Source organism: Oryza brachyantha, chromosome 12, assembly GCF_000231095.2.
Source record: "Oryza brachyantha chromosome 12, ObraRS2, whole genome shotgun sequence".
Taxonomy (NCBI): Eukaryota; Viridiplantae; Streptophyta; class Magnoliopsida; order Poales; family Poaceae; genus Oryza; species Oryza brachyantha.
This window is the reverse complement of record NC_023174.2, coordinates 12,508,319-12,577,270: the sequence shown is the minus strand read 5'-3', so window position 1 is coordinate 12,577,270 and position 68,952 is coordinate 12,508,319. Positions and strand designations below refer to the sequence as shown.

The 68,952-nt window shown below is 39.6% G+C and overlaps 9 protein-coding genes and 1 long non-coding RNA gene across 13 annotated transcripts; 7 read left to right on the top strand and 3 right to left on the bottom strand.

Moving 5' to 3' along the window:
- Nucleotides 1-501: 501 nt before the first annotated feature.
- Nucleotides 502-2,438, top strand: LOC102712599 (putative disease resistance protein RGA4). The gene is made up of 2 exons (XM_040529866.1): nt 502-1,315; nt 1,393-2,438. Exons 1-2 carry the CDS (start codon nt 502-504, stop codon nt 2,436-2,438), a joined length of 1,860 nt encoding a protein of 619 aa, XP_040385800.1.
- A 3,158-nt stretch (nt 2,439-5,596) lies between these two features.
- Nucleotides 5,597-8,936, bottom strand: LOC102712321 (protein CLT2, chloroplastic). The gene is made up of 10 exons (XM_006664523.3): nt 8,592-8,936; nt 8,340-8,485; nt 8,134-8,171; nt 7,484-7,599; nt 7,158-7,257; nt 7,036-7,071; nt 6,846-6,896; nt 6,597-6,720; nt 6,202-6,327; nt 5,597-6,069 (listed from the first exon to the last, which is right to left on the bottom strand). The coding sequence occupies exons 1-10, from the start codon at nt 8,738-8,740 to the stop codon at nt 5,912-5,914; spliced, it is 1,044 nt and encodes a 347-aa protein (XP_006664586.1). The 5' UTR covers nt 8,741-8,936; the 3' UTR covers nt 5,597-5,911.
- A 1,679-nt stretch (nt 8,937-10,615) lies between these two features.
- On the bottom strand, nt 10,616-14,089 carry LOC102712044 (heptahelical transmembrane protein 4-like). Of its 2 annotated transcripts, none has more exons than XM_040529620.1 (3): nt 13,687-14,089; nt 13,137-13,467; nt 10,616-11,691 (listed from the first exon to the last, which is right to left on the bottom strand). In XM_040529620.1, the coding sequence occupies exons 1-3, from the start codon at nt 13,941-13,943 to the stop codon at nt 11,029-11,031; spliced, it is 1,251 nt and encodes a 416-aa protein (XP_040385554.1). In that variant the 5' UTR covers nt 13,944-14,089; the 3' UTR covers nt 10,616-11,028. The 2 variants fall into 2 exon arrangements, with proteins under 2 accessions (XP_040385554.1, XP_015698312.2); XM_015842826.2 differs by having other exon boundaries at nt 10,616-11,673.
- Nucleotides 14,090-20,496: 6,407 nt separating this feature from the next.
- LOC102706704 (F-box protein At3g12350) lies at nt 20,497-23,525 on the top strand. The gene is made up of 2 exons (XM_006663996.3): nt 20,497-21,409; nt 22,815-23,525. The coding sequence occupies exons 1-2, from the start codon at nt 20,651-20,653 to the stop codon at nt 23,256-23,258; spliced, it is 1,203 nt and encodes a 400-aa protein (XP_006664059.3). The 5' UTR covers nt 20,497-20,650; the 3' UTR covers nt 23,259-23,525.
- A 2,516-nt stretch (nt 23,526-26,041) lies between these two features.
- LOC102706428 (LIM domain-containing protein WLIM1) lies at nt 26,042-28,264 on the bottom strand. The gene is made up of 5 exons (XM_006663995.3): nt 27,793-28,264; nt 27,470-27,566; nt 27,320-27,363; nt 26,690-26,773; nt 26,042-26,462 (listed from the first exon to the last, which is right to left on the bottom strand). Exons 1-5 carry the CDS (start codon nt 27,931-27,933, stop codon nt 26,241-26,243), a joined length of 588 nt encoding a protein of 195 aa, XP_006664058.1. The 5' UTR covers nt 27,934-28,264; the 3' UTR covers nt 26,042-26,240.
- Nucleotides 28,265-33,257: 4,993 nt separating this feature from the next.
- On the top strand, nt 33,258-34,753 carry LOC121055996. Its single transcript, XM_040529566.1, has one exon. It carries the CDS (start codon nt 33,609-33,611, stop codon nt 34,179-34,181), a length of 573 nt encoding a protein of 190 aa, XP_040385500.1. The 5' UTR covers nt 33,258-33,608; the 3' UTR covers nt 34,182-34,753.
- A 5,351-nt stretch (nt 34,754-40,104) lies between these two features.
- Nucleotides 40,105-43,359, top strand: LOC121055989 (translation initiation factor IF-2). The gene is made up of 4 exons (XM_040529502.1): nt 40,105-40,381; nt 42,162-42,267; nt 42,370-42,420; nt 42,901-43,359. Exons 1-3 carry the CDS (start codon nt 40,272-40,274, stop codon nt 42,382-42,384), a joined length of 231 nt encoding a protein of 76 aa, XP_040385436.1. The 5' UTR covers nt 40,105-40,271; the 3' UTR covers nt 42,385-42,420; nt 42,901-43,359.
- A 3,644-nt stretch (nt 43,360-47,003) lies between these two features.
- Nucleotides 47,004-52,183, top strand: LOC102705771 (protein NARROW LEAF 1-like). Of its 2 annotated transcripts, none has more exons than XM_006663994.3 (6): nt 47,004-47,155; nt 49,336-49,889; nt 49,965-50,108; nt 50,399-50,639; nt 50,826-51,329; nt 51,441-52,183. In XM_006663994.3, the coding sequence occupies exons 2-6, from the start codon at nt 49,413-49,415 to the stop codon at nt 51,881-51,883; spliced, it is 1,809 nt and encodes a 602-aa protein (XP_006664057.1). In that variant the 5' UTR covers nt 47,004-47,155; nt 49,336-49,412; the 3' UTR covers nt 51,884-52,183. The 2 variants fall into 2 exon arrangements, with proteins under 2 accessions (XP_006664057.1, XP_006664056.1); XM_006663993.3 differs by lacking the exon at nt 47,004-47,155 and adding an exon at nt 47,579-47,715.
- A 3,820-nt stretch (nt 52,184-56,003) lies between these two features.
- On the top strand, nt 56,004-58,142 carry LOC121056005. 2 transcript variants are annotated; one of them, XR_005812941.1, is made up of 3 exons: nt 56,004-56,314; nt 56,427-56,649; nt 57,898-58,142. It is a non-coding gene; the product is annotated as an uncharacterized LOC121056005 (long non-coding RNA). The 2 variants fall into 2 exon arrangements; XR_005812942.1 differs by having other exon boundaries at nt 56,005-56,314; nt 56,433-56,649.
- A 4,670-nt stretch (nt 58,143-62,812) lies between these two features.
- LOC102705486 (histone deacetylase 6) lies at nt 62,813-65,556 on the top strand. Its single transcript, XM_006663992.3, has 4 exons — nt 62,813-62,963; nt 63,078-63,247; nt 64,599-64,724; nt 65,241-65,556. The coding sequence occupies exons 1-4, from the start codon at nt 62,898-62,900 to the stop codon at nt 65,419-65,421; spliced, it is 543 nt and encodes a 180-aa protein (XP_006664055.1). The 5' UTR covers nt 62,813-62,897; the 3' UTR covers nt 65,422-65,556.
- The last annotated feature ends 3,396 nt before the right edge of the window (nt 65,557-68,952 follow it).

Below are 68,952 nucleotides of genomic sequence, written 5' to 3'. Positions count from 1 at the left end.
CGACGCCGGTCATTGTTAGCGAAAACACCAATCGAACACCTTGCGCACGGACTGCAGCTGTCCGGCACGGCAAAATGACAAGCACAAGCTTCTGACGAAACTGAAGAACTGGACGCAAGAAAAACAACAGCAAGAAGTTTCAGAGAATGGGCGAACTCGAGAGCGATTGCGGAACAATTTTCTAGGGTTTATATTCAACTGAATGCATAAACTTACAAGAGAATTAACGAGCTACCTGCTACTTAAACTCTAGTAAACAGAAAAGGAATCCTAGGCCTAAAATCGTGCCATCCCACGACTCGGTTTCTCCCGGATCCATGCAGATGCAGAATGCAGATACTTGCGCCCGAAGTTGCCGCCATCTCCCTCAACTTTGCAGCATCTTCGAGCATGCATAACAAACCTCCTAGCCGTTGGATAACGACTTGGATGCAGTGGGGCCACAGCTGAAATAACAGCAACAGTCATGTCCGGCTCGTTGCGGTTCTGGGTGTGGCCGGCATGGGGAAAACCACGCTTGCCAGGCTAGTTTGCCAAGATCCCAGAATTGTGTCGACCGCCTTCGACTTCGTTGTGTGGGTGCAGGTGCCTCCTGACTTCGCCGTGGACGCAATCGAGAAGGCGATGCTGGAAGCCGTCACGAGTTTCTCACCTCAATACTATAATTCGAAGCTGCTGCAGCATGCTCTCGTGGGCAAGAGGATTCTGCTTGTTCTGGATGGTACCTGGGAAGACAGCAGCGTGGAGAAGTGGAGAGCGCTGATGGCTACTCTCAGGAACTGCAGCAGGGGGAGCAGGATCCTGCTGACGACACGGATGCGGTCAGTGGTTGATATGGTAGAGGCAGCCATAGGATCTCCAGCTGAATGTCTCGAGCTGGGTGAATTGGGAGAAAATGACAGTCTCTTGCTCTTCAGAAGCCGGTTGCCTTCTCAAGTGTATTCTGAAGATTATGCTCATCTCCGGTTGATTGTTGAACAGATTGCCGACCGTGCTGGAGGATGCCCGCTCCTAACAGAAAAGGTTGCTTCATGGTTGGGATCACATTTGGAGACCCATCATTGGAATGCTGTCCTAAAGGAAGGCTGGCAGAAACTGGGACTTGAGGACATTTTTGCAAGTTTAAGGTTGAGCCATGATCATCTACCTTCAGAACTGCAAAATTGCTTCAGATACTGTAGTATATTCCCAAAGGGATACAGGTTTAACAAGGTGGAATTGGCAAACATGTGGATTGCTTCTGGGATGGTATCTTTCAGCTCATCAGAGCAAGATGGTACTGGCCTGCAGAATAAAAAGGATGCCAACTTGTTCAGTGAGGAGGATGTTGGGGAACAGTACTTCACTTTTCCCGTGTTCTTGAAACGGATTCTTCCGATGGAAATCTGAAAGAATATTATCTCCTGCATAGTTTGATGCATGATTGTGCACAGTTTGTCTCACAAAAAGAATGTGCAAGAGTGGATAACGATCATTTCCAACATGTCAAGCCAACAACATTACACTTGTCCATTGCATACTGTGGAAATTTAACAGCAATACCAGATTTGGGACATCTACGTACTCTTATTATACAGGGTGAATCTTGTCTTGACGAAGAATCTGAACGTGTGCTTGGAAAAATTCTTCATAGTTCAAAGCGCCTGCGTATGTTGTACTTGGATGTGCCATCCCTTTCTCATGCACTTGATAGAATCTCTGATCTAACTCAGCTCCGTTATCTCTTCCTGTATTCTTGTGACAAGTCCCATATTCAAAGAGTGTTTAAACTCTATCGTCTGCAAGTGTTCAAGCTCAATTACTTCACAGGTAAAGATGCAGACTTAAGTGGCATAAAGAACTTGTGTTCCTTGCGTTGTCTTCATGTTCCTGACAACATGCTATCCAAGATCCTTCAAATCGGGATATCAACCACACTTCAGGAGTTACATGGATTTGAGGTAGTGAAAAATGATGATTACAAGTTGAGTATATTGACAAACCTTCGGCGACTCAGCTTAAGAAATCTCCAAAATGTCAGGGATCGTGAAGAAGCAATGGAAGTCAAATTAAAGGACAAACCACACATGAGATTTTTGTCACTATCATGGAACAAGCACTCAAATGATCCAGACAATCTGGATCATCAAGTCATAGATTGCCTGGAACCAAACAAAGGAATTCAGCGGTTGCATATTTATGGATACAATGGAGTCCAACTTCCAATTTGGATTGAGGACTCATTGCCCATCCATTTGGTCTCACTTGAGCTTGAATACTGCATGAAATGGAGGACCCTGCCCTCATTTAAGGAGCTAAGTTCATTGAAGTATCTGAAGCTGGAGCACCTCTTCCAATTAGGAACTGTGCTTGAGGAGCAACATGGGAGCAAAGAATCAGATAATGCATTTCTACCCCCATTTCTCAATACACTGATATCAGGTGGTGTCCTAAACTGAAGAAGCTCCCTGCTTTACCTTGTTCCCTTGAGAAATTAATAATAAAGCATGTTGGACTTGCCGTTCTCCCTAGAATACAAGAGGTGTATGCTAGTACATGGAAAACATCATCAGTAGATTCACGTCTTTCTGTTTTGCACATCGAAAGCTGTGCGCATTTGACTTCTCTGGATGAAGGTCTGCTAGAGCAGCAGCAATATCTTCAGTGCCTTAAGATATTACTTGTGAGACATTGTGAAAAACTATGCCATCTACCAGCGAAGGGTTTCACAGAATTACATCACTTGAATTCCCTAGAAATAGTTGCATGCCCCATGCTGAGGAATGTCAAGACTGAAGACCATCTGTTTACTATGTCAGTTATGAACCTGGATATCAATCAATGTGGTCATATTGAGGCTTCAGTTCTCATGTCACTGCAAAACCTCACATATATCAGAAGGCTGTCATTGTTCGGCTGCAGTACAGAGGAACTTCCATCAGACGAAGTGTTCAGTAGTCTGAAAAATCTCAATGACATGTCAATAGCCAGATGTAAAAGCTTGTTATCCTTGGGTGGGCTTGGATCTGCTCCCTCCCTGAGAGCTCTGTCAATCCTGTGCTGTGACAAAATCCATTGGTCATCCTCCGGCTGCTCCTTCAAGCTACAGAATCTCAGAATTGACCGCCAAGCACTGTTGCTGGTAGAGCCACTGAAAAGCCTCACATACACCGTGAACCTGCACATTGTTGATGACTATGCAATGGACTCCCTGCCTGACGAGTGGCTGCTCCAGAATGCTTCTTCACTCTGTTCGATCGAGATAGGAGTTGCTGAGAATCTATGCACCTTACCTTCTCAGATGGAAAAGCTGGAATCACTGCAGAGCTTGCATATCGAAAGAGCCCCCCGGATTCAGATGCTCCCGCAGCTACCTGCTGCACTTAGTAAGCTGACAATATGGGGCTGTGACCCAAGGTTTCTGAAGCTCTATGTAAGGGATGTTGGTTCAGACTCGGGCAAAATTGAAAATATTGCTGATGTAGATATGAAGGCCTACTCTGAAGGTGCACTTGCCTTCTGTCCTCAATTTTAATTGTCTTGTGACAACCAACATTATTGTTTTTTGCTATCATCATATATATAATTGTTATTTACTCACCACTAAGCATCATAATTTGCACCCCTTAGTGCTCTGGTCACACATCTGGAGTAAATAAGTTTTATTTGATTTATTTCATCCTTTATCATGGTCACGCTTTTCTTGTTCCTCTTCTGTTCTCAATTTTCTTCTTGTCATGTGGCAACGAACATTATGTTTTTCATATATATATTTTTTCTTTACTCACTGCTAACCATACAATGTGTACCTTCCTCACACACTTTGAGAAGTAAGGTTTATTTGACTAATTTCATCCTCTATCGAAATCACAATTAGCATACTGTTCCTACCTCTTCTGTTCATCATGGTGCTGTAGCCCTTCAGAATGTTTATACAAGGCTCTGTTTCCCGACCTTTTTATACGAAAAAGTTTGCCCTGACTTATTACAGTAAAATGATTATAATATCATGTAAAGTTTTTCCTCAATTACATCTTCAGTTGCTTCTTCAGAGACGTTTATTCTTGCCATATTGCCATGCTAAATAAAATAGAAAAAATCTTCCCCCACGTGGACTCGTCTAGAATGGAGAACATTCAGCTCTATGTCACCTCTTGGCTCTAGCAGTTTATACGTGCTCTTAAATTGTGAAGCATTTTGGTCACTTATGTCACCTCTAGCAGTTTACACGTGTTGCATATCCTTAACGTAGAATTGCTCTTGCAGGCACGGGCTATAATGATGATCGGATTCAATATTTCGATGACAGCTCCAGCAATCCTTGCCAACCATTTGTTGTCATAGAGTAAATACCAATATAGCATGTCGAAACATATGTCTAAGACCAAGAATGGCTGAGCATTTGTCTGCAAACATTGCAATCTTGTCAGCATCACATGAATACAATTCAATTCTTGCTACTGGTAAAATGCAATTTCCAGAATGCGGTCAATGCAATGATACAGACTCTGCACTCTACGTCCTGGGAGCCCTGAATGATATGAACTTCGTAGCCATAGGTAATGCTGCCATATCAAATATTCAAGTCTTGAATTTGGCAAGCTCTTCTGGTGTCCTGGCAAATCAGATAATTCTTACTCAATTATTGCAATGTAGAAGCTAAATATCTCATCAATAAACTAGTGCAAAACTGCAGACCAAGACTGAGATGTCCTATTTTGCACAGACCGAATTGATCATATATTTCATTAAAAAAAAGCAGTGCAAAACTGCAAATCAAGACTGATATGTCCTCTTTTGCACAGACCGAATTGATCATAAACTATGATTTTTATCTTTTATTTTTTGCATCTTTAGCTTGTCTGGAATTTCCTAACCGGCATACATCTAGTATGCAAAAGACGACCACAAGGCATGCTTTCTTATGGCCATGCGAGATTATTTTTGTTTTGTTTTAGCGGAAGGCAGTGTGTGAATTGTGATTATCGGTGCATCAAATTCGAATTGATCACAGCTAGATCGGCATGCAGACCCAGATTCCATTGAGGATCCAGACTCCAGAGCCACCCGGGCTATATGTAGTATTGCAGTGTGATTTGACTGATGACTACACCAGTGGGTTCGGTACGAAGACATGAAGGGAAATACTGGGTGCACAGCTCCTTCGGAACAAAAGAAATTTATTGCTTTTTCAAAGAAAACTGTTTAATTCCTCCGAGCTCAATAGGCCCTAAAACTACGATATGTGGTTTGATGCTGGAAAGCATACTCGCAGAAGATATATGTATTTTTTTTATGAGAACACAGTACAACGCACGCTCACAACCCTCGTCTCCCAATGAAAGCATAAAGCCGTTAGAATCCTAGAAAATTCGTAGCAACGAGAAGTCGGAATCTAGAATTTCAGGTGCTACTAAGATCTTATGTAACCACTAGGCTACAGGCCCGTTCACGAAGATATATGTATTTTGTGCTAGGGCTGATAGTAGTTTTAATCAACAGAATTCTGTTAATTCATAACATAAGTTTTGTGATCAGTTTCTGGTTGTTATGTACTGGACTCAACTACTGCTCTGCATTTGAGTGGTGTTATATGAATGGAGCTAACTGTGGTAGTTGCACTGGACAACGTAGTATTATCGAGGTTTGTACTATGTTCATCATAACCTTCTTTTCTTTCCCCTTTTTCTTGGGCGTTTCAGAACATAAATGTATACGGCATGATGGCCATGCTACATAGTACATACATGTGCTGCTTGTATATCGACTTCAAATAAATCAACGTATTTACATTTTCAACGTGTGTTACGTTATGCCCTTCATTCCTTCGGTTTGGAAGCCTATCTCACTATTTGCAACTCAAATAAATCAGTAAAAATCCTGTAGCGTGTCAGATAATCAGCAGTGTTTGGTTGATTCGGTCACTTTAGCTTCACTCAGTCTTGGATTGTTTCTTCGACGACTGGGGAAGGTTATATATAATCAGCCCCATCAGCAAAACCACGGCACCAAGGATGAAAGATGAGCTTAACTCTGAGCCATGAGGGATGTAGGGCAACGGAAGTGAAAGGATGTAGATTGATATTGGCACTGCAACAGAAACAAACAGCATCAGCATCAGCATCAGTCAAGGAGATAGAATCCTTTGGCTTGGACACGAATAAGACCAGGCGTTTAGATGGAAAAGCAAGAGGGGGAGCAAAAGATGGGGGAAAAGAACACCTGCTGAAGTAGCAGTAAGTGAAGCAACCAGCGCAGATGACATCTTCACCAAATTGAGCAATGCGATATTGAAAGCCATATTCACCAATATAAACAACAATGGTAGAAATGGAGCTCCTCCACAATCTGCAAAAAGCTCTAGCAAATGAGCAATATATGTTTGCATTATGAAGAATGGGTAGACTCTAAAGCTCCTATACCACCAATCAAGAGTAAAATGTCAATTTCATAGGCATTTCACAACTCAATTAGTTAACACACGACAGCGCCAAAGAGAGTGGAAGAACCATAGAAGCCCACAGTTATAAAGTCACATGTCGTACTAATAGCAATTCAGCTTGCTTAAGGTTTTTTAAGGTCATGCAAATATGGAAATTCCAGGCAAGAAGCATTACCAATCAGGCTATCATCAACATTTAGGAAGCACTCAGCACCACCATTTAAATAAGCGGGAAGCTCAGCAAACTTTATTCCCCTCAAATTAGAAAGAAGTGGCAGAAGGAGAAAGACAAAAAGAGCCTGCAGATACAATATATCAAATACAAATGTAGGGTGTAAATTCAAGTTGCCTATGGTCGTGCAGAGGAGAAAAATAATGAAACTGCAAAGGAGACAGAAAATTTGTGTTAACTTCAAAAAATCACCTGAAATCCTGATCCAAACGAATTGACCACAAAGATATCAGGCCGCCTCCCCTGCAAAGACAGATATTCTGGTTATAAGGTGAGATTAACATTTGAACAGGAGGTTAGAAACCTATTTCTGAGTTGACTAATGGTGAAATTACAATCAGGCACACATAAACATAAATAGGAGAGCCCGAGTGAGACAAACCTTAAGACGCTTTGCACCATCGATAAAAACAGATTCCTGCAACAGAACGTTGTATTTCAGAAAAGTGAAAGAATAAAAATAATGAGCACTACAAGATAATGTAAGATCATAAGCAGATAAACCTTCAGAATTGATGCACCCGCTTGAAATGCTGATGAAGCAACCATCAGTGCTAGCCAAATAAACTTGACTTCAGACAGAAATTGACCCTCATTCGCTCCACTGCAAAAATACAGTTTTGAGATGACCAACCAGTCTGAATAATTTAGAAATATGAGGTAACTACTTGATATTGGAATTAGACTCACAACAGTTTTTAGCAAATAAGTGCTATTGTGTGGTGACCGTAGTGAAAGACACAAGTGCATGTGTAGCGACTTTTCACCAAACATATATGTTGTGTGACAATTATACCAGAGAAGTATCATAAATTGTTCAAATGGCATACCTTGCAACAGCAAGAATCACACCAGAAGCAACAAGGAAACAACCAATAATTTGTCTCATTGAGTAGGTTCTCCCCAAAAGCAGGGCAGAGAAGATAAGCTGCCACACCAGGAATGACTGTAACACATATCCAGAAGAATGTTACTCCCCCAGCAATGGATCAAGGTGCAGCGTTTGACACTGATAAGTGATAATCAAGTATTATTGTTCTTCTATATAGGTGATATTGCCATTATTAGGTTTCTAAATCAATAATCAAATAAAATTGTTACTGTAAATAGGTGTAATTTATATTGTTAGGACGTTGCAGGATTTTATTTTTTTTTTGCCGGGCCAGCCAAAGCAGGCCAAATTCCATTGAGACTGAAACTAGGAATTTACAGGAGATCACAGATCAATCCACAGAAAGCTGTCGAGTAGCCCGTTCTGGACATACCCAGAGGCGGACTTGCACACAAAGAAATTGCAGGATCACCAATCACTCTAACCTTAGGGTGGTTCGAGGATATATTGTTGCAGAATCTATAAGCACTAAAACATGAATTAAAAATTAAATAAACATAATAGTGTAACTTGACACAAAAGAACCAACTTACGTAAGTGAAAAGAGATGAAGGACTGGTTATAAGTAAAATTAGCAAAAGGAAGTACCTGGGAGAGTATAGGAATAGCAGGCCCAGGAAGCATAGCTGCAAGTTTCAGAAAAATCAACCAATTAATTAACGCAAAACAAACAAGAACTTGCAAACACACCAAAGCTGTCATGGTGTACAAAAACTGTGCTTGAACTGTAATCTCTAGCGTTTCACATACCAAGAGAGTGACCACTGTTTTTTTTAGATTGGAAAGAACATTACCTCCTGCAGACATGCCGGCAGCAAGCCCGAGGGCCTCCAGCAAGCCAATGGCGGCGAACCGGCGCTTCGGCAGCGCCATCATGTCCCGGGTCACCACGCCCGCGCGGTACCGCGCGTAGAGTACCGAGAAGTACACTGCGACGTACCTGCCATGTCGAAACCACACGGCACAAATTAGAGCAAACAAAAGAAAAAAAGAAACACCGGCTGCGAATTCCATCGAACACATCGTGAGGACCGACCGACCCTTACCCGAAGGTGGTGAGCTGGGCGAGGAAGAACGGGTACTGCTTGAGGGGCACGAGCGCGAGCTTGTACAGCACGCGGTTGGCTACGGCGAGCGCCACCACGGCCGCCGACGCGGCGGCGATCGCCGGCGAGGAGGAGGAGCAGGAGCTCATCGCGCCAAGGTGAACCGGGTGAACGCTAGTGCCAGGGCTACCTAGTCAGCCCAACGCAGAGCCTCGAAAGCACGCCCATGCACACTTGATGCCACGGCCCGGACACGGCGGCGGCGGCGGACGGCGGTGCCGGCGGCGGGCGGCGCGTGGGTTGCTTCTTATTGCCGTGGGAGTGCGGGGGGGGCCTCCCTCCCTTGGTTTTTTGGTATATTTTCAGTTTGGTCCCTGGGCTTTGGGGTTATTAAATCAGATGAGTCCAATGAGAGGAAGAGAAATGTTCGATTTAGTCCTTTGTGTTTTTTGTATTTGAATTTATACCCTTTGACCTTGAATTAGTGGAGGTGTTGGTGTGCGTGTTTGTATTAAGTATTTTGGCCTCCGGACTTTGACCCGTATCTGCCAGCGAAGTGGCAGCCTGATTTCAGATAATACCAGGGGCTCAAACGGAAGCTTGAATTAGGAGCAAATTTTAGTTGTTTCTTCGGTTATTTTAGTGTAATTTTATCTCGAATACGTACATTTAAAGGCTTACACGTTTGAAAGAAAGATTAAAAATGTGATAATTTACTCGATCGATCCTAAAATATAACCATCTTTTAATTAACTTTTCGAATTCAGTTTTTTTTTCACTTGCTGCTTAACCAGTCACAGTCACAATATGCTTCCGTTTAATTTTACCTAATTTTTTAAATGTTTACATGTCCAATTCTAAAACGTATTATATCTTGTGACGGAGCAAGCAGTGTGTTAGGGCTGTGTGAAAACGAGTGGTGAAGGAACATTCTTTCCTTGGGAAACAAACCTTTTGCAAAAGAAGGGTTCAATAACTTGGTTGATAAGGTTGGCATGCCCCTTTTTACAAATACTACCATATTGCAATTGTCGTTGCAATGATATTCTATTAAAAATATTATTAGCATATTAGAACTAATAAAAATAGTTTGGCATATAGTTCTTATTTACTTTTTCTTTAAAAAATAGAAAGAAGACAGTGGTTGGGTAGTTACTAGATTCATCACCATCCTCTTCACTAGTTTTATATGAGTATAGATAGATTATATACAAGTATAAATCACTGTAGGAAAGCTTTTGAGCTTCTAAATTGTTTATTTAAAAAAATTGTTTATCAGTATTTTAAAATTGACATATTTTTTCTATTCAATTGTACCCTACAATTGTTATAAAGACGGTTTTATTCGTTAAGCATAGTATCATAGATTTAATATAAGGGATATAAATATAAAAATTAGGATTATGTCATTTCAAAAGAACAATCTTTGACTTAAAAAGGAAAAGGGGTGACTATGGGGTAATTGCTTGGCTTTTTAATAAAAAGGTAAACAACAAATTTATAAATAAAAAATAATTTGTTAATAAAACTTATATAGATATATATTCTTAGCGATCTAACAGCCAAGGCTAGAAACTAAATTTTGTTAAAAAAATTCTAAAATCAACTCAAAATTTAAGGTTTTTAATTTAAATTTTAGTTTATAGGTAGAAGCAGAGGCGAACGAGACTGTGGTGTATAAATTTATGAACCTTATTCTTAGCATGATTGCCAAGAAAATGTGAGGAGATTCGTTTAAAAAAAAAGAATCATTAGACGATTGAATTACTTTGCTCTATCCATATTTTGCATCAAGCAATAAATTAAATTTATCCAGATAAAATTTTGTGTTTTCGTGCCGTGCCGTGAAAAATCATCTTGTTTTTGCGCCTTGTTTATGTACTACTTGTAGCTAGGATTTACACTACCATCAGGGCTGAGTTACCTTAGCACGCTGAAAATCTGCGACTAACTATGAAAAACCAGACAAACTAAAAAATTAGACTTTTTTAATTATTCAAATTTTATGAGGTTATCGTGCAGTTATCATTTTGATGGTGGTAAACCAGCTGTTTCTCGTAGACCAGAAGGGAAAAAAAAAAACAAAGTTCACACACGGCAAACATATACAAAGTCTAATCGATTTTACCAGGGTAATTACCCAAGTTTTATTTGCTTAGGTACAAATTATATCCCTCTCCCAATTAATCCATTGTTTATACATAATAATCAAATCACCTCTTTAATCCACTACCATGCACACTACTAATCCCATCATATCTCATCCTTAATTCCCATCAAGCTGCGTATGTGGGACCCACCTGTCAGCCATTCATCTCACTTGGGACCCACCTGTCAGCCATTCATCTCACTGCTCACTAGTATTTTTTTTTTTTTGACGAATCAACTCCGCAGCTGCACGACCCGCTGTCCATGGCGATGACGTCGCCGGCTCGACCTAGCATTGGACGGCGTCCCGCCACTTGAGGTACTCGAGCGCGGCGAGGTAGTGCGCGTAGGCGCCGGCGACGACGAGGAGGTGGAACAGCTGGTGGCTGTGGCCGACGAGGTCGAACCGCCCGGGGAACCACCGCTCGGGCACCCGGGCGGCGTAGACGGCGACGCCGAGCCCGTAGAGCGCGCCCATGGCGGCCTCGCAGCGCGCCGACGAGGCGGCCTCGCGCACCGCGCCGCCGTAGAGCGCCAGCTTGTGCGCGACGGGGACGACCCCCGACGCGGCCATCCCGGAGAAGAGCGCGGCGCGGAGCGGGCGGAGCTCGGGCGACTGGAACGCCGGCACCAGCGACGCCGACACGGCGGCGGCGCCGAAGGCGGCGATGGAGCCCGTGTAGAGGCGGCGGAGCCAGGCGTCGCAGAGGAAGGAGTAGTGGACGATGGGGAGGAAGGAGGCGACGATGAGCGCCGCGATGCCGGCGTAGTCGAGGCGGAGCGTCACGTAGTTGGCGCGCTCCGAGTGGCACAGGAGGAGGTGGCACGCCGTGCTCGCCAGCAGGCACGCCATCGCGCCGCCCAGGTAGGCGAACACCGGCCACCGCGTGATCGGCTCGGAGACGGCGGCGGCGGCGGCGACCTCGCCGGCGTCCTGCAACGCGACGGTGTTCTTTATCAGATTTGATTAGTATAGTGCACCGACAAAATGCAGTAACTGAAGTTTAGTTCATAATACGGCAATTATTTAAAGTAAGCCTAAAATGTCCAGTTACTTATGGGTGATCGTTTATCTTTTTTTAAAAGAAATGACATTTATAAATGAAAAATAATTTGTGAATAAAATTTTTATATATGTTTTCTTAGCGATTTAAAAACCAATGCTGGAAAATAAACTACAATTAAAAAACCCTAAAATCAACTTAAAATTTAAATTTTGGTTATAACCATAATCGGAAACAAAGAGACGGGGATGTACAAGTCTAAGTAGATCAAACTTTGTTCAGTCATAATGTTTCAAAAAATAATGGTAAAAACTAGTATGACTTATTAACAAAGTGCGTTGCATCCGTCATGAAACCATATTGATGGCCATAGTTTAAAAATTGCATTGGTCATCAATGACAATTATTTAAGATTGGAGTGAGTATTAAAAATTCAGTTACAGATTTAATTATAAACCGAACCATATAAGGATATCCATATTTGATATTGGTTTATAAAACTGAATCTCCTCACAAAAACTAAGGTCTGTTAGGAATACAGTAGTGTATTGATTCTTGTTAAAATCATAGTGTGAAAATACCAAACAGTGACTAATGACTAAAAATGTTGAATCATTCGGCAGTAAGTTCTCTAAACTCTGAAAGATAAAGTTACAAGATGGATGAAACCCAAATGGTTAAGCCAGCTAAACATCAACATTGGCACTAATCAATCTATCGGGAAGAACCATAATTATTGCCACACTCTACCTTTGTGAGACAATTATGGTTAGCACTTAGCAGTTAGCACAACGTGAAAAGATATGGAAACAAAAAGCTTATCAAGCTTAAGTACTTGTACTGCTGAAAGGAAAAGGTAAAGTGAACAAATCATGTACAAAAGACTGTAGCTAGCTTTTGAAACACAAGCACCCCATCATTTCCGTTTATACTTATAAGTCAAAATTTAAATTTTTATCTTTAAATTTGGAGTTGATTTTGCGGTTTTGCACTGAAGATTATTTTTTAACATTGCCTTTTAAATCGCTAAGAATACTTATATAAAACTTTATTGATGAATTATTTTTTATTTGCAAATATGTCATTTGGATTTTTCCCTGAAAACGCCCAAGGACTTACATCACAAATGCACTACATACAGTACACCATCACACCATCATTTAAAGTTGCCAACTAACTGAAAATTAATTAGGACGTTTAACCACCAACCTGAGATGGTGAGTACTCTGAAAGGCCATCAAGAAGCTGATCACAAGAACCACATGACACTGGCAACTACTATTATACTACCAGTACTTAACTAAAACTAAATACAAACCCAGAAAAACAACAAGTAATTACAAAACAGCTAGAGAAAATCAATAAACAAACAGATTAAGAAGTATAGTAGTACCTGCATGGCATGTTGCTGCTGCTGCTGATGATGATGATGGTGTGAGAGTGAGAAAGAGGAGGATGTGTTGGTTGGACAGCTTGTTGAGATCTGCTCATGTTGAGACAAATGTGCTGGATGCAGCAGGAGACAGGCTGCAAGTGCCTCATGATCCCTCAGCAACCCTGTCATGTTGGCCATCACCATCAGATCTCCCCAGTAGTGGTAGTAGTCCATGGCTGTTGCATTGCTCCTGCTTCTGCTGCTGGTGCGGCTGCTGCTGCCACCATTTGGGATCACCATTGCTGTGAAGATTGTCAGGCAGAGGAACAGCAGGAACCCTAACAAATGCCTGCAGAGTAAATATCAGGTTCAGCAATTGTGCCAACAGAATTGATGAAAATGAACAGTGTTTTTTTTACAGTAGTAGTTTCAATTATAGAATTTGGACGGTATCTCTAACTCTTGATACCTCTCAAGAACTGTAAAAGCTCTATGTTTTATGCTCCGAAAATTAAGAAGATAAAACTGGACGGTTTCCTGAGAAAGAATTGCATCCGGAGAAACTTACGTCCAAACGTTGAGAGTCTCGTTGTGGATGGAGAAGATGCTGAGGATGGTCTCCTTCATTGGCCACTCGCAGCGGTAGTAGCCATGGATGAACTCGTTGTCCTTGAGCCATTCAGGCAACTCCTCGTACCCAACAAGCTCACACTTCTTCTTCTTCGTCGTCGTCGCCGTCTTCTTCTCCTTGACATCGTCGGCACCACCACATTTGCATGTGCCACGGGAGGAGGAGGTAGTAGGAGAAGCCATTGGTTCCTCCATGCTCCTCAGCTCTTGGACACGACGGTGTATCCAAGGCTGGTTTGAGGTTGCTCAGACAGCCAAATTTAACAAGGCCTTTCTTGCACACAACAATGCAAGCAGCAGCAGCCACAATGTGATGCTCCACAAGACAAGGAAATACACAACAGAAAGAAATCAACCAATAATTCTGGCAACAATGGTGGTTAGCTACTTAGCTCTGCAAAGCTAAGGAGAGAGAGAGATAGAGAGAGAGGGGTAAGACACCTCTGTATCTCTATATATACACACATCTCTTTCTCTGAAAATGCATCTCCCTTGTGCTTGGTGGCATGTTGCACTAAGGAGCCAGAAAGAAGAGCTGCAGGTGCAGGCAAAAAAGGGATCAAAGAGGCTATATACTAATAATATTCCATCTTCAGACGGTTGATACTTGCACGTAGATGCGAAGATACCAATGGCTTGTGGCATAGTAGTTGTGGGTTGATGACTTGATGTGATAGAGAGAGGAGGGTTAGCTAGTGGTTGATATTGCTTGTCCCATGTGTATGTGTGTGTGTTTAAGGTGGTGAAAGATCTGTCCCATTTGTCCATTGTTGGGGGTTCTTGGTAGAGGAATTGGTAAATAAGTTGTGCAAGTTAGGGGGTGAAATTTTCTTGTAGGATTTGATTTCAGTGGAGTGGTGAACAATGACCATAAATGGTTTCTTCCAAGAAATCGACAAAAAAAAATTGATCTAATTTTTTTTCTTACTGTTATTTGTTTGTTGCAAGACCATCTTGTTTTTGTTGATGGAGTATCGTTACTAATGAACAAGAGACACACAATTTAAATTAAGTTTGCACTGGTAGTTGCCAAAGACACAATCTGTCTTTGGTGCCTTGATTGGTTTTGTCACTTTGCATTTCATGTAGTACCTTGTAGTGTTCGCTTGTTCTGTGCACAAGACTGTCCGAAGCGGACAGAGATCAGATGAGATCTAGCTAAGTGTTGCACATGTGTATGGCGAGTGTTCACAAGAAAAAAGTTATAAAAATATCTGCATATTGCAGTACAAATTTTACAGGTAGTACAAAACACATAAATTTGGTCAGATTTGCACATTTGCTTTGCAAAATTAGGCCATTCTTTTCATGGATACGATTATATCTAAATATGTTTAAAACTAGGATAAAACATTCATCTCTCAATACATAGCTTCATCTATTGTTGTTTTTTAAGTTACATATAAGACATAAGTTATCTAAGTAACTATGCATACATAGTTTTATCCATAGGAAACTCATTTCATCTCTCTTCATTAATACATCGACACATCATAAAAAATATCTACATGACATCCTATTTATTGTCCATAAAACTCTTGCTGAGACTGACCTAGCCTTCATCAGAATTACAGATCTGCAGCACTGAAAATCATCTGATAAATGCTCACTATTTACTGATACAGTCAGATAATTAATGAACGCTCATCTTACTCCTGCTATGGTGCTAAAACCGAGAGGACAATGTTGGCTTTTTTACCAAATACTCCGTCTGTTTCACCGTATAAGACTTTCTGTCTCTGTATGAATGCTAATATTATATATATATATATATATATATATATATATATATTCATCGATCGATGAATTTAGATAAGGCTAGAAAATTTTACCATTTACTAGCATATTTATATATAAATAATAATTTATAAATAAAACCTTTTATATGTGTTGTTAACGACAAAAACAAAAGTAAAAATAAACTACGATGAAAAAACACTAAAATTAACTTTAAATTTAAGGTTAAAAATTTAAATTTTGTTATAAATAGAAGCGAAAAGACGACGGTGCGAGTCTAGTTGATACTTAGCCTTTGTTTAGTTCTAAAAATATCACATCAAATTTTTAGACATTTAAATGAAGCATTAAAGATAGATGAAACAAAAAACTAATTGCACAATTACGGGAGAAAACTTGAGACGAATCTTTTAAGCCTAATTAGTTCATGATTAGCCATTAGTGCTATAGTAACCAACATGTGCTAATGATGGCTTAATTAGACTAAAAAAATTCGTTTCGCGGTTTCCAGCCGAGCTATGAAATTCGTTTTTTTATTCATGTCCAAAATATCCTTCCGACATTCGGTTAACGTTTAATGTGACCCCTTCACCAAAATATTTTTGCCATCTAAATCAGGCCCTACATTGAAAATAAAACTAATCGATTGACAAGTAAAACTGTCTTGTGCATCTCGTCAACTGAACTGAACTGTCTGTGCACAAATAAAACGAGCTGAACTGTTAGACGCATCCCATCTAAGCATAATAATGCAGGTATGGTATACTTTTTTTTTTTGGCTGCAGGTATGGTATACTTGACTTTAGGTTGCATGTACCTACAAGATTACTTGTTGAGGATCCATGTGAAGCATAGAATTCTCTTTATTTACAAACAATACAGCTGTGAAGTGTACGATGCAATAATCATGGTATCAACTGAACTTCTTTTCGACTAAGCTAATATAGTCCTAAGTAGTTTCCTTTATTGATCCTTAAAACAAGGGTAAACTCATTTTTTTCTTGCCCTTAAACTTTACCCTAAGTCAAATTTTCACCTTTAACTATGAAACCAGTTATTTTTCACCATTAACTACTAAATTTCATCTTGAGAATAAGGGTCTTATCTTTTCGCTTATGCTTATGTTTATAGGTCAAGATTTGGATTTTAAAACTTAAATTTAAAGTTAATTTTGGGGGATTTTTATTATAGTTTATTTTTTGGATTTTGTTTTTAAATCATTAAGAACACGTATGTAACATTTTCTTCACAAATTATTTTTCGTTTGCAAATAAGTTATTTCTCTTTTCTTTGGAAAAACCAAATGATGAATGCCAAATTTTCATAATGAGTTTTTACCACATCTAAGAGATAGCACTATTTTATACTATTCTAGTTGCTAACATGGTATAGCTTCTTCATAAACCTAATGCTCGGTATTGCACTCATATCCAAGAGGCCTTATAGGGTGCCTACTAATGAACTAGAGGAGTTGAAGAAACAAATCCAGGAACTTTAGGAGAAAGGATTCGTACAACCAAGCTCATCCTGTTACAGAGCCCTAATGCTCTTCATCAAGAAGAAAGATGGTAGCCAACGCCCAATAGATGTGTCTAGACTACATGCCTTAAACGAGGTCACGATCAAGAACAAATACTTCCTTCCGAGATTGATGACATGTTCGATCAACTTAAGGGAGCATGAATGTCCTCTAAAATAGACTTCCATTGAGGATGCCGGCCACTAGTTGAAGATTCTTTCATAAGATGCGCCCAAGATGACCTTATCCATTAGGTATGGGTTGTATGAGTTTATGATCATGGGCTCATGGCCTTCGGGCTAACCAACACCCCTGTCTACTTCATGAACCTCATGAAAAAGGTATTTATGAAATGCCTAGACAAAATAGCTAGTGTGTTTATCGACAACATCCTAAGGAGTAGAGGTAAATTCAATAGAAGAAAAGCACGAAGTACACCTAAGGTTGGTACTGGAGAAGTTTAGAGAACCCTTTCTAAAGGAGATTGTAGAGAAGACCCGGTGGTGATTTTGAGTGGCTTAGTGTTCGTCATCTCCAGAGTATAGTAAGAACAAACCCTAGTGGCTGAGGCTTGTGTAGACCACTTCCGGGGTGGCTCCTATCTTTCCCATCTCTTGTCATGGAGATTCAGAGGCTCGGTGGTTTGAGCGTTGAAGTTGGGCCCATCTCAAAGGGGATTAGGAAGCCAAAAGGTTTCCTAACCTTGGGTAAAAAATCATTTATTACTTGCCTCATTTACTTTATTGTAGTTACTTCGAGCAAGTTTATATACTAGAGATTATTTATGTAACTATCACTCTAGGTTTGCACATCTCAATATAAACTAGCTTCTTCGTGCACTTAGTTGAGATTAATTAAGTTAGGTTTTGAATTGTACAAATTGTTTTGATTTCCTCTTCCATATATAAAACTCGGTTTAGCCAAAAATATCAAAACCGTCTATTCACCCTTAGTCACCTTTCATGATCCTACGCTTGGAATCCTAGCCAGCTTGGAAATAGAGTCCAAGCTACCAAATCAAATCAAGAAGCCTCAACAAAGAGATGTGAAGGTCAAAGAGATCCAGAGACAATTGAAAAAGGGAAATACCATCAACTTTCAAAAAATGAGTTGGGAATCCTATGGTACAAGGACCAATAGTTCCTACCTACGGCAAATGACCTTCACTAGCTACTACGTCCATCCTAAAATAAGATCAATCTTGATATACCTTATTTATTCCAAAATAAGTTTATTTTGAGTAACCGTTGCATCAAAGTTTATGAAAGTAGGAAAGTTGTATTGGAAGTACAGATAAAGTGCAAAATAATTGCATTGGGACTTGATAAAGCGGAGAGTATTCTAGTTTTTTTATTAGTATGTGTGAGATGAGTGAAAAATAAAGTTTTTCAGAGAGATGGAGTAATTGTCATTCAAGCACATGATTCTGTGGATTCCATCCACCCTGGCAACAGCAAGATCGACCTAACATGACATGAGACAAGCTTATTGGTGACCATATTTGAAGAGGGATGTAGCATAATATGTGCCATATGTGACATCAAAGAGCATTCTCAACAGATACTCATCTCATCCTTCATCCTAAAAATATAGTATGTAGAAGAGAAAAGTTATTCCAGCAGATACTTTATCCCATCCTCCAAATAGAACATCCTCCATATTGTAAAGAGAAGCTCCATATTTGAAGTTTATCTCTCCTACTCCATATCTCAACATCAAATCTCAAGAGTAGAGAGCAAAAATAATATGAGAAAAGCTAGTTGCAAAATATTAACAAAATATATAAAGGCATCCAAATGTTAATATGGATGATCAAATGAGGATGAGCAGGTGGGAGTGCTCTAATACAAACTTACTGGTGGCCAAGTATCAAGTATGTACCATATCTTAATTAATGAGTTATTTAGGATTACAGGTAACATCTACATTGTGCATCTTCTATTATTATGGTAATACCATTGTAACCATTGATATGTTAATCCTGTGTGGTGTCTATATGTCAGCGTCTATAAGAGCAATCTTCGACAATGTACCAAAGAAGTACCAAAAAGAAACTGCTTTTGGATTTACCATTAAAACACACATCTAATAGATACCCAATCTTATTATTAAGTATCCCCACTCCTAATCCTAGCCCAAAAGTGGATCAGATTTGAGGAAGCAATATGCGTTCCCAATTTCTCATTCCGCACAAAATTTCACACCTACTGTGTGTGAAAGTGTGCGTCGCGCCATTTTTTCGGCCGAGTTATATTTTCCTCTATTTCATCATGCTCACACCTACAATGCGTAAAGGTGAGCTATTTTTATCTGTAATTGATGATATGTATGACTAGAGAATCATCTTGGTGTTCCGTTTTTCTATAGAACCGAAGAAGATCAAATAGATTATATGATCAATTCATATGATGATATGACAGTAAAGTGGCGGCGTACGTTATCATGCGGAAGGGGAGAAAAAGAGAATGACCCGACGACCTAGTCCCACCTTGCTTATGTGGCCAACCAACCAACTAACTATTAGGATCCAATTTTTGGGTCTCTATTGTAATTTTGTAGGCCCACTATTTTCTAGGAGTGCTCCAATATATGATTTTGGGACTTAATTTTTAGTCTTTCATTGAAGATACTGTAGTAACACTTCTATAAATAGTGAAATTATGATAGATGACGTAAAACTCAACATTCATTTCTCTTTAAAACTTTCTCTTTCTAAGTGTGTTTACGATCGAAAGATCATGTAGTTCAGTGATTACAGTAACACAAGTAATAACACCCTAAGGTTATGTGTTTAAAACTTTCAATTTAACAAAGAAAAATTTGCTACAAGACACTCGAATTTCACGCTCTCTGCTGTCTCTCCTGGAAACATGGAATATCCTGTAGTAAATTTTCTCATTTATAAAAGGCTAGACTTTGTCTTGGAAAATAATAGCACTTTCAATAGTATAGCCCACTACTGGCTCTAATTCATCTATAGTCAATCTAATTGTCAATTCATATAATAGTTAGCTATAAAATATTATACACACATTACGTCTTGAAACGTGCTACAGCTGGCTACGAAAGTATATTTCACTATTTTTTGTTTCTCCTCTCTTATTTCTTTAAAATATATTTATAACTGACTATTATTTTTTTAAAATATATTTATAAGTAACCTGCTCGACAAATGCCCCGCGAGTCAGGTGCACCTCCCGGCGCCACGTCACGCACAGCGCCATCCACCGTTCGTTAACCAAAATCACATGGCCCCACGTTCCTCCTCCTTTCCAAACAAAACCACTACGCGCACGCCATCTCCCGTACCCGTACCCCAATTTGCCCCCCGGCACGTCGGGCGCACCTAACCAGCCGCGACGTGGGCCCCAGATGTCGGCGACCTTGCTCTCCGCCCCACGGAACGGCTCCGTCCACCCAGGGAATCCCCCACCCCGAATATTCCCCCACCTCGCGTTACGATACGAATACGACTAGTACATTCCCCTCTCTCTCTCTCTCTCTCTCTCTCTCCCCCCACCGCCTCCGTTGCTTTCTCCGACGACCACCGCCACCGCCGCCGCTGACCATTCGCCGGATCCCGACCCCTCTGTAGCTGCTGCTGGATCTCTCTTTCTCTGTGGCTGGTTCTGGATCGATCGCTGTGATGGAGACCTCGCCACCGGCGGTGGCGGCCGTGGGGACGGTGCTGGAGGACCTGCCGGAGGACGCGCTGCTGGCGATCCTCGCGCTCCTGGCCCCGCCGGACGCCGCGGCGGCGGCCTGCGCCTGCCGCCGGCTCGCGGCGGCCGCGTCGTCCCCGTCGCTACCACTCGCGCTCGCGCTCCGCCTCGGGCTCCCGCCGCCGCGGCCGGTCCTCCCCGGCGGCCCCGACCCCGACCCCGCCGCGGCCGCGCGTCTCCTCCGCTCCCTCCACCGCCTCCGTCGGCTCCTCGGCCTCTGGCGCCGCCTCCCCTCCTCCGGCTCCCGGTACGGCTCGCCCCCCTCGTCCCTCGCGGCCTTCGAGTGGGCACCGCGCGGAACCCTCGCGGCGTCCCTCCTCGCGCCCTCCGCGCACGGCCTCGCCGTCGCCAAGTCCCCCTTCGTAACCCTCTCCATCGACGAATCCGGTGAGACGGTCGCCGCCATGGGGGACGTCCCGGTCTGCGTCAATTTCGTCGGGAACAACCACATTGTGGTGGAGGCCTCAGCGTCATCTGGGGATGACGAGGATGAGGCGATTGAGGGAGGCTCGCCACCGGAGGTGATGTACATGCATTTCGCTAACCGGAGGAGCCCTGGAGCAGGGAGGAAGAGGAGGAGTAAGCAGGGGAGGAGAAGAGGCCGTGTAATGGAGGCCGAGCACTTCGTGAGGATCGCAGATGCCGAGCCGACGGAGGCACGGCCTCTCCAAGGGCTGTGGAAGGTGCTTCCTTTGCACACAGAGCTTACTCCTTTGCTGTTGCATATGGTCGGAGCGCTAGCGTTTTCATTGGAATGGTTTATCGTCGTGATAGACTACTACTCTCATCGGCATGGCCTCATGGAGTGCTTGCGGAGTAGCTTTGGTTGCTCGAGGCAAAATTGCCCCTAAATGATGATATTGCACAAATTGATTGGGTTTCATGCTCATTTTTATATGGCTTGTCCTCTTTTAATGGCATAGCTTGAAAGATAAAAAGGTAATTAAGTTGCTGCACTTTTCATGGGTATTGTGGTGCAACTTCTATATTTTCATGCCTGATCATTGCTCATTTGTGTGGATCTGTAGTTACTATTGCTGGGCACCAATTATGATTTATGAGTAGTTGATCACTAGATTGCGGTTGTGTGCTAAGGGGAAAATGCCATTATGCAGCTTATTGGATGGGTTTTCTTATGGGCTCATGCATTGGCATGATGATCTTTTGGAGTTTGCTTCTGTGAAGTGGGAATTGCATGCATTGGTTGAAACTTAAACTTACCAGTAACTATAAAGAAATTGCATGCTCACATCATAGTCTGTGAATTTAGTTTGCCATTTTGCCCATTCAGATTGAAATTTCACCGGTACGAAACATTTGCCCGAATGTCTGTTTTGACTTTCTTACCATGCGCTTACCTTACCATGTAAGGGGGATTCGTTGGAGTTTATTGCGTTAAGAAAAGTCCTTCTGGAGGGGTACTTACTACTGTACTAGAGTAGTCATTAATTTATACTTCAAAATTTGCTCACCAGTAGTCCTTCTGGTATTCAATACTGTATTACAGTTCAGAAATATGGATAAGTTCCATCAAGCAACCCGTAAGTCATTCTGGTATGAAATTCTTGTCACAAATTATAACTAGTTACAGGCACCCAGTTCTTAGCCTTTTCTTTTATGTGTAGTCCCCACAAGCTTATGTCTTGCCATCCTGGGTTTGTTTAGGCAGGCAAGTTGGACTTTGTCCAATTGTTGGATAATGTTATCATCCAGAGTTATATAAAACCATATGAAAGCTGCAAGGAACTAGTAGTGCCTGTAACTGTATATAATCATGAGTGATGCTTGTTTTGGTTTACAAAGCATGATCCTTACTAGGAAACCTGAAAACCATCACAACATAGTGTTTCTTGTTTCTTCATTGCTTTTCTGCACAAGCAACCATTGCATTATAGCATTTCTATGTTATGGAATGTTATTCATTTGTGTTAACTCTGCCGACTGTCAAGCCTTAATATATTTGATTGTATGATTTATGCCATCTGGTTGCTTTTCAAATACTTGGTTTAGTTTCTACAGGTTGAATTTCCCCATGCACACAAACTGACGTTAACTTCCTTTCTATTCCTTCTTTTTTTGACAATACAGGGTATAAGTGGGAGTCAGACTCTTGAATTTTACCTGGTCACCTATGATGACATTGGAGGAATCACTTGTCGACAAGTTGCTGATACAAGAGGACAAAATTCAGGGTACACCCCTATCTTTTGGACTACAAATACAACATTTCTTGAAGAACCATTCTCTGAAAAGGAGCTAAATCATTATACTGGCCGTGAGCATATTCAAGTTTTGGGACCTGGCCATGCTGGAACAGAGAACAGGATTGTCTCTCGGATATTGTGCATCAATTCCAGTTATGATGTTGTTGATCCTCATCTCTCAGCTCACTTGGATGATAGGAGGAATGTGGAAGGAAGGATTTGGCTATATGAGGATGGAACCTTTGGGTTTGGATTCAATGGGAGTAATTCAATTATAGATCTGAAGCATGTCTCCTCTGATGGTTGTATTCTTGATGATTTACACTAAATTTGGGTCTTCCTGGTTTGAAATTGCTGCTAGGAACCCCTTGTACAGTGTTGCTAGGAAAAAAATTGATGAGTGAGGCATGTTGCCTCCGGTTGTTGTATTCTTTCTGACAGCAGACTAAATATCGGTCATTTCTGGCATGTAATTGTTGCTGGAATGCCCTTAACGATATTGTGGTCCCTTCTGGCAAGTAATTGTTGCTAGAATACCTGTTTGTACATTTTTTTCAACATTGAATCCCCAATAAATTAGAGTAACTTCTTGTGGGATGTTACGCGGTTATGCCCTTTGGAAGACGAATGCTATCCTTATATGTGGTTATATATCCTTGTCCAGAATAGGAGGTTTGTATGTTGTTACTTACCTGTCTGATGAAAGTATCTACGTTGCTAGTTGTTTTCTTCTCCTTTGCTATTCTGTTTAAGAATTTAAACTTAAGTGAACATATTTTCATGTGTGCTCACTTGAGCTATGTTTTCTTCATATCCAAAATAATATCTGTATCTTCTAAGACTTGCAACAGTATTACCAATCTCAGATGTTTATTGAAGACTGTTGATTTCAGCAGCGTAATATCTATTGTTTATTCAGCATTTCTGTACTATGAGGAAATACAGTATTATTAGATGCAGCATCTCTACAAATATTGTTTTTAATTATAGCTTCACTGCAAGCATTCCTAGGGTATGTGGCATTGAGCTAGCTTGCCATATTCTCATTAGATTTCTTCATTGTTAAATTTGTAACTCACGATCCAATATAAAGCATCATTGTATTTCTCCCTGTAAGTTAATTTGTTTTCTCCCTGGGGGTAACAGTAATTTCCACCTTTGTATGCTACCATTTCATGTATACTTGTTAATGTAAATGCCATGTTTTCAATACTAATGTGCCTTTGTTCATTCTTCTCCAGGTGGAAATCTTATTACCACAAGTTAATTTTGTGTAGCCCAAGTTTGTACTGTGGACTAACGGAAACCTGAAGACACTGTTGTTTACGGGTGCTTCCAGAATAAATTGGGTGAGCAAATTAGAAGTTTAGAACCACTAGCTAATGCCTGTAGTGATTGCCTTTTCCCTCCTAGAAATTGGTATAATAATATTGCCAGCAGAAGTTATGAACTAATCTGACTTTAAACAACAATAGGAACAATACAGAGATAGCAAGAACAGCCCGTGTACATATACTATTTCTATTGTTTGGCCTGTATGATCCACAACAATATAAAGAAAGGGCATGATAATATTTATTTTTCTATTTATGTTAGTGCTATTTTTTGGCGGTGTGCATTCACCTTAGGGGGCAGAGGCCAGGTGTTGCCTATTATCTAAAAAATGTTTGTGCTGTTTTTGTTTGTTACAGCGAGGCATGAAAGGTCCTAATAACATCTTTTGAATTGCTGGAATGAATCAATTAACACAGTATGATGAGTATGCTATGTGTTGATGTTGCTATGTTAAAGTGTTAAAAGCGCATCCCATTAATATTTCTTGTAGTAAAAATGGTCGCAAACTTGCAATGCCTTCCATGTAATGCTGCATATATATCTTAACACATCTTTTTTTCACTGATTCCGCATCAATATATTTCTCAACATTTAGCTGCACCATTCATCTTTCTGTCCATTCTTAGTATTGATTGTCCTAGAGAATACTTCACTTTTGTGCTGCCTATGGTCGGTTCCTTACCATGTCTTCATTATTCTTCTCTTTATATGCTAACTTACATGTGTGGTCCATCCAATCAAAGGCCCTTCCATCAATTCTCTGCTGTCCACGGTACAGGCAAGCATATAATAATCGTCGATAGGTAGAAAATTGTCATGTTAGTTGGTCAAAGAACAGTTAGTGAGGGTGTCAGCATAATCAAGCTGGGTGACTGCGAATCCAAGCAGCTGGGAAGTGACTGTCATGATTCATGATCCCCTAGAAAATTTGTATCACTTTAATAATGCCATACTTTTTTTCTTGGGACTGGTTCACCCACATTAGGATGTCTGAATGGACCATGTAAAGTTCAGGACTTCAGGCTGGCAATCTGATTCTGGTGAGCAAATAAGTTGATTGGTCCTAATGAACAAAGTAAGCCCCCGTTTGATTTATTGTGGTGACGTCACTTTAATCATCCATTATTCCCTTCTTTAGTGTTCCCTATGGCACAAATGGAACTTAAATAATGAAATAGAAAGAGGAAATGTTCTATCGTATCCTGGTGAACCCCTTATAGTGATACCATGTTATATGTTATGTTTATAGTAATGTGCTAATCTAGAAATGAATTGTGACTGATATCTTAAATTGTCAATACTCAATACAGCTGATAAAGACAAATATCCTGTAATTGTATCTTTTTAACTTAATTAAACCTAAGATACAAATCTTGAGGACTGCATCTGTAATTCTGTATTGATGATTTTCATTACTGTACACATTTTAAGGTACTGGACTTGCTTCATTCCTGCTCGAAAGCAAACTCTACCTTTTGTGCATAAATTTTGTTCAGTACTTTTAAAGCGTGCTGTATGGTCTGTTTCAGTACCAATTAATAAAATTGGCTTGGATCTGCACTGCTGCATCATTTCCTTGCCAGCTAATCGATCATTTTCCTAGCTAAAAGTTTAGATTGTTCAGAGTTGTTCTGTTTATTTATTTTTCTTCTATGACCAGTCATCTGAGCTTTCTTATGCTACTTGTTTTGGACAAATATCATCCATACTATAGATGAAACAATTAACCTACTATTTCCAGCTTGTATACACACGGACATCTCACAAGTAATGAGCAAAGGTTCAAACCAGATAAATGCTCTGACTCCAATATAACAAGGTTTTACATGCAGATACAAGACAATAATATTATTGTTCTCTGAATGCACATGACCTTCATCAGGAAAAAACCGCAAAGAACCGCACAAAGAAAGGCATGGTGCTCTGGAGCAAACGCAAGAAGACCATTATTTATCTCTGGAAATTTCTCAAAGGACTAATATTCTGAATCTTCATCCTCTACAGATCCAGATTGTGATGCCTTCTCATGATCATTCTCAAGTTGGCTGAAGTTTCCCTTCTCTTTGATCAACTGAATGTGGTGGTGCTTGCAGTAGAGCTTTCCCTCGTGTGCGATGTAATTAGATGGGCTGATGGTGCATCCTCCATGGCAGCACTTGAAGCAGCTTTTGTGATACATGGTGTTATTGACAGTAACCTGCACATTTGACGAGAAAATCAGGATGCAAAATCAAGAGGAACAGTATGGTCTGCAGCTCCTTATCTTCAAGAAAAGGGAAAAAAAAGATCAATAATGGAATGTCCAACTTGGACATTGAGCAAATATTGTCTTAGAACATAAAGCCAGATACAGCTTACAGCTGGTCAAGTAAAGGAAACTCCAAAAGAATAATTGAGATAGTTGATTAGAGTACAAAACAGTACCCTTTCAATTGGATAGACTGTCTTGTTGCATCCCACACATTTCTCTCTCGTGCCAGCAAATGCGCTCGAGACTTTCATAGCATTCTGCCAAAAATACAATCATGGTAAGCAACAACCCAATGTGGTAGTTGATGACAAAAAAAAGGAGATGAGCAGTACCAAATACATGATAGAAAACCATACGGTGCTGGCCATAGAAGCACTAAATTTTGTCAGTACTCTACTTCTCATTTCTTTTTGAAATGTCACCTTTATGTTAGCACAGTTGTCTCATTTCTTTTTCAAATGTCACCTTTATGTTAGCACAGTTGTCGCTTTTCATTGAAATAGTTCTTGCATGCCAGATCCATTTTTTAAACTTTTAAGTTTTGAATGGTCTTTTACCTCTCTCTGATTAGTGTCTACTCACTAGTATTTGGTATCTGTTAGGCTGTCTAAATTTCAGATTGTGTCTGAACTAGCTTCATCCTGGTCAGATCCATGCATTTTTTAGGGGGATTGTTTCTCTTTTTAATCAGTGCGTACAAGTGTTTATATGTAAACTTGTGACGGGATATTAAAGAAAATAACTAACTAGCAGGAAATACAGACAAATCTATTCTGCGAGACAAATTTTAAAATATTCCATACCTCATTCTCAACTGTTTTTTCTGGCTTGACAACCTTTGGAGTTCCTGAACCATTGCAGGAGGTGAGGTGTTACTACTAGTCAGGCTCAAGAACCACTGAATCCCAGTAATTTCATAGAAATGAATCCGGGAGGAGATGAGCGGTGAGTACCTTCGAAGCTCTTGTCCAAGCTTCCAGTCCTCTTGAACAGCTGATCAAAGTGAGGCCTGCAGTAGAGCACCCCTTCAAAGGAGTTGTAATTCGCGAGCTGCAACAGAATCATCATCATGCATTCTGGTAAGTTTCTTATGTCGCTTCTCTTCTCCCAGCATTCCCAAATGTAAAAAGAACTCGGAGAAAAAGCTCAAAGAACAACTCTTTTTTCGCCGAGCTTAAATTTGCAGGCTATCGATCGGTTCCAAGAAACTCCCTGCAGATTCCCAAGGTCCCAACCCAACCGCTGGTGCTGTGGTGCATCAAGGATGAGGAGGTACCTTGAGGGTGCCCTTGCAATGGTGGCACCTGAAGCAGGCCTTGTGGTAGACCCGGTTGTCGGCGGTGAGCTTGTCGACCAGGTACACCGTCTTGTCGCACGCCGTGCACTTGGTCGTCGTCCCCTGAAAGGAAGTCGCCATTGCCTCCTCCCCTCCCCTCCCTCTCCCTCTGCACCTGCTTGGCTTGTGCTTTCAGTGCCCAAGAAGGCAAGAACCGACCGACCCCTGAGCCTTCGAGCTCCTGATGGTTATATGGGAAGAAAGAAATGGTGCCGTGGTTTGGTGGTGGTGTCCTGCACTGCACCTGCAGTCATTGGTGATCCTGCAGGGAGGAGGGAGGAGGACAGCGCAGGCAAGCGGGCAGGACAGCTTGGGAGACAGGGAATATTGGGGGCGTCAGGCTGGGTGTGCAGGAGAGGAGAGTAGGGTGGGGGCCGGCCGGCCGGCCTGACATGAACGGGGAGAAGAGAAAGGCGTGGCGTGGTGGCGGTGGTGGTGGGTGTGGAAGTTTTTGCGGGGTGGCTAAGCAAAATCCAGCCAGCACAAAGTGGCTCATGACTGTGGGTGTCATGGGAGTGAGGGATAGCTGGGGCTTGTATGGAAGAGCTTCTTTCGGCCGTAATTTTTTCTAAAAAAGTTATTTTTGTTAAAAACTGTTATAAATGGTCCATAACTTCTGAGAATCTATAGTTACAGATTTTAAAAAATAAGCTAAGAATCCAGAAGTTGGGTTTATGAGCTTTTTTAGATTCTCAGAAGCTGGCTGTCAAGTAGCTGCTTTTTATAATCTAAAGCTTTCCAAACAGGCCTTTAGTGTTAGTGACAATCAATCATTAGAGAGGTGTCTCCTGGTTTACTACAGGAGTCAGGAGGGGAGAGGGTGGTGATGTTGATTAGGAGAGTAAAAAATGCAAAAGACATATTTACAAATAAAGATTAATTTGTAAATAAAATTTTTATATACGTGTTCTTAGTGATCGAAAAGTCAAGACTAAAAAATAAACTATGATGAATAAATCTCAAAATAACTATAAAATTAAGGTTAAAAACTTAAATTTTGGCTTATAAACATAATCATGATAAAAAAAGATGAGGGTGTAGGTGATGGGTGATTTTGGAACATGAGAATGCAGTTGAGTGAAAGGTGAAGGGCAGCTGATTAGCTGATTGCTACTGCATCTTGGGAGGATTTGGGAGGTAGTAGCTTATTAACTAGGCTTGTAATCTTATTTTCTTTCTTTAAGCTAGCTTGGTGATCTTAACAAAAGATTAAAACTGCTTTGAGGATCTAACCTGCTTGATTGGAACTTGGTGCCACACCATGTGCTCCTCCTGAACCAAGGATGTTGTGCCTGCAGCCTTTCTATATTCACGTCCTTTGGTTGCTTCCAGTGAAAGTGGAAAGTTATTTTTAGATTTTCACCTTTTTTCCTTTTGCTTTTTATGGGATGGGGTTTGCTTATGGTGAAAGTTGAAGATAATGGTCTTGAATTTCATTTGATTTTCTAGTTCATTACTAAGTTTATTCTTTTCTAGGTTGCATGTACTATTGTACTCTTTTCTCATTAATTTCCATGTTGTACTGCTAGATATTTTTGCATCAAGGAGCATCCGTGCATGGTACTTGCAGAAATTGTAGCACTATACCTTCCACAATAAAAGAAATTACACAGCTGAATAATCAATATCTACATTTCATTCATCAGTTTATTTTTGTTTTCAAGCAAGCCTTGAACTGCTCTTTATTTAATCTGGCAAACATATCAAGGTCGAGAAAACAAAGAATGGTCAAAATATAAATGTATGGCTTGTTTTTTTCCCCCGGGTATCCCCTTTTAAACATTGTCTGTGCAGGATGTCATGGCCTGGTCTCCTTAATTTTCTAATGTTTGGAAGGCTATCCTGGGTTATGTGTTGTTTAAGTATTTTCCTTAGATGCTGGCAGGGTACTGTGATGTGAGGGCAAACAAATCTTGCATTTCTTGCCAGTTTGGGTCATACAGAATTAGCATTCTACTTCTACTAATTGATCTATTGACATTGCAGGCACATATATATGCCCATCAGCCATCGAGTGTAATGCTGGCCAACAGCAGATTTTGTTGACAGGTCCACCACAACAGACATGAAAGGCCAGTCTTCATCATCAGCTCTTGGATTATGTTGCTATTGCAACCTTCATCCTTACTCATTAACTGTTTAATTATTATACACAAAAAAGGGGAGATTTTCATTGCATGTTGGGTGGCACGTAGACCTCTTTGTGGGGGGCCAACTCTGGTTTAATTAGTTTTCAGCCTTGTGTTTGCAGGTGATGATACACACATTTGCATGAGGCGGTGATGATCTTGATTTGATGAGTGTGTTAATGGCGAGAAAGATGGTGACATGTTGTTCTGTTGTGGGTGTGCTGTGGTTTCTGTCGGTAGGCCATGTAAAGCCAGCTTTCTCGCTGAAAAGAGATTAATGCTGCTTAATCATGTGTATTTTTTTCTTATTTTATTTTCAGGTATTAGCACATTTAGCTACAAATCCCGTGCAGGCTGTGCACTGATTTGATGGCTGGGGCTATTATTGCCTGACTGTCACTGGGTCCCAGATACAGCAAAAGGCTGTTATGTGCTTCTTAATCATTTAGGACTATATCGTATAATTACAATATCCTTCCTCCGGTTATTTGTCCTATCAAAAAATAACTAATTCATTGGTTTATTTTCCTGCATTTTATTCTGAGGCCTTAAATACCTGACATTTGTTCTTTCAAAAACTAAATAATTTCTCGGTGAAAATTTTTTGATGTTTAAATACAAGATTGGTGCAACATTAAAACTTTGACATTAATTTTATAATCGAATAAGTTTACAAAATCTAAGTCTATGCTTATAAAACAGTATCTTTAAGACAATTTTACATTAACATTTCTAAACTAGGCGTAGACCATTTAAAGTTTAAAAGTTCTGAATTTTGTATGGATTCTGAGGGATTAGATTTCTATTAAAAAATCATATGTAGCCCTCTGAAACAAAGGGATATCTCTTTCAAATTTATTTGAAATTCCTGGAATGCCTCAAAACATAGGAATTTTAGAGTTTTTTTTAACATGGGGTCTAGCCTTTTGGAAAATTTATTTTGTTTCTATCTCTTTTCTAATTCATATGTTTTTCTTGAGGTCGATCCAAACGGTTATTCACACAGTTTTCTGTGTTTCTACTATCCATAGAATTTTGAGTTGATATAGTACTTCAATCCTACACTTTTTCTATTAATGCATTTTGAGAATTATGCACCAAAAAAACCCTAAAAGATTTAACCAAATCTTCTAATCGACAGATACTTGTGACCACATAGATTCATAGGAGCACAGCTATTCTGAATAAAGGAAAAAAATATATTATATGCTGGATTACCACATCGTTTCCTATCACAAGAAAGACATTGTCTACGCCCTCCATTAAAAAAACAATTTCTAGTCGCAAGCACGTTCATAGACTATGATGCTTGTCAAAATAAATTACTGACATTCTCTACATCATCCATTAAAAAAACAATTTCTAGACGCAAACATGTTAAGGAAAAGGTACATTTTTAGTTTCTCAACTATAGATCTAGTTTTATTCATGTCCCTCGACTGTAAAACTGGATATGGATATGGAGTATTGATCATCTTTAAAACAATGCAAATTGAGTCTCTGACAATATTGAGAGTGGTTTTAGGTGACGTGTAGTCATGACTTATTTGATTTTGGTCTTCAACCTATATGACAATGGCATGGCAATAGAAGCAAAAAAATAAATAAATAAATAAAAGCACCAACAGGAGCCACATGTAAGTGAGTGTCCAATTAGAGAAATAAAACATCATTTGGACCCTACATCAGTAGACTCACACCATCACACCTTCCTCTTTCTTCCCTCTTTAACCCCTCCTTTCCCGCTCCGCCATCTTCTCTCCTAGGTGGCGAAAGCAGGTCAAAGGGAGCTTGTCGACTCGATGCATGTCCTTAATTTGGACCTGTCTTCGAGCTCCTTGCCCCGCCCATGGACACCCTCTTCCTCCACGGTGCATGACAGAGGTGAGTCTAGACTCTTAGTAAAGGAGTTGTAGTGAGCTTGCCAACATGCCTTCTATGGGCCTCTGTCTTCAATTTCCTTGCTAGCTCTCATGGACACTGCCTTCCTCCTAGGGGCATGGTAGTGAGGATGGCCGGGGTGAGAGAGATGGAGGAGAGACGGAGGGGGATGTACATGCCAGTGAGGATGGTCATGGTGAGAGAGGTGAAGGAGGAGCAAAGGATAGGGATAGGGATAGCAATGCTTGATGGGTTGGTGAAGGTTGACCTCAAGATACGACAAAAGAGGTAGTCACGTACATCACGGCACCCCCATAGCCATCAAGATCACCAACATCATGTTCCGCTTTCGGTGCAGTTGAGCAAGGAGATGAGTCATTGAGCTCCATGATTGTGAGCCTTGGACTGATCATCCCTCCTATCTTAGGGGTGGCGGCGAGGATGGGGCTTCTAACACAATCATCCAAGTAGAGAAGCGACGGTTCTGATGGAGCGTGGCAACATCAAGGGCAAGCAAGATCTGGCAGCACGACCACTGCCTACACCATCAGCATCACCGACTGCTCTCTCCATGATGAGGCCCAAGGGCGGAGCTGCTATAAGGAACAAGGGTTCCCTATAACCCGGTTGAAAAAAAATAGTTAGAATTTATCTATTTTTACCATATATGCATGGATGCACCCCTCTTGATCTAAATTCAAGCATCCGTAGCAGTTTAAACTCGATTCAAAGCATTAAAAACAAATGAGTGTCACCCGTCTATATTTTGTTGTAGCTCTGCCACTGACGAGGCCCATCCACACTGCCCTCCATTGTGAAGCGCTATGTCGGTCATCGTTGCCTCGTTTCCAATTTGCTCAGGTAGGCATCATTCCCGTTGTGTTCCACTTGTCCACACTGTCGGGGAATGACATTGAGAGAGATAGAGAGGGGAAAGACAACCTTCCGAGAGAGAGGGGGAAGGGAGGATAGGAGGGGTTTTGTGGATCAATACTTTTTTTAATTGGCATTTAGGTCCTGCTAGTTTTATAGTAATTTTGGCTGATTGGATGACCACATGTTACATAGGCACCATCTAGGGTGAAACTGTTTTCCAAACACCTAAGGAATATCAATTTACCTTGATTTAAATGAAACTGCTTTCTAAATACCAAAAGAATATTGATTTGCCTTGATTTAAATAATTTAGGGATATTGTATGCTCCGTTTTGCAGTCGAGGGAGGAGTTCGTTTTCTGCCAGTTCTTCTATACAGGCCAGGCCCAAGCCCAACCCCATCTGAGCCTTTCAGGCCACTCCACCCGGTCCCCCGAAGGAGACACGTGGGCTACCACGTGGCAGGTCGCAGCCCACACGTACATACCCGAAACGAGACGGCACCGCGAGTCGACCGCGACCTCACTGCGACGCGGACTCGCCCATCCGTCGCCAGCGCGGACACCACCACGCCGCCGCGTCTCGCCGGGAAGCTTCCTCCCGGCCGCCACGCGTACCGTCCTGTACGGACACCCCCTGCTCCGCCGCCTCACGCGCCTTCCCTTCCCGACCACCACCACCACCACCGGAGAGCTGCTGCTCACTCACTCCTCACTCGCTCAGCTCACCCAGCTAGCTGTCTATCGCGCCCATCGCGGTATAAAGGTGGCGGCGGCATAGGCGGCCCGGCCGGAGCTCGATTCGCGTCGTGTCGGAGCCTCGGAGAGGGTTGCGCTTCTGCAGCACACGGCGTTGCGGAGGACATCCGGAGATGCGGCTTCTTCGGCAGTCCTCGATGGGTGGAGGTGGCGGCGGCGGCGGCGGAGGGAGGGGGTTGAGGCGGGTGGACAGCTTGCCGAGGTCGCCGCTCGCGCTGGCCAGGAGCGAGTCCATCAAGAAGAGGGACACGAAGAAGAAGGGGTCAAGGAGGGCGCGCCTCCGCGCGGGGATCTCCGCCGCGCTGCGCGAGCTCCACCTCGGCGGCGGCCGCAGAGCAGGAGGACGAGGCGGCGGCGGCCGCGGGGACGGTGACGGATCGGTACCGGTGGCGGCGCCGGGCGTTGGGGTGGTGCTGCCGCGCGCCTCCCCTGACGCCGGCACGCGGGACGAGGGCGACAGGGGAACGGTGGCGGGGAGCGATCGCCGCCGCCGGAGCTGGGCGGTGGCGGTGGCCGTGGTGCTCGTCCTGGCGTGCGTGGTGGCGCTCGGCAGGGGTCCGGCCATCTGCTGCAGCACTTGCGCCGCCTGGTGGTGCGGCGGCAGGGCGACCGACCCCCGCGTGCCGGCGCGGCGCCCGCCCGCCACCGGCATAGCAGCGTGCAGCCGCCGCAAGCTGGTTGCTTGAAACAGTAGTACTCAGAGCGGAAAAAATCATATAGGATATTGCTCATTAATAGTTTTCTTTTGGGAATTTGCATGGATGATATTATAATTTTATAAAATTCGAGAAATGTTATTATGATCTATGTGTTATTGATTCATGCGGATCTCATTGATTCATGCGGATCTCATGTCTCATTGGATACCAATAGCATATCTCTAATTTTACTAAATTATAATAGTATATTTGTATTTTTTTTGTTTTTTAAGCAGGGCTCGTACAAAAATTAAATGCCACACAAAGAAAGGTCGATCAACTGCGGCAAAGCGGAGGCAAGACGCGCCGCCGTGCGCGCGCGCAGCAAAGCGAAGGCAGGAGCCACCTACATGCATGCGGCGGCCGGTAGCACCGCACCTATCCGGCTAGGACCCGCTGGAAATCAGTCGAGTCTTCCCAACGGGATTTTTTTGTTGTTGCATCTATCCTTTCGTCGAATCGTTCTCGTGGAGGGGTCCAGTTTCTCTGTAGTAACACTGTTCTTGTGTGTTAGCACAGTAAATTAATACCATGAACTTGTCGGAATGATAGTAAATTAATACCATGAACTTGTCGGAATACTATAGTAACACTATAGTAACAGTAATTAACACGGCTTATTACTATAGTAAATATTGTAGCGTTAGATCTCATCCATCCGTTTCGATCCAATGGTCATGAGATATACCAAATTTAATTTATTATTGCTCTCTGCAGTAGCAATGCTACTGTAGAGGATCTCATTCCCTCGTGGATATAGAGGATCTCATTCCCTCATGGAGAGAAAATCGTTTCTATGTTTTGAACTCTCTCGAAAAAGCTGAGTTGTCACGGCAATTAATATACATGGAAACTATCATTAATACTTCACTAGGAAGTGTCTCGGTACTACCCTCTTTGTTTTATAATATAAAATGTTTGACTTTTTAGTTGTAACATTTGATTATTTGTCTTATTAAAAAAAAATTTATAATGTAAGAATCTTGACTTCTTGGTTACGTTTGATTATTTGTCTTATTGAAAAATATGTAAATATCATTTATTTTGCGTATGACTTTATTATAAAAAAACTTTAAACATAACTTGTTGTTTTTTATATTTATACTAACTTTTTAATAAGACGAATGATCACAAGTCGTAAAAAAAAAGCCAAACCTGAAACGGAGGCTTACTAGTATAGCCGTTGCCGAAAGCTGGATGCTTTGGTGCGTGGCACTGTGTAGAGGCGTAGAGCACATATTTAGTACTCTCTTATTTAGGGCCCGTTTATTCCTAATTAATTAAAAAAATCGTCTCGAATCTTTAGATATCTAAATATAATATTAATATAATATAGATAAGAATAAAAACTAATACATAGTTAAGGGTTAAGGTAAACTGAGGCATTTAATATAGATAAAAATAAAAACTAATACATAGTTAAGGGTGAAGGTAAACCGGGAGATGAATGAGCCTATCTAATCCATAAGTGTTACATTAACATGTTTGTGCTAATGATAGGTTAATTAGGTTCAAGTCCATAATTAACCACGTGTGCTACAGTGCATACATGTGCTAATGATAGATTAATTAGGCTCAAAAGATTTATCTCGTGGTTTTAAGGCGAGCTATGAAATTCGTTTTTTATTCATGTCCAAAAACTCATATCGATATCCGGTCAAACGTTCGATGTGATAACCAAGATTTTCAATTCGCCAACTAAACGGTGCCTTACTCGGGGCTTATTTAGTTTGCGAAAATTTTTGGACGTTTCGGACGTTTGATCAGATATCGGAGACTATTTCGATGCTAACTAGAAAACTAATTCCATAGCGTGTCAAGAAAGCACGAGACAATTTTTTAAACCTAATTAATCTGCTATTGGCATATGTGAGTTACTATAGCAATCATAGCTAATCATGGACTAATTAAGATCAAAAGGTTCGTCTCACAAATTTCTTCCAAATTATCGCTAGTTATTTTTCAACTACATTTAATGTTCTATACATGTGTCCAGAGATTCGATTTGACGGACGAAAGCGAAAAATTTTTAGAACTAAATTTCATAATACAAGAGCATTTGTAACACAAGACACTGTCATGTTTCAATATCCTTCGTATCATCGAGAAACTTATACTAGATATCATTGTAACAATACAAATAACTAATCCATAAGAAATTTAATATTAATTCTTTCTTATTGTTTTGGGTGTTATGTGGAAATCATGTCTCAGATAAGATAGGGTACTTTTCTCTTTCTTCATTTATTTAATGCTATGAAAACCAGCCATAAGGCATTACTATTTTTTCTCCATCTCATAATAGACATATATTTTCTCTGAATATAATTTATTATAATTTATTCACCATCAAAATGTCCAACCACATGCACATGAGCATGTATATATGCACATTGGTAATTTAAATGAGAAGATGGTTGCAATTCTTTCTTAGACCGCGTTCGGCACCTAGACAAGTTATGTAAACCTCTCATTTTTCACAACGCACGTCTCTCAAAGCTAAACGGTGTATTTTCTGTAAAAAAAAAATCTATAGAAAAGTTTTTTTAAAAAAATATTAATCTATTTTATATTTTTAATAATTAATAATTAATTAATCATTTTCTAATTTATTACTATATTTTTCATGCCGGATAACTAGCCTACTTTCCTCTCCCGCATGCGGCCTCGGTCTTTGTGTTAGGAATAATATAGCTTTATATATAATTATATACTTCCTCCCAACACAATTAAATGACATTTAGGACCAAGAAATAACAAAGAATCCAAAACATCAAAACAGGAGGTAGTATATATTTGTGCCTTTTTTAATTTTCCAGCAGCTTTTAGTTTTCATACAATCTAACAAGTGCCTGCCTAATCTCACGACGTCGAACATGCTATCTGGTTTCAACTGCATTAACTCACATAAGTGCTACTTATTCTATGATTAGCCATAAGTGCTACAGTAACTCATATATGCTAATGACGGATTAATTAGACTCAAAAAATTCGTCTCATGGTTTCCAGGGAGCTATGAAATTTCAATTCCTAATTTGGCATTTATGGCTAATCATGCACTAATTAGGCTCAAAAGATTTGTCTCATGATTTCTCCTATAACTATGCAATTAGTTTTTATTTTCATCTGTGTTTAATATTTCATTTAAGTGTCAAAAGATTTGGTGTGATGTTTTTGGAAAAAGTTTTTATTAACTAAACAGGGCCTAAGATTGAAAGGAGGAAATAACGTTACACATCACAGCAGGAAGCTGCTGAGCCCGGCGAGCTGCCGGAAACTGAGGGAAAGAAAAAGGAACAAGAGAAGAAAAAAAATACTTTACATTAATCGTTATTCTCATGAAACAAGCCTGCTTCTAACCACATTCGAAGAAGGTTTGGACCTCCGTTTTCGCGGAATTTTTGAAAGATTCGCGCGTTCCGTTCCTTCGACAGAATCCAGCATATTGGTAGAACCGCTGAATCGAAAGCTTTTCTGAAATTCTTCTTGAAGTTCTTGCGGCTGTGCTTCACCAGTCTGGAAGAGCGAGTTCAGACTCTCCTGGTGTTTGGAAGGGGACTCCTGCCCAGGCTCTCCATAGCCGCCACACCCTGTTGGAGAATTGGCATTTGATTAGGATGCACTTTTAGCACTAACATGTCCGAAGAAATTACAAATCCAACTCAAAGAATATAATCGATACCCTGCTGGTACAATCTCTGAAGCAGCTGCCGACTCTCACCTCATTCAAGCCGTCATGTAACAGAAATCTCTCCTTTAGTGTTTGCCGGAAATAGCAAATCATCAACAGCTGCACAAGCATTTTCCACATTACTGTACATCACAAGCATTACATTATCAGCCTCGAGAATCGAGACTGATCAGTTAAAAACACTTGGCCAATTGAGACGCCTATGGGAACTAAAGCTAAAAGGGGCCGACTTCGGTGCATTTTACTGGTAATAAATTTTAATCTATGTTATTGATCTACTTTTATCGGATATCTGGGATTAAATTATACTACCAACAATATTAGGTGTAGTAGAAATTCGAATGGATAATATCGTCCTCTTTTGTAATCTTTATTGTAAAAAAATTATAAAATACTGCTAATCAAGTAATTAACCGAGTAAAAAATATCATTTTTCTACTGATAATATAATACTAGAAGTAAAATACACCGAAGAGTTGGCCAAAGCTAAAAGATGGTGCATTCTTACTTCCAGCGCTTCCATGTCCACGCAACAGTTTTCGTGAGCTGAGATACTTAAAAGTTTAGTAGCCTAACAAACCTGGAGGCATGCCAAATTGGGAATTGAACTTCTACCACATAGCACTGATTTTTTTTGTAGAAACAAAAATGTTTCTGTTATCGATAAGATTTTGCTAGATTGCTGGTGTGGAGAAATGTCTGCATCCATAACTGGGACAAGACATTTCAGTGTACATATTAGACCTTGTTTAGTTCCCAAAATCTTTTTTAAAAAACATCACATCAAATTTTTGGACATCTAAATAAAGCATTAAATATACATAAATATTAAAACTAATTACATAGTTACGGAGGAAATCGTGAGACGAATCTTTTGAGCCTAATTAGGACATGATTAGCCATAAATGTTACAGTAACCAACATATGCTAATGACGAATTAATTAGACTCAAAAGATTCGTCTCGCGGTTTCTCGGCGGAATCTGAAATTTGTTTTTCCATTCGTGTCCGAAAACCCCTTCCGAAATCCGGTCAAACGTTTGATGTGACCCCTTTAGCAAAAATTTTTGCCAACTAAACAACCCCTTAGTCTCTGGATTCTAAGCAGATCGGTTTGAACATCAATATCCTTTTAAGTATACTAGCTAATAAACCTGTACTAACGCTACGCAACATAGCCTAATCCAAATAATAAAAAGGTTAATTGTATTCATGTTATTACAAATTTGACTGTTTTAAAAAAATATCATTACTATTTGACTAATTGAAATGATATCATTACAATTTGTAACTATTCTATATACCACTGCGTACCCTTTGGTGTGTTTAGAAAAATCTTTGGACTAAATACAACGACACCTCAAAACAAAATATATATACATGGTAATCTTCACAATGTATTTGGCAAAGAGAGCATTAATATGGGTTTCACATTTGAAGGAGATAGAATAACAATACCCTAGGAGAGGGAAGTGATGTATTTTTTTTATTTCTTGTCGGTGGTCTTTATAATATAGCGCTTATACTACTTGCTATACTACTTGCAAAATGTATAAGTAGACTACAGAAGCTTAAATGCTCAGTTTATTTTTCAGCTTTGACTTTTAGATCGCTATAAACATATATATAAAAGTTTATTTATAAATTATTTTTTATTTGCAAATATGTCTTTTGACTTTTTTTCTAAACACCGTAAAGATGCCCGGTTACTCCAGCTCTATAAGGTCTCGTATGATTTTGAAATGTTTTTGTTTAAACTTTAACTATCCTCATAAATATTTGTATAGTTACGTTAGACGCCGTTTAACTGATAAAAAAGTATACAAATACTAGTGATATGGTTTATAATTGTTGTGCAGTTGACTTAAAGAGAGTTCAAGTGATCTCTCCATTTTATATTATAAGTTTTTTTATCTTATTTAAATTCATCCATGAATTCAAACATTTTCTTCGTTTCATATTATAAGACTTTTTAGCATTGTAGATTCACATGTATGTGAATAAATCTAGACACATACATATGCATATTTGAATTATAAATCTAAAAAATCTTATAATATGAAATATAGGAAATAACGTAAAATCTTACTAATAACGTAAAACGTGCGAGCAGACTGGCAGGTGGTCGCTCACACAAAACCTAGTTTAACCGGAACAGTGCCGCTGCCAGGTGGGCCCTCAAGCGAGCTTCTAGAATCCCCCACCGGCCACCGCCGCGGATTCGTGGATATCCCTCACCCTCAAAACGCGCGAAACGCGCAAAGGCAGAAGACGACGACGACGACGACGACGACGGCAACACCAACCGGAGAGCAGAGCGCGGCGCCGCAGAGGAGGAGCAACACCCACCACCGCCACCACAACGCGAGGAGGAAGGGGAGGGGGTGTATGGGGCAGTGCGCCTGCTTCGGCGCGGCGGAGAAGGAGCGGCGGGCGGAGGCCGACCGCGCCGAGTCGCAGGAGGCGCGCGCCAAGGCCGCCGAGGCCGCGCAGCGGAGGTGAACACTTCTTCTTCTCCTCCCCCCCCCTCTCTCTCTCTCTCTCTCTCTCTTCCCCTCGTCGATCGGTCGCGTTGCCGGAGACGGCTGCCTGTTAGGAGGAAGAATGGGAGGGCGGCGGCGGCGGCTGGAGCGGTAGGTTTTATCGATGGGGGATCGGATCGGAGGAGGATTTTCTTCAGGGCTTGAATCGGGGCGCCGCGGGGTGGCTGGCTTGTTCGTTCTTGGCGTTGACTGGGATGGATACTCTGTTCGCTGGTGGCTCATTCCTGTGCCAATCTGTTTAGGCCCTAATTGATCAGATTTTAATATCATTCGCCATGGGCGGCTGTGCCCCCTTTGCATTAGTGACGATTAGGGTTTATCACTTTGTTCATTGAGAATGGATGAGAATGACCTCCTGATTGCACAACTCGGAGCTCAAGAACTTTCTATGGTGGTTGGGTTACAACTACTCATGCGTTTGTCTATGATGCTTGTTCTTTTACAGGTAAAATGGTATTTATTTACTCAAGTTGCAGAACCGATAACAGCTTTATATTGTTGATTCTTTTGTTTGATCTTTTAGGGCTTGTTCAAGTGTATGTCTGTTTAAAGTCCTACCTACCTTTTGGATCCCCACGATAGAGAAGAAACATCTACCTTTTGGCATGATCTCCCCTGCTCTTTTTGCTGTCCATATGTTGCTTGTCTTGTCAACTTTCAAGTAATTTTTTTTAATTATCAAGTTGAATTAACTTAATTTTGGATCGTGTTAATTAACATTTTAGTTTGTTAATGCAAAATTGTAACAACCGGCTTACGTGATATGATATTGTTTAACTTTTAGATAACTTAGTTCCCTCAGATAACTAATGTTTTGAATTGTAATGCTGCAGACTTGATTGAGTTGTGCACTTCTAGAGCAGCTTTCGCATTTTAGCAGAACATATTTCAATCAATTTTTTTCACCGGGTCATATTTCAAGCAAATCACTGATGTTTCGGATTGTAATGCTGCAGACTTGTTTGAGTTGTATACTTGACTAGTATTAGAGATGCTTTGGAAGCTCCAGATTTTTTTTATCCCGTGACTCCATTGCTTAACTTGTTACTGTGGGAGCTCTACCAAGCAGGCACTTCGAGAGTATGTGGGCTCCTCCTTATTTGGAGGGTTAGAGCTGAAGCAAGGAACAAGTGGATAGGGGAAGCCTATAGCAAAGGGATTTTAAAAAAAAAACTAGAAGATATATTTGTTCTTTCTGGAAGTTCTTGTGGCATGTGGTTTCTGGTCATGAATGTGTTCTGCTTCTTCATTCTTTAATCTTCCATTTCCTTGTATCCTTGAAAACAGTTCACTTGTTCCCTCCTAACTTATTTATTCGTTCCAGAATCCAGATTCCAATTCCAATAAGCTTGGTTTCTTGAAATATTCAGTGGGTGCTATTATACTATTTGTAATGCCACAATCCTGGGCATGTCTTGAGTGGATGGGACCCGTCAAGACTAATGGCAATGAAGAAGTTTGCTTTTTGATCCACTTAAGATATACTCTGTTCAGAATCATTTATTCTGATTCTTTAATATTTTTTTGGCCCAGATTTGCTAATGATAGGTCATATGTAGGATACACTCCAGTGCACTCAAAAGCCAAAACGTATAAATATGTTGGATTTATCATGTCCATTCCCTAAATATTAACATTTACTACACATTTGGAGACCGGAATATTCAATAACATATTAACTCCAACTGAGGTAGCTTGATCCCAATTTTGACTATAATTTTTGCTCAACCTGCAGACAGGAGGAGTTTGATAAATCGGCAGCTGGAAGAGCAGCAAAAGCACAGATGAAGGCCATGAAGGAAGCCAAGGCATCATCAAACCAAGGAGAACCAGTTCTTAAGGTATCATTATCCTCAGTTACTAGGTTGAAGTAAATGTTTAAACCCGATACTGTCCTTTGTTTGTTGAGAGTATTATTTATTTTAATCTCTTGATTGATGCAGTGGCAAATGGGATAAACTCTTCATTTATGTATACCTTGCATCCCTTGGCATGTAAGTCAACTATGTACACAATTGTTCTCAAGTACTCCCATTTTCCTCTATGGTGCTGTATGACATCTAGTGCGCCTAAGAATTATTTTGTTAATTTTATATGGTTATGTTTGATTACTGAAAAATGTCAGGGATTAATACGATATTTGATGGTGTGTTCTACCTACCATGCAGTTGGTAAAAAGAGCATTGCAAGTTGCAACTTTAGTTTATGTTTTGAGAACCCCTCTAGAGGGGGTTTACTAGGAACAAATGTCCCTACCTATTCCTGGAAAATTGTCAGTTCGTTCATATAGTTACTGCAGGTTAGGCAATATGATCTAGGGGTGGGGTTGGGGGGGGGGGGCTGACAAAATGGATATCAGTATCAATTTTAGAACAACGTGTGGAAGTAAAATTTCTTATTTCCATGTGTTTTGATCTATGTCCCTTTTCTTTTCTGCTATAGTGTTACAGTCTCTTCTATGGCTTTTTTTGCAGGATGTTAACGGTAAACGAAAGCTTGTTAGTTCTTGGTTTCTGGTTCTGGGAGGATGCAGCTCAGTCATTTTCTGATGTGTAGTTTTGTCGTAAGTGTGAATTCCCGTATCATGTGATGCACACACGCTGTTCAGACATATTGCCCAACCTGTGTGTTATTGGAATAGATCATGTACATTTCTGTAAGCAGCAATAGTTTTGTACAGTTTTTTCCCTGCTCTTTTTGGTACAGTCGGTGGGATTCGGGAGTATGTTTTTTTGTTCTTCCCCCTGAAAACGATCGGTTAGTTTCTAGAGAAGTAGAAGAGTAGCAGTATTGTTGGTACTGAATTCTACAGAAATTTGTCAACTGTTGTTTTACCTGTGTGGTTACCGTATCTTGTATAAAGCACCTCGTGCAGATTATTGCAGACATTTGGGTTATGTTTCATGTCTGGCTCTTTTAGTGCTGAGCTTATGTTTTATGCTATCGACGCTGTTGACTTTTAGATCATGTCTTATTTTTTTTTTCTAAATATGTAAAATTATATGTCATGTTTAAAGTTCTTAAAGTAATAAATCAAATCATAATAAAATAATTAATAATTATATAAATGTTTTGAATAAGAGAAATGGTTTACAGTCAATATTATCAAATGAAAAAAAAAGAGGGAATAAGTCTGTAAAAATAGTTCGTTTTCTGCCTGATTTAGTATTAATCAAGCCTTCAGGTGAACTCTATGGTCCAAACAAATAGAATGCTGTATTCAAAAGGTGTTATGGTCTAATTTGCACAAAATCACATGGGTTTTAGCACGTGACACGTAACAGTAGGTACCATATGGTCTAAGAGTTCTACAAAACCACGCTATTAACTAATTTAACTTGTTATAATAGCAAAAATAAATTATTAATCATACGTGACTATAACATGTACTAGCTGAATGTTTATGCTTTGTAAAAGATAAAAACATATTGTGTTATTACTAGAATAAATAGAAAAATATTTTTCATGAAATATGTGACCATCTTTTTTATATAGAAAATATCCATGCCAATTTGATTTTATATGGATATCTATCTAGATTTGATTGATTTTTAATATTACGAAGTTAAGAGAGTAAATTGTAAAAATGTAATATATAGGCTTTTATAGCAGTAAAGATATAATGTGTTAAAGAACTTATAAATATGATATAATTTTACATTTTAACTATATAACTTGTAATTGGTCAAATCTGTGGTTTTTTAAAACCCTATAAACATAATACGTGTGGTTATTTGCTACATATAGAAAAACCACTTAGTTTTTTGAAACTTGACCCATAATACCAAGAACAAATAAAGTGTTCTTTTTTCATGACGAGTGAAATACGATTTTGAACCACAAGTAAAATGGAGTTATCCCTTACAAATAATGATACGAGGCATTCCTCTTTGATTCTTTCTAAATAAGGAATGGTACTTCTGTTTGTTCAGATGTGTTCATGTGGGTACCGAAGCATACTTGAAAGAGGCATATTTCTGTATAAAATACTTCCATAGTGTTCTGTGTAATACGGACTATATTCTTTACAGAAAAAACCTACGGTATAACATTGGTCAATCTTTATATATATATTTCAGATCATGTGGAGACAATAATTGTATCTTTCTTACCCGGCACTGATACGGCTCCATTGACCTAATTAAGATGGCACTAATACCCCCATCATGTGCTTATAAGGCCACATTTAAATTTTAAACTTTAATTTAAGGTTGATTTTGAGGTTTTTTTATTATAGTTTATTTTCTAGACTTTGCTTTTAGATTATTAAGAACACATAAAAGTTTTAATCATAAGTTGTTTTTAATTGTTACTACATCTGTCCCATAATAACATCATTTTTCGTACACGACGTTTGATCATTTGTCTTATTTGAAAAATTTGTAAAGAACTTAAAAAAATTAGTCACGTATAAAGTACTATTCATGCTCTATCATCTCTGGTAAGAACAAAAATATTAATCACAAAAAAATTTCAAATAAGACGAAAAGTCAAAACATTGTATCAAAAAACTAAAAAATGTCTTATTTCGGAACGGAGGCAGTAATAAGCGATTTTGTTTATTCTTAACAACCATAAGATGAGGCTGACTGTTTCTGCATGGTGGGGCAATTACCATGAGATTTGCAAAAAAAGATAAAAAAAAAATAGTGTGCTGCTTGTAAGCTGCAACACCAAGGAAAGCTACAAGCACCAAATTACCATGTCAATGCACGCACGAGAACAATTTTGTCTTGAGCCATCCTGGCAGTATATTGCTAATGTAACATCTTAAAGAGATATCTTAGGCAAAACTTAAAGGAGAAAAATCACCACCTGTCTTACCTTAAGCTCCATAATTCATGATTTGGTACACATCTTATATACAACTATACAAGTTTTGTACTTATGGCATAATTACATCTTTTATTTCACTCAACAAACTTGAAAAGGTTATTTTTTTTAAAAAAGGTTTCTACAAAATCTTGAGTGAATAAAAGGTTTCTACAAAATGAAGATTTACTTAGATATATTATGAATCCTGAATGGTCAGAATAAAATGAGATTGGAAGACTGGTTAGTTAGGATTATAAGATATCCCCTCCCATTATCCAAAAAATTACTTAGTGTATTTCTATGTTAACTTAGGTTATCTTTTTGTTAACGGTTGAAACATATGGTTACTTTCCCAACAATGAAATATGTATGCCTAATCATTCTTGTGCTTTTGTACTTGTAATTAATATTATGTGAGACCATATCTTAGAAATACTATGCCAAAATTTCAGAAAAAAGTACTCGGAGAAAAGGAAATTGAAAAGGGTCATGCACTGTAGCCACTACCAAGGTACCAGTATAGCCAGAATATGTCGCATCTTTATATGTACTTCTTTATACTCCTCATTTTTCGTAACGGGATAATGTTTTGACTATATCTAGATTACTGTATTAATTAATATTATATATATATATGTGTCTGAATTTATTAATATTCATATGAATTTAGATAATGTTACAATGTCATCACCATTTTTTCATAGTAACATTCTAACATAAATCGACAAGTTTCCTTAAAAGTTAAAACTACATACACATGAATACCAGTGAAAAAACTTATAGCACTTATAAGTAAAAAAACCCATAAAGGTTATACCTTTTGCAATGATAAAGCATCAATTTTCCTTACATAATTACCAACTTAACAATGACAACGAGAGGGTGTTATTGTCTTATCGATAACCCTCTCCACTTCTCAATTTTCCATGAGTGGTGGTGGCCAAATGGGACAAGACAAAATCGGGGAAAAAAATCTAAACAATACGACTAAACCGAGAGATCTGATTTATTTAGAAACGATATATTTACAAACTAAAAATAATTTTTGAATAAAAATTTTATATACTTGTACTTAGCGAGTTAAAAGACAAGGTTAAAAAATAAATACGATGAAAAAACAAAATTTTACTTTAAATTTAAATTGAGAATTTAAATTTTAGCTTAAGCAACCGTGAAAAGATAGTGATGCTATGCTCCACAAACTGATCCTTTAGGAAAAAAAAATATATCTGAAGACCACAAATCCACAGTCGGACTGAGCAGGCCGTCCACATTATAGCTTACCCATATTTATTAACTCCTCGTTTCGTTCTAAAATATAATAACTTTAAGGACTTAAATCTTACAACAATATTAACAATATTACTTCTTATAAATAACTTTTCATTCAATATAATTTTAATTTTATCTCCATCTGCTGTCTTACGTTCATCTGTTTCTTATTTACTACTTTCTCCAAACTTTTTTATTTGACATGGGCTAGCGCAAGAATAAACTAGCCAATATCGATTTGCACACAGAGGGAGTAAGAAGTAAGTGACACTATATGATTTTTTTAAATATTAATCCTAGCTAAATAATCTAAAACTATTTATATTTTAGAATGAAGATAATATCATATTTTAAAACACCAACATAATCAAAGTGGTAAGTACCAAACCATCAAATTTTAACAAAAACAAAATAAAACTACACCAAGAAGAAAACATGAGGAAGAAGAAGAGAGAGAAAATTGGGATAAGAATTAAGAAAGTCTTAAAAACGTCTTCTTCCCCGAGACAAGCCCACGGGGCGTCCTCGTCCTCCTTCCTCCTTCCTACTGGCCGCTGGAGACTGGTGGTCTCCTCCCCTCCGGCCGCCGCCGCGCTCGCAGGCCACGACGGCCATGGAGCCCCGCCGCTCCTCCGCCCGCAGGTACACGTTCTCTCCCCTCCTCTCCCATAAAAATCCCGCCTTTCCCTTCGCCGGAGGGGGGGTCACAGATCCAAGAAGCTTCTTGCGGCGGCGGCGGCGGCGAGAGCCGGTGCCAGTGCGAAAGGAAAAGGCGGCGTCTTTCAACTACCGTCCCGGTTTGGCGCTTCGCGGCGTCCTTTCCCTTCCTGCCTTTTCCACCTGGGGTTGGGGCCCTACACCATGTGCGCGCGCGGTGGTGGTCGATCCGTAGTGGGTGGGAGGGAGAGATGGAGAGAGCGAGCTAGTGCGCCGGCGTCTCTTCGCCTTTCCCCCCCCCCCCTCCTCCCCTCCTCCCCGTGCACGCCCCTTCCTGTGCTCTGCTCGTGCTTGCAGAGAGAGAGAGAGAGAGAGAGAGAGAGAGAGAGAGAGAGAGATGGGTTCAGCTCCAGCAGGAAGGAGGGGCGATCCCGTGGCATTCTTGATCGTCTCTGATTGATGGTGTCTGGCCTGGTTGGTGACTTGCTGTTCTTGGCCATTCTGGTGTGCTGTAAGAAGGGGGCGGCTTGCTTGGTGGTATTGAGGTCGATTCTGTGACCAACCTTGTCGATTTTGCTGGCTCATCTGTAGATTAGAAGCCTGCTTCTTGTTCCAGAGGGAATGATGTGAAGCTCAGTTTTTCTTTCAGTTGTAGGCATAGATCCTTCACATTCTATCTAGGAATTGGGAGGTTTTCTCAATGAACAAGGAGAGTATTTATGCTCCGTAATTGTTTTTTTGGTGTCTATTGCTTCATATCTTGATTTGTAGCGGTGTTGTATTTTAATATTTACCCATGTTTTGAGGGAAGTAGTCAAAATTACAGCAAATTATGTTTCTTCCCCCCATCTTTCTTGTAGATTCCTTTTGAAAATATGCCGTGTCTTTTTAGATAAGTTGCATGATTGGGATGGGGTCAATTGATGAATACCCATCCATGATGTGGCCCTGGGAGGTTACCATCCACGGTGTGGTACTGTGGGCGCCGGATTGGGGGGATGAAAGATGAAAAACAATCATAAACCATTTCAAATTTCACTCTCTATGTCAGGTCCTCTGCGATTTGCATTGCTGGGTATCCCTTATCTATAGCTATGTTTATTTGTGTACTTATTAAGCTATATTTTGTTTTGTTGTGAACATCGTTATTCCTTAGTGATTATAGTAGTCATTGCAAATGAATTTTTGTGAGGGAGCACATCTCTGATCTTCCTAACTCTTAAGATTTGAGAATATTTCAAGCTTCGTTCTTTTCCACATTTTTGATTGGCTATCTTCCCCTATGCACTCATGTGGTTGTGCTATTAATCATGTGCTAATCATCTCCAAGGTTGTGGGCTATGATTTCATCAGTCTTTTTTTTCAGCTTAGGTTTGGAGGGAAAATAGTCAAAATTAGAATGCAATTATATTTTTTCTTTACCAATATGCGTATCGCTGCGGAACTTCCTATAACCAATGTATTTTTTATAAAACTTAGGTGCCTCACATAAGGTGCCCATATGTTGGATCTTCTCATATCATCACTTGTTTTATATCTGAAGTTTGGATAAAATAAAATAGAAGATACTTTTTTCTGTCTCAATTTTTTCTGAAGTGTTGTTATATGGCAGAATAATGAAATGCCTTCTATCATGATATGTTCATGATGATTGGCATCATGGTCATATTTAATATTCCAGAAAATGTATGGGACAAATATCCATGTATTTTCTAATTATCTTAAAAAAAATTTAGTTCTGGAACTTTTACCTCTATAGTTGTCTAGCATTTTGTTTGCCCAAGTGTTTTTATTCCACTGGAAGGAATGGTACTTGCAGATAACTTTGCACTTATTCCCTGCAAAGAGAGCTTTATTCTGTTTACGCCATCCCCATTCTAGTGTTTTTTGTGCTGTCTGTCTTGCAATATTTTCATACGTGTTTGCTTGAAAATATGGTGCCATGATACTAAATTTTCAATCCTCTGCTTCCTCTGGCAGTTGTGCATGCTTACAAATTCTGATTAGTAGTAAAAAAATGTTGGTAAATTCCTTATATATCTGTCATCCTTGTAGCTGATGACTGATGCAATTTTATTTTAATTTTCTTAATTAATCTGATCTCCATGAAGCTTTTCTTGTGGGGAAATTTCAATGAACTTATTTAACCTACTTTATTTCTTTAGGTTTCTGTTCTCCAGTGCTAAAGTTCCCCAACAGTGACAATTTCTAAAGCTCAACAGAACTAGATGATACTTGCATAATGTGGCCCTCAGATATTTGGCAGGCGCATGCAGGGTCATCACAGTCAGAGGGATCAGAACTGGATATGGAGAGAAACGGATGCAACCATAATTGTTGCCCATCTCCTCTCCAACCAATTGCATCAGGTGGTCAGCACTCTGAAAGCAGCGCTGCATACTTCTCTTGGCCAACATCTACTCTAATGCACGGTTCTGCCGAAGGCCGTGCTAATTACTTTGGGAACCTACAGAAGGGTGTGTTACCAGGACATCTTGGCCGCTTGCCAACAGGGCAGCGAGCCACCACCTTGCTTGATTTGATGATTATAAGAGCTTTCCACAGCAAGATCCTACGCCGCTTTAGTCTTGGTACAGCAATAGGGTTTCGAATCAAGAAGGGTACATTGACTGATACTCCTGCCATCCTTGTTTTTGTTGCTCGGAAGGTGCACAGAAAGTGGCTCAGCACTACACAGTGCCTTCCGGCTCACCTTGAGGTATGGATCATGCGGTTTAGGAATATATTTAGGTGATATGTAATTACATAATCAATTTTACTGTTTCATACACAGGGACCTGGGGGGGTGTGGTGTGATGTTGATGTCGTTGAATTCTCTTACTACGGGGCACCAGCACCAACTCCAAAGGAGCAATTGTATGATGAGCTTGTTGATGGTCTGCGTGGTAGTGATCCAACTATTGGCTCTGGTTCACAGGTTATATTACTTTTCATGGTTGAAGTTACTATTTTCTTGTTTCTTCTTGACAAAACGGATAGGTTAACACTGCAACTTTCTTTGACTATTTTACCAGGTCGGTTATTCTTGTGTTTTTATTTATATATTGCCTTCTTTGCTTAGAAGGGATTGTTTCTGTTCTTTTTTATTGCAACATTTTTTTTTTGCCTGTTCAGCACAATATTTACTTGTAGTTCTGTTGTACATACACATCCAACTTCATAAAATTGACATAGTTAACATGCAGTTGTTTCTTTTTTATTCTTCAGGTAGCTAGCCTTGAAACATATGGTACATTGGGTGCCATTGTAAAGAGTCGAACTGGTAATAAACAAGTAGGCTTCCTGACAAACAGGCATGTTGCAGTTGACCTGGATTACCCTAATCAGAAGATGTTCCATCCCTTGCCCCCTAATCTTGGGCCTGGCGTTTACCTAGGTGCTGTTGAGAGAGCAACATCATTTATCACCGATGATGTTTGGTACGGTATCTATGCGGGAACGAATCCAGGTAACATTGCTGTGCCAGAACAATACTTTATTTGTAGAGTCTTCATGTTTTGGCATATATATGCAGCTTGTAGCATCTTGTGACAGATCTTTGTTACAAGGCATTCACTACTGCCCATTGCTCCTTTGGCTGCCATCTACTTTTTGATGACATATTTGTTCTGTAACAAAATCATTTAATCTGCAGAAACATTTGTCAGAGCTGATGGTGCATTTATACCGTTTGCTGATGATTTTGACATAACTAGTGTTGTTACCACCTCGGTCAAAGGAGTTGGAGTCATTGGTGATGTAAAGGCAATCGATCTACAATCCCCAATTAGTAGTCTCATTGGTAGACAGGTCGTCAAAGTTGGAAGAAGCTCCGGTTTGACAACAGGGACCGTTGTGGCATACGCTCTTGAATACAATGATGAGAAGGGCATATGCTTCTTCACGGACTTTCTTGTTGTTGGGGAGAACCAACAAACATTTGATCTTGAAGGGGACAGCGGAAGCCTTATAATCTTAACGGGAAAAGACGATGAAAAGCCACAGCCCATCGGGATTATATGGGGTGGCACTGCCAATCGGGGTAGGTTGAAGCTCAAAAGTGGTCAGGGTCCAGAGAACTGGACAAGTGGGGTTGATCTCGGCCGGCTTCTGGATCTGTTGGAGCTTGATCTAATCACCACGAGCGAAGGACTACAAGGTTCGTGCTTTCTAAACATTGAAAACTCTGCCAAACCATGACATATTTAGTCCTTTATTTTGTAACAAATAAATCAGAAACCGTAATGAAACTCTTTGCTCTTTGCTACAGAGGCCCTAAAGGAACAACAGATTATTTTAGCTGCTGCTGCTGCAGCAGCTAATTCGACTGCCGCCACAGAATCGTCCCCCGTCGCTGGCCCTCAAGAAAACGAGAAGGTTGACAAGATTTACGAGCCTCTTGGAATCAACATCCAACAGCTTCCAAGAGACAGTACAGCCACATCCACTGACCAACCCTTTGGCCCCAGCGAGTTCCATGTCGACACTGTGGAAGGCGGCGTCCTCAACAACGTCGAGGAGCACCAGTTCCTCATCGGCATGTCCCCAGCGCGTGAGGAAGTCGGCCAGGACGCCAACGGCGAGCTGAACAGCAGCCTCGTGGAGCTGGAGAATTCGCCCGAAGACATCTGCTTCTCGCTGCATCTGGGCGAGAGGGAGCCCAAGCGGCTCCGCTCCGATTCGTCGTCGCTGGACATAGACCTGCAGAAATGAGATGCAGCTCTGCTGCTGCTGCTGCCTCCATCACCACCCAGCTCTGTATGGCCTAGTGAAAGGCAGTTCCATTTCTGTGCACCCAATAGAAATAAACTTTAATTTTCTGAACCTTATTGTGCCAGTTCAGGTTACAGATATCCTTATGTCAGGGTGGTTACCCCTGCAGTTCTTTCTTCTTTCTTTCCTGCCACTTACAGTAGTTTTTATAAGGAGGGGGTAATTGAATTAGATGAAGGTGCCCTATTCCTTGGCCATGTAATCTTGCCATTTATTGTAGGGGCAATATACTTTTGTGTACGTAGAATTGCATAAATCAGTGTAGAATTGATCTACCTCCAACTAAATGTTGACAGGTATGGTTGCTAGCACATTCGTTTGATGAAGACAAAATCGTATTGAGTCACAAACTATTAAGAATATATCTCTGGTCACAAATAAATGACCTTTTGGAGTGAAAGGATATATAGCCCAGTAGTTGCAGTGACTTGAATAGAGAATAGCTAAATTTTGACTCTCCAAATCAAAATTTAGTTCTTTATTTAGTTTTGGTAACTCAAATTTATAGAGCATATCTAAGAGACTATCTATCTCTGCTCCCCAAATCATGCCAAGGGGAGAATGACAAGAGGGTCCTAAGAGGGTCCTATCCACGTGAGATCCACGTATAGCAATTATGTTAGTGGGATATGACAAGTTAAATAACCACTATTTTAGAGAGAATTTTTTATGCAAAATTACTAAATTTAAGTATGGCAAGTGAGATAGCTATTCTCTTAGAGAAACTCTAAGGTTGTGTGTTCAAATCTCCTCCAACTAAATGTTGACAGGTATGGTTGCTAGCACATTCGTTTGATGAAGACAAAATCGTATTGAGTCACAAACTATTAAGAATATATCTCTGGTCACAAATAAATGACCTTTTGGAGTGAAAGGATATATAGCCCAGTAGTTGCAGTGACTTGAATAGAGAATAGCTAAATTTTGACTCTCCAAATCAAAATTTAGTTCTTTATTTTAGTTTTGGTAACTCAAATTTATAGAGCATATCTAAGAGACTATCTATCTCTGCTCCCCAAATCATGCCAAGGGGAGAATGACAAGAGGGTCCTAAGAGGGTCCTATCCACGTGAGATCCACGTATAGCAATTATGTTAGTGGGAGAATGAGTTGGTAGATTTGGCCATTTAGAACTTACGTTTAGTCATTCAAATAGTATGACAAGTTAAATAACCACTATTTTAGAGAGAATTTTTTATGCAAAATTACTAAATTTAAGTATGGCAAGTGAGATAGCTATTCTCTTAGAGAAACTCTAAGGTTGTGTGTTCAAATCTCTGTAATAACATGAATTTTAGATTGGGTTGTTTGAAGGGCTAAGTTTCCTGCTTACTTAGACTAGTTTTCAAAATTTTTAAAAAATGATTGCATATCCTATTGGATACAGAGGCCAGATAAAAATACCCTCTAAGGGTTTATTAGATTCATTCCACTATAAATTTGCTAGTTTTGAAATATATCATTACAATTTGACTAATTGGAAGATGTCATTATAATTTCAGAACTATTAAAAATATGCCACGCTATACCCTTTCGGTATATTTTTTTAAAAAAAATTAGACCATATTGACCATCTGTTGTTTACTATGGCTTTGGCATGTGCAAAGGGTAATTTAGTCCAAAAATGGCATATCCGAAATAGTTCTAAAATTAAAGTGGTATCTTTACAATTAGTCGAATTATAATGGTATATTACAAAACTGACAAATTTATAATGGCATGATCTAATTAACCCCTCTAAAAATGTTTTGGATAACCCTATGATTACTAGCCTATTAATTTGATTATTTATTATTTGTATAAAGCCTATAAAAGTATAGCAAAATTATAGCAATGTATAAATTATTTTTAAGACAAATCTACTTATATCACCTTTATAAAAAAATTGAACCAAAATATAAGAGAAACTGAACGTAAAAGTTGAAAAATGTTGGGATTAAACTCTGCCTTTTACGAGCTAGAACTCCCTGCTGCACAAGAAACTAAGAACATATAGTAGGGGGAAAAATTCAGTGGCATGGAAATGCATGCAAAGAATTGGAACCAAATTCAGTGGTATCTTAAAAAAAAAAAATCTCAAAGAATGGATCAAGGTATATTTAGTAGGCCATGAGTAGGTTATAATAACAAATTAACTCCAACCGATGTGCCAACACTAGGCTGCAAGAATCATGGCGTTTATGTGCCCTTTTCAAGGTGTTACTTTCTCTCTGTTGCTATAAGATAATGCATGTATATGTTACAGTGCCAAAGGATTAATATTGTAGGTTGGTTATTCGCATATTTTCATATAATTAAGACCATCGTTTTGTTAATTATTGGCTAGAAATATAAATTTATCACTACTTAGTCCCCTAAACTTGGTTACTCTAAATCTATTGTATCTACTCCTTTATTTTTTTATTTGATGCCGTTAAATTTTAGATCTGTGTTTAACCCTTTGTCTTGTTCAAAACTTTTATGCAAATACACAAAATTATAAATCATGCTTAAATTTATTTTAGTAATTAAACAAATAATAAGAAAATAATTAATAATAATATAAATATTTTAACTAAGATGAATGGTTAAGTATAGATAAAAAGTCAACAACGTCAATTAAAAAAAATAGAGGGAGTAATATTTTTTGGTTAAATGGACATGTGAGAGATTTGTCAAATATGATTGGGGAAGAATATTAGCATAACAATAGCATATATGTGTTCCTAGCTAGTTGGAGCAATTGATTAGATGGAGTAGATAAAAATTGTATACCTTGCTACATATTATACAGAAGAAGAAATAAAATACGTTTTGTTTCTTGATGATAGTGAATATTAATCAGGGTGGGTGATTCATGTTCTCCCAACTTGCTGTGGATGATGCCATGACGCCTTTTTAAAGCTCAATTGGCATGCATGCTGTCAGCAAGGCTGAGTCACTGGCTTATCCTCATGGCACTCACAGACTATACTAAATTGATATGAAACACACTGGAAAAACAACAAATGCTGTGCAATTAAGAAAGCAAAAAAGGGTTATCCACATGGTTTGAGAAACTGGTGGTTTAGTGACAGAAGAAGCAGCTCAGATTACTTGTTTTAGTGTGCTCCTAGAATGGCAGGACATACAGTTTGGGCTGAAGAATCACCTGTTAGTTGGAGATCGGCCACAGTATCAAAATCAGAAAAAAGTTGATTCAAAATTCGATGATCAAACTAAACGATCATCTCATGCCCAATCAATTGCAAACATCCGGTCCTATTTGGAACAAAAAAAAATGCTCATCCTTCTCCGGCACGGATTCGACAGTACGACCACAATTTTTCATGAAGATGAAGAGAAATTCCTAAGTCACACTGCGACAGTCCCAGAAAAAAAAAGAGAGAATTCATTATATGCTCCTGAGTTTGCCACATGTCTACCATTTGTGTTGTTCTACAATATGTTATCAATGTTTGCTTAACTATGATTTACCATCGCCATGCGATTAGTCTCCGTTAGAACCGTATAATTTTGTCCAAATGGGCCAAATGCCTCTGGGATAAATTTTTTGAAATATCATACTTTAAGTTTTTAGACAAAATTTAGAAGTTTAAAAACTTATGTCTATAATACGCATGCAGCTTAATTTTGAAAGTTTTTGTCACATGAGTATTTTGGTCGTATAGACATAATTGTACGATACTGATAGAGACTAACCGGACACAATGGTAAATCGTAAATATTAAGCAAAAGTTAATGGCATACCGTAGAACGAAAAATTAAAAGTCAGCATAAATGATAGAATTATACTAAAGTCAGTGGCATATTATAGATTTTCTCAAAAAATTAAGGTGCATGCACGAGCTTCTACCATAGTAGAAAAGAACACATGATTGCGAAGTATGTGTCGACATTTTCGCAATGTCACATAAATAAATCTCATATAAAAGCCTCATATGAAAGTGACTAAAGCCTTAGAGTATTTCAAGTGCAAGAAAACTAAACCAATGCCCCTATCTCGCTGTACTTTTTTAGGACCTTGAATCCACTTTGTCTAATGACCAAACAAATATAAATTTTAAAGTGCACACAAGTTGGGTGTCCCAGCCATGAAAAGCGTCGGCACTTTTAGTGCCCTTTCTCCAAATTTCAAATTCAAAATTGTTTTTTTAAATGAAAGTGAATTGAGTTCCCTTCCCCATGCTCAGTATAAGTAGAACACAGATGCACCTCCCCCAGCAAGCAAGTGAACCTGCAGTGAAAAAAAACACTACCAAAAGGAGAGCACAGAAGCTCTGCTTAGCTGCACTGCTGAGACTGATCGACGACGATGGGGCAGTACTGCTCCTCCTCCCGGCAGGTCGCCGGCCATGGCGCCGCGGTGGCCGGCGACGACGGCTTTAAGAGGTGATTACCACTGATTCCATGGTTTCTTGGTTTATCAGTTACTGTGTGGCTTTCTTTTCGGTTTGCGAGTTAAAGGTGAGCTTGATCTGAATGAATTCTGACATGGATGCAGCTGCAGGCAGAAGCAGCAGCAGCAGCAGCAGCCGCCGGAGACGGGGAAGAGGGCGGCGCCGCCGCGGAGGAAGGCGATGAAGCATGCCTACGACGCTTCCGGCCAGCAAGACCTGGTCCTCGTGGTGTCGCTGGACTCCATCACCAAGATCGGCTAGGCTAGCAGCAGCAGCTGCTGCCAGATTCTGACATGATCAAGAAGCTCTCTCTCTCTGTCTCGACTGGTATACGCATGCACCTCTTCTCTTCTCTGAACTGAATGAACACTGCCTGAACTAAATTATGATCAATCTTCTGAAAGTTAGTTTTGTTTTTCCACTTTTTTTGATCGTCTAATCATGCATATATAGTTATCATCAAGCTTTCAGTCCTCCGGAATTCACAAATAAGTTGAAGGTTTTTCTTGTATGAAAGTGTCTTTACAAATTTATGCGAAAAACACATCTTTAGAAATGCCAATTAAAAAGAACGAATATAGTGATATTAATAATATCATCATAGTCGCCAAAAGTGTCTCAGTTCACTTTCAAATGTAATACAACCCCATCCAATGACAACTTGGATGTTGCTGAAAATATCTTTGAGAGCCTATCATGGATAGGACAAACTTCCTTGAAAACGTTAACTTTCTAGTCTTGCAAATAAGAAGAAAACGTCTGTGCAACAGTGCAAGTCATATCCAGAGCGAAATAATAAATAAAGCCTTGTAATCTACTCACTTTGTTTTTAAATATATGATAATCAGGACTTTTTGACATAATTTTGAAAATTTATCTTATTTAAAAATTAATTTAGTGCTAATATGTAAAAATATTACTCATGCTAAGAGTATATTTAATGATAATATAACGAGGCACAACAAAATAAATGACACTTTCGTACTACCTCCATCCCATAATTACCTTATATTTTATTTTTCCGTGTCCAACGTTTGACCATTCGTCTTATTTGAAAAATTTGTATAAAAACTTAAAAAAATTAGTCACGTATAAAGTACTGTTTATATTTTATCATCTAGTAACAATAAAAATATTGATCGTAAAATTTTTTTAAATAAGACGAATGGTTCAAACGTTGGACATAGAAAAACGAAAAATGAGGTTATTATGGGACGGAGGTAGTAGTTTATTTTAATAAAACAAATAATCAAACGCCATATTTAAAGATCAACTATGCCATATATTTAAAATGGTGGTAGTAATAATTTGCTATGTTTATGTTTCTGCCCTGTAATCTTATCCATCTGGTAAAAATATTCGATGTTTAGCACAAGTAAAGCTTTTAAATTTTCAAATAATTAATTTAGAAGCAAGAAAGTTCACATACATGATTTTACTCGAAAATGCTATCATAATATCATAAAATAAAGTTTATAAATCTATTTTGATGTGAAATTTATCGTCAAATTCTAAAAAAAAAAACCAAATATGCTTTTAAGTATGATGGCTGGACCTTATCTTACTTATTTACAGGCTCTGACGGTGATCGGTGAACATGCCTTGTTGTCTACTTAATTAAGAAGGTTTACATATGCACCTCCAACCCTCGTGTACTACTAAGTTATTATTGTGTTACAGTAATTGTAGCCTCGAATTCGTGAGTTAAAAATTAGTCCGTAGATCTTTGTATCATGAATAATTCGATAAGGTCCTTGTATCCATCATCTATAATATTATGTATTAATTAATGGAGAGGTGTGTTTACTATTATGTTCTTGCAAGCAATTTGATTCTCTTGCTAATTAGGCTTAGACGTGATGGATTGATGGTATTGGTGCTCGTATTTATGAGTAATTATTTTTTAAGTTGTAGATGGAGTATATGTCGATAGTAATAAGATTTTTGGTTTTTCTAGAAAATGCGAAACGGTATTTTTACAAATAAAAAATAATTTGTGAATATAACTTTTATACATATGTTTCTACTTAAAAAACATAAGCTAAAACATAAACTATGATAAAAAATCTTAAAAACAACTATAGATTTAAGATTAAAAATTTTAGCGAAAAGATGAGGCTGATCTGTTTAATCTCAAGATATGCTGGCCCAACCGAGCTTTAAAAGTGCTCTTAGGTGTTCACCCTAACTTTTTTGCTTTTGCTTATAAGCCAAAAATTAAAATTTTAATAGAGTTGATTTTATGGTTTGGCTTTTGGTTTGCTTATGCTAACCATACATATATAAAAGTGTTATTCACAAATTATCTTTTATTTATAAATATGTCATTTCGTTTTTTTGTTAAAAGAAGACCAAAGCATCTGCCGATGCATGCCTGTAGTGTACACGTTCACTTAATATACTCGCTTTTATGACCGATCGAATAACAAGTGTCAAGACATATAGGAAGATCATTCTGCTGGTCACACTTCGATCCACACCCGGTGAAATGAAGAATCCTTTCTGTGATGGTCATTTAGCCCTCTCTTCTTTTAAAGGTTGAAAGAAAAGCTCTCACAGTGGACTATTGTACCACCTTATCTTCAAAATCCATATTGGTCCAGTCCTACATTGGACCTCTAAAATCCACATTAGTCTAACTCGACGAACGTTTGTTCGCGCTGGTACAAGACTAATGATACATAAGCATTTATAAGACATTATCAAAATGTAAGTTTACGAATACTCAAAAGGAATTGCAATATAACGGTGTATACCGTCGGTACGGTATTGTCATAACCAAATCAAGCGCATGACGTGGTTCCTCAAGAACCAACAAACCAATGTTGTGGTGTCCTTCGGAAAGATCCTTGCCTTTTTATCAAGACAAACGATTTAATTAGGGAAACATGCAACCATCATCATATGACCATGTTTTAGTTTTTATTTTTATTTTTTTCTTTATAACTTAAATAAAAAAGGAAATACTATATGATGGTCTATCATATAACCGGATAGCGATGGGATGCTTATGGTAGTTAACAACGTCCGGCCTCTATGCGACACCGTAGTAGTGTTTTGGCTACACGACGTTGCTAGACTGCTGGCGAAGAGCGCCTCGGCGAGGCTAGGGCTGAGAGCGCCACAGCCGCCCTTGCGGGCGAGCAAGGTGAGGCGGTTCATGAGGCAAGCGAGATCGATGACGGTGGACTGCGGCAGGAGGAAGTACACCAAGACGGGCTCGGCCTTAACGACCCATGCTTCGGCTATAGCAGATGTGCACGATGGGCGATAGAATCCTGATGATATTATTCATGATACCACTAGTGTTTGACATGATATTGTTCAGTTATCGTACATGGTATATGTGAGATATCATGTTACTTGGGAGGTACCATGTTATCTGGGCATGATACCTTAAGGTATCATATACGATATGTGTAAGGTACATTGTTACTTAGATATGGTATTCTGGTACATTTGAGGTTTCATACACGATACATGCGGTACCATATTACCTACAAGGTAACATGTTATTATTTTTTTGTTTTGACGATATACCGTAGTGTAGCAGCCCCCATACTCAAATTGGTTGAAATAAGAAAATATTATGTTGAAATAAAAAAGAAGTGCAAGATTAAAGTGTCCTATAAAAAAAATCCTATGGATGCAATAAACACAAGAAAACTACATGAATAATCATTTGGATCAAGCAAAGAAAAATATAGAAATTATAAGAGATAGACACAAAGAAATAATAGACCTCATGTTGAAAATCATTCAAAATTCCATGTTTCGAGGCATTCTTAAGAAATTTAAAAGAAATCTGAAAGACATTCCATATAGGAATGTTTTACGAAGGAATTTGAAGGAGCCATTCCTGTTCCCAAGGAAATTCGAAAGAGTCATTCCTCTGTTCCAAAGGGCTCTAAAAGGCCATATAGAACTGTTTTACATCGAAATCGAAATTTGAAAGAGTCATTCCTCTGTTCAAAAGGAGCCCTAGGCTGTTTATAAGTTAAAAGTTAAATTTTAGAATTTAATTTTAGACTTGATCTTGTGATTTTTTTATCATTGTTTGTTTTACCCTTGTGATTTTTTCATCATTGTTTGTTTTACCCTCTGTTCAAAAGGAGCCCTAGGCTTCCGATAGGCTTCCGATAACTGTTTATAAGTTAAAAGTTAAATTTTAGAATTTAATTTTAGACTTGATCTTGTGATTTTTTTATTATTGTTTGTTTTACCCATTTCGTTTTTAAGTCGTTATGAATACATATATAAATGTTATATTTTGTTTAAAAAACATGTTTTCGCTTTTTCATGTCATAAGAGGAACGATGGGAGCCCTAGTTTTTATGGAACTGATTTAGCGATGTACGCTGAACCATGTTTTCCCCAAAAGGAAATTTCACTCAATCACATGAAAGCGCGCACGTCACAGCTCAGCTCGGTAATGGCACCATTAACTTGCTCCAGAAATAAAATGATCATAAGCTAGATCAACAGAGCAAGCAGACACAATTTCACTGGTAAACTTTTGCGACTACGGACTACTGAAACTTATGGTACGTTAAACCACCCAATTTGCCCTGTCAAAAAGAATGCAGAAGCTGTCCTCTGATCTGATCATCCCATCAAACAGAAAAAAATGATAGGATTCCTCAGCAAGGGGCCACATATATAATAGTAAAAGGCTTTTCTGATGTGCATTCATACTTAACAGTTAACATCCACGTCATTCAAATACCAATCCGAAACATAAACCACTTTAGTCTGCAGAGTACTAAACAAACAGCTAAATTACTGGAACAGAAATTAAGACTTCCATTAAGTGATCCATCTCTTCATCACCCAGAATAGGGGTTGAGGAAATCTTTGGCTTTCAGCGGTACTGCAACAAAAGAACAATGGTTATCATTAGTTGGCTTACTACCCAGGACCAAGGAAGGCCTAAAAGTACTGGTAACTCGAGATTTTCGGTCACAAAATGTACAAACCACAACTAATTGGTAACATTAATAGAATGACCACAGCGCAGTGGGAAGAAATCTTCGATTTTCAACATGAAATCAAAAGAGATATCAATTTACAGAAGGAATAAAATGTGATAAAGAAGAATTCTAGCTTATTATAACACCATCTCATGATTCAACTGAAAGTCTGAAACAGGGCTACATAAATATTGGTATAGGCATTGGACAACACACAAAAATAACAATATAGCTAGATAAACTTTGAAGAAACAGACTAAGAAGAAACAGACTAAGGCCGCGTTCGTTTGATCACGGATAAGTTAACTTACGCCGGAGCAAAAAAACATAGTAATAGATTAGTACATGATTAATTAATTATTAATTATTGAAAATATAAAATAGATCAATATGATTTTTTAAAACAACTTTCCTATAGAAATTTTTTGCAAAAAATACACCGTTTAGCAATTCGGAAAACGTGCATGCGGAAAACAAGAGAGATAAGTTAACTAAGATGGGGGCCAAAAGTGGCCTAATTCCATAGTTTAGCAGTACCTGGTCCAATGAGCTTACACAGTAATGTCTACCAAAGATGTAGCAAACAGAAACAATGCAGATCAATATTTAGTACAACAGTAAAAATCATGGGGCTGACCTTGATGAAGCCAATGTCCTTGGCGTTGCTGCGGAAGCACTGTCTGCAGCACATGAGCCCGTACTTCCTGATCAGTCCATGAGGGTTCCCGCACACCCGGCTACCAAACACAACAAACGTGGGATCAATATATGTAACCCAAGGGATGAACTGATCATCCATGACTGCACACATGGACGAAACAGACCCAAGCAAGTAATCCCTATGATCTAAGCTTTTCTCAACAAAGGCGATTTCTTTAACCAAAATCATTACAGGGTAATCACATATCAAACACATTTTTTACGTCATGAATCCAAGTGAAGTAATCTGTTCTGCAGCTAACGAACCTAAGTCAAAATCGAAGCACTCTACCTGAAGAATTTACCACAACTACTACTCGTCTGAAATTTGCTACTCGTCAAATTGAGCTATGGAGTAGATCTTAGCAAGGACGTGAACGATTACATCAACGAATCGTCGAGCCCAACAACACAAGCACCCTAGTCGCCGTCGATACACACAACCAAACCCCGACGAAGATCATCTCCGGCAACCGCGCCTAACGCATCAGCAGCCGGCACAAGCGACGAGAGAAGAAAAAAACTAAGGTGGGAGAGGGAGCAGCAGCAGCAGCAGCCGTACCAGACGCGGGAGCCGGGCCCGTAGTTCTTGGGGTGGGAGTTCCACACGTTGGAGTGCCCCATCTCCGCCGCCTTCCTTCCGCCGGCGCCGCCGCGAGGTGGGAAACCCTAGCGCGAGAGACGAAGAGAGGGAGACGGGCGAGGCGCGCGCGTGTGCGAGGTGGCGGCGGAGCGGGGAGGAGGCCTTATATAGCAGCAGCAAGAGCTAAACCCTAACGGTGAGTCCACCTGGGCCGGCCCATTGGGCCTCTACTTGGGCCGGGCCTTTTCGTGTTGGGCCTCGCCTCCTCTCCTATATGACGTGTCCACCTCTTTGGATTCGTATCGTCGTCTCCTGCGCCGGCGATGTCGTCGTCGTCCCACGCCGCCGCCGGAGACGGCTCCGGCGAGCCTCCGTCGACGTCCGGGCCCGTAATACTCCTCCGTGTCATCTCTCTCTTGTCTCTTTGCCTCCGTCGGCGGTGGTGTCTCGTCGGCCTTGTGTTTACCCGCTGTTGGATTTGGATGGATGTGCGTGGTTCGCAGGGGAAGGAGAGGGAGGGTGGCGGCGATGAGGCTGGGCGTGAGGAGGAGGGGTTCGATCTGGCCGGCGCCTCGGCGGGGTGGGTGGAGGCGCGGACCAGCTGCCCGCACCTCCCCACCATGCCCGCCGACGACCTCGCGCGCGTGCCGCCGCCGGACTCGCCGTGCTCCAGGTAAAATTTTGCTCGATCTGCTCTTTCCAGGCGCCTCCGGCTCAATGTCGTGACCCTGTGCCTTGCCTAAGTTCAGGTTGTCTCCGAGCTCTTTTGCCGTGGTTCGTCCGCACGTAGTGCCCCCGACCAGTTCATTGTTTTGGTTGAGCAATGAGATGGTTTAGTTTACCAAGTAAAGATAAATGTTTAGTGCTTCACGATGAGTCGATGAAGATGATGTTCTGTAAGCCAATCTACTAGCGATAGCAGTTGTTTATTTTGGTTCAGTGTTTGGCGAAATCGTGTCATGCATGTGGGTTTTTCTCACCAGAACAAGAATACGACTGGTCTCAGTCGATAGCTTGGCAATTTGCCTAGGCCCTAGTGGCCGAGTAGAGGTTGACGATTTAACTGGCCAGCACTCAGCAGGATTTCTAAACCTACCTTGGAACATGCTGTGAGTTGTGATAACAATTGTTTCACAGTACTTCGAGCTGGAAATGTACTACTGGAGTACTGGTGCCTGGGAATGTAGTTTTCTTCACCTACTTAGCAACTAATTGCCAACAAAGTTTTTTTCTCACTGGGTGTAATACAAATGTCTGTTTTTTTTTTGTTAACTAAAATCATGTTATACTTATAAGCTATAAACTTGTTGAGGGGCCAAAGAGGTCAGCTTTGAGATGACATGTTTACCCTAAGAAATATCGTTGAAATAATCCTAAGAGTATGCTTCTAGATTAGACTGACTTGCTATTCTTCTCAAGTTCAGGATGTGACAAAAGTACCTTAAGAGTTACAACTGAGAGTTGTTGAGATTACTACGGAGATTCACTTGATGATTTACCTTTCCTTTGTCTACCACTTTATGTTCTTGTTTCTACATCTGGCTTACACAGTCATGTTGAGCTAATTACGTGTGCACCAAACCTATGATAACTGGCCGGCAAACCAGACTGATCTAGTTAGTAGGATTAATGTTTGCCAAGGTTAGGTGGATTAATTAAGTTGGCAATAGGAAAAAGTGGTGCATTAACTTAGTCCACTAGTCCACTGCTGTAGTGGGTTAACTTTTTCATGGATGAGGGTTAAAAAGCTTTGGCCTAGTTAACCTAACTCTCCTTCACCATTAGTATTTGGCAGATTGAACTTCTAACCAACCCCTTGATCCCAAACGAAACGTAACCTTTGTATTGTCATTTCCCAGTCATCGAAGTTAGCATGTGTCATGCTTTATTTTGCATGTTCCCAATTGAAACATCTGTTATTATGGATCTTCACTTAGTAACTGAGAACATCATCCATTTTTTTTATGTATGTGCTGTGTAAAATTCAAGGTATTATGTCCATTTATGAGCATTTCTCCATGCAGATGTCATCATCCTGCTGAAAACTGGTTATGCTTGATCTGTAAGGATGTTCTGTGCAGCCGTTTTATCAACAAACATATGCTGTACCATTATCAAGATACAGGACATTGTCTTGCTCTGAGCTTCAGGTAATTGTCAAAATTGCATTTGATCAATGTGCTCTTTGATCACACAGAATTTTTGGCAGTTCCATCTAAAATAATGCATTTGCATTGTCAGTAGTCAGTACAGTGCATTTAAATCGTCACCTGAATTTCAAGTGTTATAACAATGAATAGTTGTGACCTTTACTGGACTCTAGAATTGTTCTAGTTTATTCCTACATGCATGGCATCTTAGAAAACCAAATTTACAGCACCAGCCAATACTAATTATAAATTATACATTTATGCTGTTTTATGTCTCAAGTAGTAAACTAAGTTATAAAAGTCTACTAAAGAACAAAGATATTAAAATATTTTTAAGTATCACATTATTATGTTAATATTAATTCCTTTTTATTAAGTTCACTTCCAACCATATGCTGCCTCTCTCTTGTATCTCTGCTTTCATGGCAAACCTGTACAATGTACATCTCCCTGTTTACATTATGTCTACTTGATCTGGTTACTGTTATTTAGTACCATGTATGCAACCCATTGCAGTGATCTGTCAGTCTGGTGTTTCGCCTGCGACTCCTACCTCGATGTTCAATCCATCTTAGAACTGCGTCCAGTTTATGAAGTTGTACATCTGTTGAAATTTGGACAACGGCCTCCATTTCGATCACTTGATGTACTGGATTTGAGCAGTGGACAGAATGGAAGTACATCATCACTGTCCTAATGCTCTATATTATGTTAGTTTCTTTTCATGATTGAAGGTAGTTAAACTTGTTAAGGACAAGCAGTATCTTACTATGTAAGGTGGCACTTGTTAAACTTCAGTATGATATTTCAGATGAATGATCCTATTCTTCTCCTTTTATTACATTTCACATTCAAAGCTTTGACAGATAAACTTGGTGACGTAGTTTGTTATATTGGGTGCAAAGCAAAATGACAAGTGTAAAAGGTCTGTTCACCTTTGGAGATGATGAAGGCACTATAGTTTCATTGATATTGACATTGAAAAAAAGTATCTACTTACGAATTCTTTAGCTCCACTGACTGATGTACTTTATGTTATCCACTAAAAGGAAAGAAAAGTTTAGGTATATGTCATTTGACTTTTGGTTGGGTGGCAAGACTTAGGCCCATCAAACCTCTAATGGGAAAAATATATAGTTTGTGGCATTTGAACTCATTCAACTATCCTGTCTATCCCCTAAGGAAAAACACGCTGTGCACGTATCTTCTTTTTAGTGAACTAATGCACCATGTATGCACATCTTGTTTATGGAAACTGCATAATTTTTAAAGATACTCAATTTTCTAGTTAAAATATGACCTGTCTGGAGCACTGATGAGGGGAAATGCACACTTTTCTATCACACTGCAAGTGAAGCACGCTGTAACTTTCAGACCAACTTGGCACTTAGTGGCAGGCAGACTAGAAAATTCAATGCATCTACAAAATAAGCTAATAGTTAAAGTATTGTGCTTCTGGGAGGATAAATACTGACATGAGAGTTGTCGCATGGCTTTTTGCAGAATCATTATATGTACTCTTCTTTGAGTTATTAGTGTGATGTGATCTTTTGTTTGCACAAGTGATACTGATGTCAAATTACTAGTTGCCTAACATTGTCTGTCCAATCAGATATAAAAATTATCCATTCTTTCGTCTTCATTTGCTTTCCTGGTAACACATGGTGGATAGTCATGACAAGTGTGCCATATCATTATTTCAATCAAGATATCTTTTGTTCAAATCAAAGTGATACTCTGTCTCCAAATAGTTGGTAGCTGCTTTGGATGTACTGTGATATTTATATGGAGCTGCTATTTTTCTTTGTTTCTTTTGTTTCCTTGTTATATCATGTACTTCTATACTGTTTACAAGGCATTAACCATCTGAATACTTTTGTTTCAATTTAAAACAAGGAAGTATTTTCATCATACATTATTTCCTGTGTTGAGCACTTTTGTTGATAACCATACATTTTGGTGTAACTTTTTACTCTCAATCTGGTCTGCAAATCTTCAGAAATCATAGCACTAGAAACATAAATTACAATTTAAACATGTTTAATTCTCATTTCCTTCTGTAAATAGGAATATTAGATATTGTCTTATTGGCTTTGAACATAGAAAAACCTCCTGAATACTACATGCAAATGACAACACTTAGGTTGTGTTCATCATATTAATCCATTTTTCAATTTTGCGATAGTTTATACTTAATTTATCATTCACTGATGAGATACCTCATTTTGTGTGATCTTTTTCTTCTACTTCACTCACTCTCAAACTCACACTGAAAGTTCTCGCCCATATCTGAACATGGTAGTGGTTGAATAGTGATAACCTTCAACTGCAGTCTGAGCATTAAAAGGTAAAGATGAGATATGGTACTGTATTCTGCATGATAGTATCAAATTGAAGTATCTGTTGTATTATAGTCGAGGTGCTACATAGTACTTGATCAGGCAGGACATGTGTACATAGTTCACACTGGATTTTTCGTCATTGTTGCGAGCATTGCTTAGAGCACTTACCAAATGCCTCCAAGTGTTTGGTTAGATGTCCATATCAAGAACATAGCAGATGCTGCCATTATGCACTAAAGACACCCATTAACTGGTGTGTATCAATATCAATGGAATCAGATCCTCTGACTTCTAGTTGAACAGGTGCGATGCGCCTTTCGTCATCTGCTCCTTCTGATCAGAAATGAATGGCCAATATCTAGGTGAGCAACAGATCAGATCTATTTTTTGTTATTACCTTTCAAGTAAAAAACAGATGAATTTCTCGTCATCTTGACTCATGATGATTTTCTGTTTTGTTTGTATGCCACAGCAGAGGATATGAACCCACACAAGCACGCTTGTGCTACAATTCCTGAAATTTCACTTGGTTTTGGGTCGCATCAGGGCTGATATGGTGTCTGTTTCATGCCAGTGCATGTGGAAGTTGATACGGTTTTAGCCAGTTGTGCATGGGAACATGTTCAGGTGTCATTTTTAGGTTGAAGAGGAGGTTTTTCTGTATTGGCTAAGCATCTACCAGTGTCTTTCCAAGCACTCTGAACAGACAGATCCATTGCAATGTGATTGCATCAGGGTAAGAATGGGACATTGACGGCTGCAGCTGCATCTGCGCATCAATTTGTTTACCAGTTTTTTTACAATCTCAGCTGTGGAACTGGGACCATTGGCACTCAGCTTGCATGGCAAAGCTGGAAAAGGCTAGTGTGCTCCCTTTCTACGTGTCGACATGAGTTTTGTCAAGTGTGATATGTGGAGCTCTATGACCTAATCTATTGGGCTTTATCAGAGTGTCTTCTAAGAGCAAGTTCAATAGTATAGCCAACTAGCTACTAGCTCGAAATCATCTATAGTCAATCTAATAGTCAATTTATACAATAGTTACCTGCAAAACATATACTATCTTGTCACAATGTCATACACATTGTGTCTTGGAGTCTATAGCTAAAAATCTATAGCTCTTTTCTCTCCCCTCATATCTCTTTTTAGAATATGATTATATTTGGTTTATAGCCTGCTATTGTACCTGCTCTAACATGCAGGGTATAGGAGGAATATAGAAATAAAACTAAGAACATCAAGTTCATATGGAATCTTCATGTTAGGAAAAGCAGATGAAACATTAGCCCTTAAAGATTGCTTCGAGATCAAAGGTTTCTATGGGTTGATTTCTGGGAGTAACATATATAACATATAGGACCAACTTCTATCTATATCTTTTCGGAAAAAGTTCTTCATGACATTATTATTTTGTATAAAGACCTCTTTGTGCACATATATGATGGATAAACAAACCTGTCTGCATGATCATGTTGGTGGATGAACACGAGTGGGTGTACGACTGATATCTTTGTTATACATCTTGTAAGAGGACTATTTTTTTTTTCGCTTGATCATTGAAGTGGTTTTGTTGAATGATGACGCTGTGCCCCTAGTGTCCTGGTAATCTGCACTTGTGTGGAAAGCTACTTTTTAGTGTTGGGTTATGCTAGATAGATAGATGCAGGCCTTGTTTAGTTTTCAAAAATTTTCTCTAAAAACATCACATCGAATTTTTGGACATCTAAATAAAGTATTAAACATAGATGAACCAAAAAACTAATTGCATAATTATGAAAGAAATCTTGAGACGAATCTTTTGAGCCTAATTAGTTCATGATTAGCCATAAGTGCTACAGTAATCAACTTGTGTTAATGATGGATTAATTAGGCTCAAAAGATTCGTC

Excerpts from the sequence above, each read along its gene's own strand:
- LOC121055989 (XM_040529502.1), top strand. The coding sequence starts at position 40,272 with ATGGGGCAGTGCGCCTGCTTCGGCGCGGCGGAGAAGGAGCGGCGGGCG. Across the intron at positions 40,382-42,161 it reads GCCGAGGCCGCGCAGCGGAG|ACAGGAGGAGTTTGATAAAT; the intron begins GTGAACACTTCT and ends CTCAACCTGCAG.
- LOC102705486 (XM_006663992.3), top strand. The coding sequence starts at position 62,898 with ATGTCGTCGTCGTCCCACGCCGCCGCCGGAGACGGCTCCGGCGAGCCT. Across the intron at positions 62,964-63,077 it reads CTCCGTCGACGTCCGGGCCC|GGGAAGGAGAGGGAGGGTGG; the intron begins GTAATACTCCTC and ends CGTGGTTCGCAG. Across the intron at positions 63,248-64,598 it reads CCGGACTCGCCGTGCTCCAG|ATGTCATCATCCTGCTGAAA; the intron begins GTAAAATTTTGC and ends TTCTCCATGCAG.
- LOC102712321 (XM_006664523.3), bottom strand. The coding sequence starts at position 8,740 with ATGAGCTCCTGCTCCTCCTCCTCGCCGGCGATCGCCGCCGCGTCGGCG. Across the intron at positions 7,600-8,133 it reads CTATTCCTATACTCTCCCAG|TCATTCCTGGTGTGGCAGCT; the intron begins GTACTTCCTTTT and ends TATGTGTTACAG. Across the intron at positions 6,070-6,201 it reads ACTTACTGCTACTTCAGCAG|TGCCAATATCAATCTACATC; the intron begins GTGTTCTTTTCC and ends TTTCTGTTGCAG.
- LOC121055996 (XM_040529566.1), top strand. The coding sequence starts at position 33,609 with ATGCGGCTTCTTCGGCAGTCCTCGATGGGTGGAGGTGGCGGCGGCGGC.
- LOC102712599 (XM_040529866.1), top strand. The coding sequence starts at position 502 with ATGGGGAAAACCACGCTTGCCAGGCTAGTTTGCCAAGATCCCAGAATT. Across the intron at positions 1,316-1,392 it reads AAAGGATGCCAACTTGTTCA|AATATTATCTCCTGCATAGT; the intron begins GTGAGGAGGATG and ends GAAATCTGAAAG.
- LOC102705771 (XM_006663994.3), top strand. The coding sequence starts at position 49,413 with ATGTGGCCCTCAGATATTTGGCAGGCGCATGCAGGGTCATCACAGTCA. Across the intron at positions 50,109-50,398 it reads CTATTGGCTCTGGTTCACAG|GTAGCTAGCCTTGAAACATA; the intron begins GTTATATTACTT and ends TTTATTCTTCAG. Across the intron at positions 50,640-50,825 it reads CTATGCGGGAACGAATCCAG|AAACATTTGTCAGAGCTGAT; the intron begins GTAACATTGCTG and ends TTTAATCTGCAG.
- LOC102712044 (XM_040529620.1), bottom strand. The coding sequence starts at position 13,943 with ATGGAGGAACCAATGGCTTCTCCTACTACCTCCTCCTCCCGTGGCACA. Across the intron at positions 13,468-13,686 it reads GAGACTCTCAACGTTTGGAC|GCATTTGTTAGGGTTCCTGC; the intron begins GTAAGTTTCTCC and ends TTTACTCTGCAG. Across the intron at positions 11,692-13,136 it reads AGCAGCAACATGCCATGCAG|AACACCGTCGCGTTGCAGGA; the intron begins GTACTACTATAC and ends AATCTGATAAAG.
- LOC102706704 (XM_006663996.3), top strand. The coding sequence starts at position 20,651 with ATGGAGACCTCGCCACCGGCGGTGGCGGCCGTGGGGACGGTGCTGGAG. Across the intron at positions 21,410-22,814 it reads CTCTCCAAGGGCTGTGGAAG|GGTATAAGTGGGAGTCAGAC; the intron begins GTGCTTCCTTTG and ends TTGACAATACAG.
- LOC102706428 (XM_006663995.3), bottom strand. The coding sequence starts at position 27,933 with ATGGCGACTTCCTTTCAGGGGACGACGACCAAGTGCACGGCGTGCGAC. Across the intron at positions 27,567-27,792 it reads ATTGCAAGGGCACCCTCAAG|CTCGCGAATTACAACTCCTT; the intron begins GTACCTCCTCAT and ends ATTCTGTTGCAG. Across the intron at positions 27,364-27,469 it reads CTTGGACAAGAGCTTCGAAG|GAACTCCAAAGGTTGTCAAG; the intron begins GTACTCACCGCT and ends GCAATGGTTCAG.